Consider the following 72,089-nt stretch of genomic DNA (forward strand, 5'->3'; position numbering starts at 1 on the left):
AATTGAAAGATGGAGCTGGTATAAAAAATTTCAAGGCTTTAAAATATGAAACCAGAACAGATGAAAACAAGAAGAAAATAGAAGATCTGATCAAATGGGACAATGGAAGTACTCCCCTGATCAGCTTTCTTCTCAAATTCCCAAAGTCTTAATGGACAAAATCAAGCCAAGATGGGAACATGCTATGCAAATCTTCAAGGACATCTATGGACAAACCTTAAGATAATTATTATTGAGCATATCGGATGCAGAGGTAAAAGACTCACTGCAGAAGAATGAAGAAAAATTGACTCTCAAATTCAATACATGGCTTATTTTGATGAAATATATTGAGTATGTTGTGAAGAATGCAACAAATACTTGTAAAATTGTTTATCATCTTCACAAACCAAGTGACTTTCTAGTTGATGTGAAGAATGATGATGATGATGATGATGATGATGAGGATGGAGAGGATGATGAAGGATCAACTCATTTTTTTATAGTTGATTATGAAGATTAGAAGGAGCAAGAGGCTATCGAGGAAGAAAACCAAGATGATGAGGAGATTAACCCAGTTAAGATAGATGTAGGAGTCATTGCCTCACTTCCTCACTCCCCAAGCAAACCATTGACAACATCAAGTATGGAGACTACCTTAGCAAGTTTGATTGTGATCACTAGTAATATATCAAATGTCCAATCACTCTTTTCCCCCACTCAGCTCAAGACATCATTGACAGAAACAACCTCCACTTCATCTGATATGGAGGATATTTTCACCAAAATTTGAAGTATCTCAAAAACTCCAAAAGTTAGAACCATGTAAAAGTTCTCAAAATTTTGGACCCAATGCAATTTGAACAGACAAAAATGGAGTGTATATGCTCAATTTATGACAAGTCAAAGTTTGGTCAAACTATGACCAGAGGCCATAAAAGGGTGAAAAGTAAACATCTCAAAAGTGGTCAACAATGGATTTCAAATTCAAGATCTTGTCAAGAGCTTTCTAGTGACATTTGTTTCATCAAAATTAGAGTTCGTGCGTGAAAGATATAGTAGTTTGAAATTCAGATAAAAAATTTAATTTGGATGATGACATCATCATCCTGATAGGATAGCTAGACAACAAGCAGCAAAAGTTTTTAATGGAATTTGAACCCACAACGACCACATTTGTAATGGCAACTAATACCACTACACTATAGTTGGCATAAGAATACTAGGCACTTTATTGTATTTAACATTCACAATTGTGCCACTCCATTTAAAGGTGGCTACCGATGGGGTTGGAACCTCCAACTGGTGGCCTCCCAAAATATTTAGCCACCGTTGTGCTATTTTAGTACTTGAAAATAAGTATGCGCAATTTAGGCTAGTTGTTAAGTTGTTACTTCTAACTTGGTATAAAGCCAAATTTAAAAATGGCTAAAGGGGGTTAATCGAATATGGATCAATTAAGGGTCCTATTATTACATTATTTTGTTATAGCCTTATTTTTCGCTAATTTTTTGTATAAAAGGGGGGGTTAGAAGCCTTTTAGAGATCATTGAATAGTGGGAGAATTCATAATTGTTGAACTTGGAGATAATTTTCTAGGAGGACATTTTTTAGTCTCGCACTCTAGAATAATGCTATTGTGCTAATGAGGGAATGATGTTGTAACATTGTTCCTAATTTTTGGAGTTAATCTGATTGGTCCCCCTATTGGAGTAGGACCTGGAGACGTAGTCCATACCAGAAAAACTCTAAAATCAAATGTGTTTCACCCCTTTCTCTCTTTGCTCATTCTATTTTTTTAATAATGTGATGTTCTTTCTTTCAATTACATTAATTTAATTCATTAAATTAACTTTATGTAATTCATTGGCATTCTTCTGTAATAGTCCTAGATCCTAATCATATCAAATTTGGTATCGTAGCTTTTGTTGGACTAGTATTGTAAATTTGAATGCTAACAAGATCCAGGCTAAATTAAGGTGAAGGAGACCTTGAGGAATATAATCCTAAGATTGGAAAATGAAGATCTAATTCACTATTACAAATGGAAGATCAAGGTGGTGGATAAGGTTCAGAGGACTGAAGTATCTAGAAGACTCTTCAAAATTTGTAGACAATGGTATAAGTCTTGTTACGAGAAAGAGAAGAGAAGATGCGAAGGCATGGAGCTTGTGATGGCAAAGGGAAAAATAAAGGTGTTGATCATGATCCTAATCATGAGCCTCCAAAGATACCTCCATCTCCTCCCTCTTCTCCATCTTCTCTATCTTCTCCCTCTTCTCCCTCTTCTACACATTCTGAGTCTTCTAATATTTTTAAGGGTGGACATAAGCCTTGAATTAAGTTGGATGTAAAGTTTGACTTGCTAAAATATTGTGGGGAGTTAAATGTTGAGAAAATAGATGACTGGATTTAGCAAGTAGAAGTCTACTATAGAGTTCAAAACCTTGTAGGTGATGCTAATAGAATTCAGTTAGCCACTCTTCGGTTAGCCAGTGTAGCTCTAACTTGGTGGGAGAGTAGGATTTCGCATGAAACTTCACAACATGGTAAGTTCAATTTGTCTTGGGTAGAATTTGTTAGTGCTTTAAAGAAGAAATTCCACCCCCTAGGCCATATGCATTAGTTAATGATGAATTGGAAACATTTTAGGCAAGGGAAATGTTAGTCTGTCTAGGATTACACCCATGAATTTCATAAAAAGGCTATTTCATTAAATGTCCCATTGTATACCTAGGACACTTTACTCAAGTATATAGGTGGTCTTCATTCTTACCTAAGGCATTCTATTCTTGTCCTGAATCCTTGTAATTTGGATGAAGTATGTGTCCAGGAAACACATTTAGAGTCAAGAGGTAAGGGTACTTTCATTGATAAGACTAATAAAAAGCCATCTAAGTCTAAGGAAAATTCCAAAGGCAAAGAAAAGGGTAAGAAGACAGCTATAGTGAAGAAAGAGGGTGAGAAACCCACATGCTCACATTGCAAGAAAGAAGGACATGATGATTCTAAGTGATGGAAGCTACATCCTAAAAAGAGGCCAAAGTGATATGGTGGAAAAAAGGGTAAACAAAAAAATGGTACTATAATTCAACAAGATCTTGGATCTGACTCTAGAGATGAGACAAAGATTGTTGCTACTAAGATCCAAGGTAAAGGAAAAGGTATATCTCTTTCATCAGCTACAAGTTCTTCTAGCATAAGTGCAAGTACAAGTAAAGAATCTTCTCCTAAGAATGATAAGCAAAGGAATGATTTATTTCAGATCTAAGTTGTTATTAAGCATACTAAGGTTGATACACTATTTGACATGGGTTCTCAAGTTAATTTGATATCTAAAGAAGTTGTTAAAAAGCTTAATTTGACTACAATGCCTCATCCAAAACCATACCCTCTTGGATGGGTTTGCGATGATGCATAGTTACAAGCAAGTAAGAAATGTAAGTTAAGATTTGCTATCACTACAAACTTTGTGGATGAGGTAGAAGCTGATTTAGTCAATTTAAATATTTGTGTTCTTGTACTTGGGAGTCCCTATCTGTATGACCGACAAGCTATATTCTATAGTGGGGAAAATAAGTATGATCTTTTTAAAGATAAGATTGAATACATTGTACATGCACATAAGATGAAGACTAATCTTGCATTAGTTAATGTTGGTCAGATGAAAAGGTAAGTCAACTCTAGTAAGAATTTTGTGTTGATGATTGTAAAAGCCAAAGAATATGAAACATCTGAGGCATTTAAGGGATGTGATCCAAAACATAAAGCTGAAATGCTCAAATTTGTTTCCACTTATGACGACTTGTTTCAGGAACTAAAGGGATTGCCTCCTAAAAGAGAGATACAACATGAAATCCAATTGCAGCTAGATGCGCCACTTCCTAATATTGGCATGTACCATTTATTAGTCTTGTAGAATGAAGAAATCAAGAAGAAGTTCAAGAGCTCGTCAAGAAAGGAGTTATTCATCCTAGTACTTCTCCTTGTGGTTTTCCTATTGTGTTGGTTCCAAAGAAAGATGGGACTTGGAGAATGTGCATTGACTATACGGCTCTAGACAAGATAATAGTAAAGAACATGTACCCTCTTCCTCGAATTGATGATTTACTTGATCAATTGGAAAATGCAATTTATTTCACTAAGCTAGACTTACATAGCGGATATCATCAGATAAGAATTGTAGAAAATGATATTTGGAAAACTTCTTTTAAGACAAAACAGCGACTTTATGAGTGGTTGGTTATGCCATTCAGGCTTTGTAATGCACCCGCTACATTTATGAGAGTCATGAATGATGTCTTCCATCCCTTTATTGATGATTTTGCCATAGTCTATTTAGATGATATTCTTGTATTCAATAAGTCTTGCGATGATCATGTAACTCATGTAAAGAAAGTGTTTGATATACTGAGAAAAGAAAAAGTTTTTGTAAAGATGTCTAAATGTGAATTTGCTAAGACATCCTTGGTGTACTTAGGCTATGTCGTAGGGAATGGTCAATTGAAAGTAGACCCTATGAAGGTTGAATCTATTGTAAAATGACCTAAGCCAAGTATAGTTATAGAATTTAGGAGTTTCTTAGGTGCAGTATAGTACTAAAGCAAGTTCATTGCAAACTCCTCTTATATTGCATCACCGTTACATGCATTAACCAGTACCAAGGCAAATTTTCAATGGGGGAGTCCATAGTAGAAGGTTTTTGACACTTTGAAGGAAAAATTGAGCACCGCACCAGTTTTGGCTTTCCCTAATTTACATCAACTATTTGAGATAGAGACATATGCAAGTGGGTTTGCCATGGGATTTGTAGTCATACAAGGAGGTAAACCAGTTTGCTACCACTCTGAAACATTTTTAGGAGTAGTAAGTAACTATCCTACTTATGATAAGGAACTTTATGCTTTAGTTCAAAGTGTTCAAAAATGGAAACATTACTTAATGGGAAAAGAAACTATAATCCACACTGATCACTAGCCACTTTAGTATTTGCACTCACAATCCAAGTTGCAACAAAGTAGGCACTTTAGGTGGATGGGTTTTTTACAATAGTTTCATTTGGTAATTAAGTATAAGAAGGGTTCCCATAAAAAAGTAGCAGATATGCTCTCTAGACCTCTTGTTCAGAATGCCTTGATAATCCTTCAAAATAGTTCTATGGTTCATGAAAGTTTTTAGGAACAATATGCTAATGATGAGAACTTTAAGGATATCTATGTAGCTTTAATCTAGGGTAAACATCTAGAAGAGAAAGATTACTATGTGTAGGATAATTTTTTGTACCACTTGGGAAAATGATGCATTCCTAAAGATGAACATGCACATGTAATCTAGGAAGCACACACCTCTTTGATTGTAGGACATTTCAAGGTAAGTAAGATACTAGCTCAATTATAGAAGTATTGTTCCTAGCCTTGTATGCAGGAAACTATCACCAAGTATATAAAAGGATGTGTAATGTGTGCAACCAACAAACCAAGTAATAGGAAATTGGGTTTGTACACACCATTACCTATACCATATCCTCCATGGGAAAGTGTGTCTATGGACTTTGTGGGGGGTTTACCTTTGTCTAGGAAGGGTCATGATTATTTGTATGTTGTAGTTGATTAGTTCAACAAAATGTGTTTTTTAATACCTTGTAAAAAGAAAATCACTCTAAACTAATAGCTCATTTATACTTTCAATTTGTTTGGGTTTATTTTGGGTTACCTACTTCTATTGTATCAAATCAAGATTCTCGATTCTTAGGGGAATTTTGGTCATCTTTGTGGGGACTCATGGACACCAAGCTAAAGAAGAGTATAACCTTCCATCCGTAGAGCGATAGATAGATGAGGTAGTGAATAGGACAGTTGTGCATCTTCTTAGAGGTTATTGTAGCAAGCATCCTAAGTTATGGGATGAAAGTCTTCACTATGTGCAACATACTTACAACCATGTAGCACACTCTTCTACAAAGAGGTCTCCTTTTCATATTTTCTTTGGTTACTTGCCAAAGACAGTAATGGATTTTTATTTTGGGAAGGACAATGTTGTAGATGGATGCCATGTTGCAGAAAGGGCTTTGAAGTTCATCCAAAAGGTCCAAGCAATCCACTAGGCAGTAGAAGCATAGTTGGAGTAGAGCAAAGCAAAATGCAAGGCTCATCATGATAAGCATCACATCGATCACCATTTCCAAGTTGGTGATAGAGTTTGGTTACATATCAGTAAGGAAAGAATGCAAGGTGAAGGAAGGAAGCTCAAGCCTATTAGGTATGGTCCTTTTGAAATCTTGGAGAAGATTGCTACCAATGCCTTTTGCCTTAATCTTCCTCCATACATGCAGATATACTCAGTTGTCCATGTTGAGAATTTGAAGATGTACGAACCTCCAATGATCTTTGATGAAGACATTAGTGTTCAAGTTCCATCTGTTGATGATCTTTCACCAGAGTATATGTCAAAATTGCTAGAAGATGTTATCTTAGACAAGAATGTCAGAACTTCATGAAGAGGACTAGTTGAATATCTTTGAGTGGGATTGAAGGGGATACATCCAAGAAAGGCAAGATGGATGGAGATTGGAAAAGTGAGGGAACTATACCCTCACCTACTTTTTGAGTAATCCAAACTTTCAGAGGTCTCAAAGCCCTTCAGTGTGGAGGATTGGTCTGGAGGATATTTTAACCAAAATTTAAATTATCACAAAAAATCTAAAAGTCAGCACCATGTTAAATATCTCAAAATTTTGGACCCAACACAATTGGAATGGACAAAAATGGAGCCTGTATGCTCGAGTTATGACTAGTCAAAGTTTGGTCAAACTAGGACTAGAGACCATAAAAGGGTGAAAAATAAACATCTCAAGAGTGTTCAACAATGGATTTCAAATTGAAGATCTTGTCAAGAGCTTTCCAATGGCGTTCGTTTCATCAAAATTGGAGTTTATACATGAAAGATATAGCAGTTTGAAATTTAGATTAAAAAATTAATTTGGATGATGACATCATCATCCTGACAAGACAGCTAGGTAGCAAGTAGCAAAAGTTTCTAGTGCAATTCAAACCCACAACCACCCCATTTGTAATGACAACTAATACCACTAAACCATAGTTGACATTTAAGAATACTAGGCGCTTTATTGTATTTAACATTAACAATTGCGCCAGTCCATTTAAAGGTGGTTGCCGATGGGGTTGGAACCTCCCACCAATGGCCTCCCAAAATATTTAGCCACTGTTGTACTATTTTAGAACTTGAAGATGAGTAGCATCATTTTCTATATATTATTTAAGTAACCCGCCTAACCATTTTAAAATTAGGGGTAGTTGTTAAGTTGTTACGCCTAACTTGGTATAAAGCCAAATTTAAAAATGGCTAAAGGGGGTTAATCAAATATGGATCAATTAAGGGCCCTATTATTATTTTATTTTGTTATAGCCTTATTTTGGTTTTTTTTTTTATAAAAAGGGGGGTTAGGGGCCTTTTTGGAGATCATTGAATAGTAGGAGAATTCAAAATTGCTGAACTTGGAGAGAATTTTCTAGGACATTTTTCAGTCCCGCACTCCAGAATAATGTTGATGTGCTTATGAGGGAATGATGTTGTAACATTGTACCTAATTTTTGAAGTTAATCAGATTAGTCCCCCTATTGGAGCAGGACTCAGAGATGTAATCCATATTGGACGAACTCCGAAATCAAATGTGTTGTGTCCCTTTCTCTCTTTGCTCATTCTATTTTTTTAATGTTGTGATGTTCTTTCATTCAATTAGGTTAATTTAATTCATTAAATTAACATTATGTAATTCATTGGCATTCTTCTGTAATAGTCCTAGATCCTAATCCGATCATCATCTACTGAGCTATACACTCCTTCATCGACCGAGTTGGCATCATCAACTATGGATATGCTAGCTACCTCAGTCATGACCACACTAGTGTTGAGTACTTCAATTTTCGGCACTAAAATTTTGGCTTCATCAATTTTGGATTTTTCAAATATTTATGTAAGTATTCCCTCAGTAAGTACAGTATTAGTTTTTACTAAAAGCCCAAGCATTTCTACCATTGTTTCCATTCTAGATACAAAGGCAATATGTGTAAGGATATTTGAGCCTAAGATTCAACAGAGCATAAAATTTTGGGGAAAGCAAAGGAGATAGAGGAAGACATTGATTTAGATGAGGAAATAGTAATCCCCAATTGGGATATTTACAAGCTTACTCCAGACCAAATGCAGACATTTGGTGAACTCCTCCAAAAAAATGATAAAAAACAAAGACTAAGAGAGGAGAGAGATAAAGAGTATAAGATAACTAAAGATGCTAAGAACATTTTGGTAGAGGCAATAGGAATTGAGATTGATTCTTCTCAACCTATTTTGTATCAGCTAGTAGAAGTAGTCTAGAAATTCAATGAGGACACCAATGGACAAGATAAGCTAGTAGAGAAGGCTGAAAAGAAATTTAATAATAAAGTGATTAAGCACATTGCTTAGCAAATAGCCATTCATCAAGTAGAGATCAATACAATTTTGGATAATTTAGAAATGTCTTACTCAAATGTGTCATCACTTTTTGGGAAACTATGCGATGTTTCTAAGTTTACAAAGGAAATAAAGGACAAATTATCCAAAATAGATGAAGATCTAAAGGCTAGTGCTCAACAATTGCAACTCGACCCTAGTTCAAGCTCTGCACATCTCAAGAAAATCAATTTTTTGTCAGACATGCAAGCTAAATTGCTAAGAGAAGAAGCAAGGATCAGATCAACATTGATTGACATACAAAATATGATCCTTCCAAATATGGATGCACTACAAAAACATATTGTATATTCAAAAACTCTAATCCATGATAATAACTTCTCTATTGTGGACAATATTATAAAACTATCAACAGAGGTACAAATTGTACTTCATACATGCAAAGTCCTGCAAGAAGGTTGGGATAAAACCTTGGCAATCATTCTCAAGGTATATTCTAAATTCTTATCCCATTTTCGTGTTTGTATGTAAATAAATTAAAATAAACCTTTGGCATTACTATAAAAAAAGGGGAGAGACACATAGTATGAGGAAAAAGACAAAAGAGAGTATGGGGGAGAAATATGCTATGGGGGTGAACTTGCAGATATGTTGTATATAGCAAGAAGATGTATAGTATACTGTATATACCTTACAAAATTAATTTTGAAAAATCTCAAAATAGTATACTCTACCGAGCTAGTATCACATGGTGATGGATATAAGGTATTCAGTTTTGGCTGATAAGTGTTTTTGTCACTAATGCCAAAGGGGGAGATTTTTGACATATTAGTCAAGTTTTTTATTAGTGACACACACTTATTTAGATTGTGTATAGCTACCAAGCTTATTGTATAGTTTATAGTGTTTGCCATGCATTTCAATTGTTACCAAGTTCTACAGTTGCTATCAAGTCCTTTAGACAAATCCAAGTGGTTACTAAACAGATTCAGTCAGTGTGAAGTCTAGCAATATAAACCATGCATTTCAATGTATGTCAAGTTTATCAGTATAAACCAAGTAGAGTAGAGCTTATTGAGTTCGTAATTCATGTGATGCAAAGCCAGTGTTAACCGAGCTCAAGCTGATAGTGTTTACCAAGTTTTGACATGGTAAACAAGTGATTCAATTTATATGCCGAGTTGCACAATATCTACTGAGTTACTAGTGTAGATCGAGTTTAAGACTACTTGAAAGTGATCAGTATGGACAGAGCTTCTATGTCTACTTTGTGCATGACAATGTTGAGCATTGACAGTGGATGCCAAGTATTAGAACCTCACCGAGTCAATCTTCAAAACCTGAGTGTCTTCATGTGGGCTAACTTTGGAATATTTGTCTTAACTTGTATTATGGTTGACTCTATAAATATGTAATTTGGATTGTTATGTATGTTTAATACATTGTACCATATCAATGTATGAAAAATGAATGCATAAGTGCAAGTTATGAATGTAGCAGAAGAAAGAACAAATTATAAAGGCCATAATAGCATAAGGAGTAGCAGAGACATATCTATCTCAGATAGGTGATCAATACACAAAGGAATCTCTTTCAGCAAACCTAGTGGCAAATCAAAGACCATCTACTACTTCATCCTGATAGGTGAACTAGTCAAAATCTTTTAACAAGGTAGACCTAATAGTCTTTCATAAATCTCTTTATCGAGTGCATACTTCATTGTATGTTTGTAAAATCCTCTCACAAGGTGAACTTAGTAGTCCTAATTGCTCCTAACAGGAAAAATCATTAGAAGTGATCAATGTAAGCCTTAATAGGCCAACTTTATGTTGTAGCACTAAAGTTTGTGGGTATTATCCCCACCCCAATTTTACTTTCTATTTGGAAGGCTTCTAGGTCACCAAATCTTTGTGTCAAAGTGTTATGGATGCTTTCATGTTTTTAGTTTCTCATGCATGCAATTAGAACAGATGTGATGAATTAATTTCTAATTGGATTATTGGATTAAGAATTGAAATTGTTAAAGTTTTGGAAGTTACTATTTCACTCCTCCTGTCTCAGTAACTTAGCATAGTCTTGAATATTTCCAACAGGTAGGCACAATGTGTATTACTTTTATCATTTCCCTCTGCTTAACCATTTTAACAATAAGGAATTTATTAGTATTCCTTTCTTCTTGTTGCATGCCCTTGAGGACACTATCATTGATTTTAGAGAAAATAATAAAAAGGGGTGAATTTCACCATTCTCCACCAAGGGCTCATGTTCTGCCTCTTCCAATTTTATCTGGCCCTCTACCCTCCTTGTGTGATTTCTATTGATAATATACTCCCCTCTATGCCCCCCTATTTTTTGAATTTACTAGTGGTATCTAAGGGCCCACTCCTTGGCCCTTGCCTAGCCAAACCCCTGCTAAGGGAAGGAAAAACAAAATTCTAACTCTTGAGCCAGAGCCCAATCAAAGAATTTAAATAGATAAGAGGGTGGAGGTTGAAATTGGTGAATCTGATGAAGAAATTTGTGGGGGTAGAAGAAGGTTGGGAAAAATTGCTAAGACCTAGGGTTGGTACAAAAAAATGGCCAGTTGCTCTCAAAAAGAGGAGGATGATACCATCTCTGAGGAGAGTGACAAGAATTTGGGGGTTAGTATGGATAAGGGGAAAGAGGAGACAAAAAAAGATGTTGAGAAATGGGATGATACCCTTGATGGTACTTGGGACTTTGAGGTAGATAATACTACTAAGGACCCCTCCCCCAACCCCACACATGTTGGTAAAGAGGCCCAGGAGAGCCTGAAGGGCCATGCTAATATTTTTGATGTGCAGGTTAAGAAAAACCCCCTGGACAATTGTAGCAAGATCCTAAAGCAAGAAACCAAGGAGAATAAACCTATTACCCACAAGGAACACAAGGACTTGATGGATAGGTGCATGGTGGTGGAAGAGGGATTCAACCATTCTTCATTTGTTGGCTAATAACTCAGAGGAGGAGAACCTTGGAAAGGAGGACACAAAGCTCCTTTATAGCTTCCTTATTGATGACTAGGCCAAGGTTATCATGGCTAGGAAGGGAAAGAAAAATGGGGCTAGTTAATGGCCTTCTGTTTTTTGTTGGTTTTTTGGTACTCTTATGGTTTATCCCCATCTTCTATTGATGGTTTTTTTTACACTGAAATTGTTTATGGCAATACTAGTAACTCTATTTTCTAGTATACTATTTATGATATTTTTGATATGAACCGTTAGGGGGACTATTTGGTTTTGTGTTGGTTGTGAATAGGTTTTTGATGGTTGTTCCACCTCTCTTGTAAAGGGTTAATCCCCTAGTTTTTGGCTTCCTCTTTTTATCAAAAACATAATGTTTAATTAATGTTAGAATTAAGTTTAAGGTTAAGTTTCAAGTTGGATAAGATTGAAATAAGGATTATGATGGAAATATATCTTAAATTTTTAATATCATTTAGGATTAGGGCCATGGTACAAAAAAATTCTTTAAAATAGTTATATGGTGTAGGATTAGGGTTAACTTATTTAGATTTTAATATATTAGGATTCAATTTGGTTGTGTAATTATTAGCGAAGATTTTGGAAGGTATTGAAAACTCAATTTCTTTAGGTTAAGGGTTAAATTTCTATTTACGATTTAATAAAGCTTAATGTTAGGTTAATGGTTAATTTATTAAGATAGACATATTTATATTTTTAATAGGTGAGTTCAGTTTTCAATCCATACAAAAAGTCAAATTAAGTTAGTATTAACATTATGTTTAAGGTTTAAGCCATAGTTAAGGTCACATTGTAGTTACATTATGATAAAAGTTTGAATTGGGGTTTAGCCTAGAGTTAAGCATCTAAGAAAATGATTAAAATAAAATTGAGATTATGGTTATAGTTGGGATTGGGATTATGGTTATAGTTAGGATTTACACAATGGATATCTCTAAGATTTGCAAGAATATAATGGCCCTAGAATACATTATTATAATATAGTTAAATAGATGCCTATATTATGTATTATGTTAGCATTACAATATTTTAATTTGTTTTAAATCAATAAAAAAATTTATAATTATGAAAATAGAAAGAGGTAGAAATTAATTTACATATATGCAAAACATTTCTAAATTTTATTTTATTTTTTATGTAAAAAAATCAAATTAAAAAATTAAACTATAAATTTATAACAAAATCTAGATAGAAATAAAATCTTGCTATACATATATATTAAACATATGTAAACATTTTATTTATTTTTGCATCATTTCATTATTATCTAATAGACTGAGTTACACTTCATTTTCCATTGCCCTATTTATTACGAGATCAGAGGGAGATTTTATTGTTTATTCAAAGAGTGCAACTCATTGACCTCTTTCTTTAGCTACACAGATCAGAGATGTTTGGCACTTTATCTTTAGGAGGTGATGTAGCTTCATGATCATATCCTATAACTTCTATTCCCCCTAAAGTAGACTACAAAGAAACTCATTACAATCTTCTTCTCTCCCTTGTCCTCTGGGTGGGGTGTGAAGTTGCTCTTGAATACCTCCACTACTATTCACTCTAGATCCATGTGACGCCATAGGGATTATCTTCATCTTCATCTTCATCAGCGTTAGCCCACCAACATATCTCATAGATATATACATGTTCTCCCTCACCTAGGTTTGTGTCCTTTAGTATTGGACTTGTTCCTACCTAGGAAGAACCCTTAGTCTGCATCTTGTATGTGGTTTTCTTTTCTCTTATGTTTTCTTTCCCAACCACTATTTGGTGGTCTATTAGTTCTTTGCTTCTTGTTCTTTAAGTTTTCAATCCCATGGACCCTTGTTGGTCTCTTGTTGGACATTAATAATTTTATCTCTAGTGTTGGACCTCTTCTAGCCTAGGAAGAACCCTTAGTCTACGTCTTATATCTAGTTTTCTTTCCCAACCACTATTCAGTGGTCAGCTAGTTTGTTTCTTCTTATCATGTAAGTTTCCAGTCCCATAGACCCTTTTTGGTCTCTTGTTGGACATTAATAAATTTATCTCCAATGTTGGACTTCTTCCAGCCTAGAAAGAACCCTTAGTCTACGTCTTATATCTAGTTTTGTTTTCTCTTATATTTTCTTTCTCAACCACTATTTGCTGGTCTATTAGTTCTTTGCTTCTTGTTCTATAAGTTTTTAGTCCCATAGATCCTTGTTGGTCTCCCATTGAACATTAATAAATTTATCTTATCTTATCTTCTTTGTAAATCATTATAAATTTTAAAATTATAAAAAATTATATTTCTAATTTTTCAAAATGAATCAAAGTAAATTGAAAACTAAAAAACTACAATCTAGACTTAAATGTAAAGTTTCTATATTTTCTAAAAATGTAAGAAATATTTTTATTCTATTTTATGTTTTCGCATGATTTCAAACTATAATTGATATGAAATAATCTTTCTATTTTTTTACTGAAAAAACCTGGTAGATGATAGAAATAGAAAACTTTTCTATAAAAAAAATTACTATAAAAAAAATGCTAGATGGTAGAAATAATAAACTTTTCTAAATTTTAAATAATTTTTTATGTAAAAAAAATTAAGTGATAAAATTAAACTATAATTTTAAAGCTAAAATCTCAATACAAAGGAACTCTTTCTATATCTATTGAAGATATGCAATCTACATTTTTTTGCATTCATTTTAATTTTATCTTAATAGTTATTAAATATTTTAAAAATTGTAATAAATATGTGCAAAACATATATCTTAATTTTTCTTCTTGATTATAAATAATTTAAAAAATCTAAATTATATAAAATTATATTTTCAGTTTTCTGAAATGAATCAACTTAAATTTAAATCCAAAAAGCTAAAAATCTAGACTTAAAGTAAACTTTCTATATTTTTCAGAAAATGTAAGTATTTCTATTCTATTTTATATTTTGCATGCATATCATTTCAAATTGTAATTTATATGAAAACAATCTTTTTATTTTTTCTTATAAACAACATTTTTATCAAATAATAAAATATTGACACAAATGCAATTTTTAATTTTGTTTTTAGAAATTTTGTATTCTCTTGTATTTTTCCATTTCAAATTCTTATTTAAAATAAAAGGTTTAATTTTGAGTCAAAGCAAATAGTTTAATCATGAATCTAAAATAAAAATTTATATATAAATTGATTATTATTATTAAATTTTATAAAAAGTATGAATCATTGTCAATACATGTGATAATAAAAATAATGCAATTTTGAGATCTTTAATAAACAACACATTTTTATGAGCACATGAAGTTTGTAGAGAGATGGAGAAATTCACAAATAAAATCTAGCCTATCAAAAATGATTTGAGTATGAAATTGAAACAAACCTAGAGTTGCATGAAATTGAGGAAAATTTATAACTAATATGACTGTGTTATGTTTACACTTCTTTGTTTTCATGTGTTTATCACCATTTCTATTTGTTTCCTCAACTTCTCTATAATCTATATGCATGCATTTTGCAACTACTCACTGTGTATTTATTATAATGTTAAACTTGTCAAGCAATTCAAGTGGGTATATAAACTTGTGGCGTTATAATCCCTAAAAATATATGAGCAAAAATAATGGACATGCACAAAAAGAGAAAATAACAAAAATTGGTGATATGGAAAAAAATCCAATAGAGCCTTCACAATGTTAGAAATGAGAGAAAGAAACATAGGTTAATTAGTAAATCACATAAGTTAAATAGAGGAAAAATTAGAAATTTATGGAGAAGAAAACAAATTAGAAACTTCCCCACAAGATTGAAAATGTGAAAGGAAACTTCAAATTTTTAAATGGTTTTTTTTCACATCAATGGAAAATCATAAACTAAGATGTCTTACTATATTTCCATTGAGTCTTATGATATTTTTGTCAAAAAAAATATTTGGGAGCAAAGCTCCCATAATAAAGCCTATCTGCTTAATTAGATGCATTCAACCTCATTTTAAGTTTTATTAAGATTTTCCCCTTTTCTTTTATGTTTTATTGATGTGAAGTTTTAGAAAGATAATCAAAGAAAGAAGATGAGGAACTTGCTCATCTAATTTATCTAATATATTATTATAATCTAAAGTATCTATAAGAGGGATTTATAAAATATATTTAAAACTAGTTAATGATTTGTTCAAGGTAGGTGTTAAGTTTAATCTTTTTATTTCACTTTAATGGTATTGTACTAATCTTCTCATCAAATTTAAAATTATTTTATTTTATTTTTTCAAATTGAATCTCTAGATCAAATGATACACTAAAAATAAACTCACTTGATTTTTAGCATGAGATATTAATAATAAAATTAGTTAGATTATTTGAGATCTATTCCTATAGTCTAGTTGAGATGTACTCCCATTGTCTAATTTGTCCTTCTATTAAATTTCTTGTTTATGCTTAAGGTTGAGCTTTTCTCGTCTATTAGGATAGTCTAATATAGGGTCTTTGATCTTATAGTCTTAGGGTCTCCTTTAAATATGTTGTAGTGTTTGCCCCTAGTTTACTATTATGTTATATTGTCTAATTCTTTTAGGTCAGCTGTCATGGTTATGTGATATGATTAGTGGTACTTGGTTACCTTATTTAGTTCATGTTATTTTATACTTAGATTATATATTTGATGAGCTACTTTATACCCTGTTATTTCATGTGTTCATGGTTATTCTTTTGATGATGACGCTTTGTATATTTCATATAGTGATATCAATTTCTTTCATAATGATAGTTATATGGAAGATTTATATGTGATTTTATGGTTACTTACCCCATACTTGTGTGTGTATGGTGTTCATGTATGTTTTACTTTATGTTTGACATTTCTGATGTGGTTGAGGGAGGAAGTTGTAGTCACCTACTCATCAGAATCTACACAATTTACCACTCCCTACCATTTCCTATTTAGTTTAGATATATATGCATATGTATATGTTTGGCTTTTATTCAGATTGAAGGTACCAGACATCGACTTTCCTGAATTACTAGGATGAGTCTGCCCTATTGCAGTATCTCAATGGTATAAGAGGGGAGATACTTCTCAAATCCAAATCCTAAACCTGAGGGAATTTTACTCAAATATTGGACAATTATTTGAGTTACTTATCCTTCTAAATTCATCAAGTGATGTGAATTCAAGATTTGAACCTTTGAGTTTGAATTTGTACTTTGTCATTTAGATGAGTTTTTTGATTGAGTTTGTGGGTATGCTAATATTTTTGGTTATAATTAAATCAACCAAAGAGTTTATTAACTGATTTAATAAACAAAAAAAATTATAAATAAAAACCAATTTATAATTATATTTAATTAATTGACAAATTAATTAAATGGAAGAAATAAGTTTAAAGATTTAATTAAAAGACCAAATTTGATGTAATTGTATTTATTTAATTTAGTATTACTAAATTTAGAAGTTGCATTTAAATAATAAACTCTAAATATTAATATTAGTTAAATTAATAAATATGTTTATTAAAAACATCTTCTTATTTAATAAAAACAATGTGAAAATAATTTAAATAAATTTTATTCTAATTAAAAGCCTAAAGCATGCATAAGATATTAAATAAATTAACATAATAAAAGAAGAGGCTTTTGCATGTTCATAAAACTGAATACCTACGATGAGTTTAAACTCTTTTTTAGGAGATTACAACTCATTTCTCCACACGCAAGTTTGGAGAAGCAATTTTTGGAAGATTTTGGGGGATGGGAATATTTGCATTCTTCAAGGTTTTCTTAGATTTTAGCATCATATTGAGGTAGGAAATCTGTAGATTTTGTCATAGTAAGTTTCTTGATATACCTCTATCTTCTTTGTCTTGTTTTATGGATTTTTGTTTATGAAAGAAACGTATCTTGAATTGAAGCCCTCATTGGAAAATGCTTTGTTCTTGATTGGGAAATTTCTGTGTAAATTACAATTTAAAACCCTCATTGAAAATCCTTAATCAAAAGCTTGAATTTAGAATTTGATTCTTTCGTAGGGTTTGAAGGATGAGCAAGATTATTGGTTTATAAATTCAAATGGTTGAAAATATTTTCTGTATCAGATTTATATTGGAATTTTCTTTAAAATTATATATACTTATTACCATAGTGATTTTTAATTACTGTACTAATTTTTACTATGGAAAGGAATTTTAAATTAAAAAAAATTATTATAAAAAAATTGAATTCTATTAGGAGGTAGACCATTACCCCCACCTCCAACATGTGCAGTTTGGTTGGCACGACTGCCAAGAGTAGGTCATTGCTCCCAAATGCAACAATGTATTACTCAAGGTAGTATGTGTGCTGCCCAAAGCAACAATATCTACCTTGGAAGATTAGTTGTTGTGTGTAGGCTCCTAGAGTCATCACAACAACACCCCTCATTAGGGTTTATTAATATTAAAAAATATTTTTTTTCTTTAAAACAAAAAAGAATTAAAATAATGAATAAAATTTAAAATTAAAGATTACAATTGGTTTGGAGCTTGAGGTAGTGTAGAGAGGACTCTCCAACTTGGTTTCCATAGAGCCCTCTTTATTCCCTCTATACTGGCCACCTACTTCCTGCAGCATTTAACAGAAAGGATGGTAAACTTGGTGCCCATGACCACTCTCACCAATTTCAGAAAAGTGTGGATTTTTGCTCTAGGTCTAAGGATGAAGAGTGCAATCAAATAGGGGGTGACAAAGGTACAGATCACACCCGGCCTACCTTCAAACAGGTGTTGCAAGGGAGCTTCAATGTCCCAGTCGATGCCAAATTTATCAAACACCAACCTTCTAGAACTGCATTCACCAATGCCACAAGAGATGGAGGTAAGGAACCATCTTCCCCCTACTGTGTTGTTAAATAGAAATTCCAAATGATTCTTTAGTTAAATAAGGAAAAGGATAGATTAAAAAACATAGCCATTTCTTTTGCTACCATGAATCCCTTAAATGTTTCATCGAGGAATTACCTTAATGATTGGTTTCATAGAATTTGGAGTAATAAGTTAGGCCATCATTTTTTGTTTTGTCATATGATTTAGAAGGGATTGTTTATTATTATTTTTTGTAACCCTAATGCTCAAAAAGAGATCGTGGAGAAGCAATTTTGGAAAGTCAAAAGCTCTAAATTTAGGGCTTTACCCTGGTCTCTTAAATTTGTTAATGATGAAGTTCTTGACCTAGCTAGTCCCATATGGGTCACCATCAACAATCTTCCATCGTATGTCTAGAACTTCATTCCCCAATTGCTTGAACCCATTGGGAAGGTCCTCAAACTTGACCATTCAAACACCCTCATTCCTAATGCCGTTATTAGAACCCTAATTTTCATTCTCCCTAGTGTCATGGATGCCCCTAAAACAATCACCCTTGAAGATAGAGCCCTTCCTATTGTTTTCCTTATCACTTATATGGGAGGCTTGAATGCCTTCTACCTATGTAGAAAGGAAGGGCATAAGAGGAAAAATTGCCCCTTATTAGCGAGGAAGAAAGTGGCTATCTCTTTTAACCCCTCTTCCTTCATTTCCCCCCTGTCCCTGCTAAGGCTAAATCTATTATTACATCCTCCAGGAAGGATTTTTTTCAAATATCTATTGACCTCAAGCCTCCAAATGGTTGACTAAATCCAATGAACTTGTTTCATGTTTGGACTCTCTCAAAAACAATTTTAACCATACTACTAAAGAATCTCATCCTCGTACAGGTCAAGATGTTTTGGAAGCACTTAAATCTCTTCCTAATGTGCAATCTTTTGATTTTGGCTTTGATTCTAAATCAACTAGAAGGAAGAATAAACCCCTTAATGCCCAATAGTTGGCCCTAATATCTCTGAATGCAAAATCCAAAAGGACATTACAGAGAGCACCTTTGATGACTATAGAACTATACTTTGCTATGGTAGGAGATTGTGAGAAGGCTATCTCTTCTCGTTCCCACTCACCTTGTGCTATTTCAGAATCATGTCTCCCTAGAGATGATAGTATGGATTGCTTAAATTTGGAGGAAAGGCTTCATGACTTCTACTATCATGAATAAGGATACCTTTGAAGCTAATAATGACATTTGGGATATTCCTGATTCGAGTTAGCAAGAGGGGAATTGTGACCTTGAGGATGGGAAACCTCCTTGTAATCTAATAGCTGCAGAAAAGGATAGGCTTGAAGGATATTCTCCTATGTCAGAGAAATTTGTTTTCAATGCAGATAGAGAGAACCTAGATTGTAAGAACCAAAAGGATGGTTTTGAGTCTCTTAAAAGGAAAACAGGGAGACCTTGACATTCTAGTGGTAATTTTAAGCCTTTTAAAAAAGCTTGGACTAAAATGCCTAACTGTTTCAAGGGGTTCCAGTCCCCTATGGACACTGATAAATAATTTCCTTTGATGAATAAGCTAAAAATTCCATCCTGGAATGTGAGAGGGATGGAATCATTAGACAGGAAATATATTGTTAAGAGATTCCAAGGTTGGAACAAGAATATAGACATCCTCCTCCTCCAATAATTCAAGTCTATAGGATTCACTCTGGATATTGCATTGAAATGCATCTGGAAAGATGATGCTACTTTCTCCACCAACCACCCTAAATGTAAGGGAGGCTCTTCTATTTTGGTTGGCCCTTTTTGGAGGAAGAAGGTTAGCAATTTGGGATATCCCCCTTCTAATAAAGCTTCCTAGGTTACTTTCAAGGATGAAGACTTTCAGTTTGGCATTTTCTTGGTTTGTGCCCCTAATGATTTTTTGGAGATGAGTATTCTTTGACAATGGATGGCTAAGCTACCTGGCATCCCCTAGATTCTGGTAGGAGATTTTAACATGGTTGAAAGGCTCAAGACAAGTTGGGAGGTCTCAAATTTGAGTGGAAAGGAAATGAAAATCTATATTGGTCCAAAATGGCTAATAAGCTTAATCTCATTGATCCCCTTTCCCATTTGAAACAACACTCTAATGGTATTTGGTTTAGTTGGTCTAATTATTAGAAAGGGGAGAAAAAAATTTACTCTCAGCTAGATAGGTTCTATTTTAAGAAGGATTTCTTCAGCTATCTAAAATCTATGGATAATAACCCAGTGCAAGTTGTCCTGTTCTCCCTTTCTGACCATCATCCAATTGTGATTAATATTTTTAAGCTTGGTTTCCAGCATCCTAGAAAAATCAAATCTCATAACTTTTCTCTTAATTATTTTCTTCTACATGATCAAGACCTTCTAGATGCCTCCAAAATTATCCATTGGTATAACCACTCTATATGTAAGCATGACAACCCTATTGACAGCTAGGTTCAATCTATTCACTCTTGGAAAAACTTAGTTAAGGTCATGGGTGAAAAGAAAGAAAAAGATAGTAGAGCTCTGGAACTTTCCTTAGTGAACTCTCTCAAAATTGAGGAAGCCACCTCCTAGCTAAATCCTAGTGACCCCACTCTTGCTGATTATGTGGCTAATACCAAGCATGAATTGAGGAAACTCCAGTCAAAAAAAATTTAGGGAGCTAAGATTTGGTCCAAAGCTAATTGCATTTGTAAGGAAGATGTAATTTTAACTAATTTAGAGGATATTCTTTTGGCCTTCTATCAATTCTACAAGAACCTCTTCTCTTATGAGGATAAGGGATTGATGACTAAGATGGCAAGAAGATTGATTCCATCATACCAAGGAAAGTTTCATATTCAGATGACTCAACTCTTAACTCCCCTATTTTCCTAGCAGAAATCCTAAATGTTGTTTCCTCTATGGAAAGTGATAAAGCCCCTAGACTAGATGGTAACTTGATGGAATTTTTCAAAACTAACATAGAGTGGATTGGTCCTAGTCTTCTTGAACTTTACAACTATTCTGTGATGATAGGTTCCTTGGGGCCATCTATCAATTTTGGCCTCATCAAGCATATTTTCAAAGGTGGTGATAAAGCTCTAATTAAGAACTGGAGGCCAATCACCCTTCTCAATGTTACTTATAAGATTCTAGCTAAGATTTTAGCAGTTAGATTTGCTCCTATTCTGTCCAAAGTGATTAGTCCAACTCAAATAGGCTTTATGAAAGGGAGGTATATTCTAAAAAATCTCTTAACTTGCTAGGAAGCTATGGATTGGGAAAGATCTTCTAGATAGGATATTGGAATGTTTTTAATTCACTATGAGAAAGCTTATGATAGATTGGAATGGAAATTTTTTCTTATGATGTTAAAAGCCTTAGGTTTCTTAGATTTCTATGTTTAGATGGTGGGAGTTCTATTGAAGGATGTTAATGCCTCCATTTAGGTGAATGGCAATAGATCTAATTGTTTTGATCTTTTTAGATCCATAAGGCAAGGTTGTCCTCTTTCCCCTACACTCTTTGTGATTACTGTTGAAGCCTTGCACTATCTCTTGAGAGATGAATCCATCTCTCCTAGGGTTTCTGGGTTCCTCTTACCTAATGGAGATGAAATTTCCAATGTGCAATTTGTTGATGATACTTCAATTTTGTTTGAACTCAGTAAGTTAATATGCAACATCTCATGGATAAGTTTGACCTCTTTTTCATAGCCTCGAGAAGCAAAATATCCATTGCCAAATCTATTATTTTGGGCTAGGAACCCAACCCACCTCAGTGGTGCACCAAATTTGGGATAAGTTGGGGTGGTACCAATTATATTGTTAGGTACCTTGATATCCCCTTTGTGGTCAATCACAACATTAACAATATATGGTGCTGAGTTAAAGAGAGGATTAATAACAAGATTGGCAAATGGAACACATTGTATCTTTCTTTGGCTAGCAGGATTCAGGTTTGTTAGAAGATTCTTTCCTCTTAATCTGTTTATTTTTCTTTGGCTTGGTTATTTAATGTCAATCAAATTGAATTCTTGCAAAAAATTATCCGAGATTTTCCATGGTTAGATGGTAAAGGAACTTCTAAAACCCATGTTGTTAAATGGGAATGTTGCACTAAGAGGAAGGTTATTGGGGGGGGGGGGTGTTGGGCTTGGACTTAAAGATCTAAGAAAGCAAGGCATTGCTTTGGTAGTAAAATGGATTGCTAAAGCCACTCTTGGAGAGGAACCCAGGAAGATTCTTGTAAGAAATAATTTAACTAATGGCCATCCCTATGGAGCCAAATTCTATAATAATTTGGATGCTTTGGATTTTCTTGCACTTCATTACAAATCTGTAGTTGAAGGATCTATGGTTTTTAAGGCTATTTGGAAAAGCTGGGGTAAAATTAGACCCCTTCTAGGAATCATTAATAGGACTGAACAAGGCAACATTTGGTGTGGTTTTTGTTCTATCTCGTGGACTCTTCAAAGCACAGGCAAACCACTTGCCTTAGTGTAGGGTTGTTCAACAAAATCTTGTTCAAAGGCTGGTATTAATACCTTTAGAGATGTTTTTGAAAACAATAAATTACTAGAGTGGGTTGAGTTGAAATTGAGATTCAATTTACTAGACTCCCATATAAAAACCTACATTATGATTAATAAAACTCTTGAAGCCTCTAGTGTTAGAAAAGCTTGTTGCTCAACTGACTCTTGCTAGTTTCACCTTAGGTGGCTAGATTCCTCCCTTCTTCATCTGGTCAAAGCTAAAGTTTTTTATGACTTGCTTTCTTTTGGACCTACTATGCTTAATAACCTAAATATTGTTTGGAATCTCTCCTTTCCCCAGCCTGAATGGAAGCAGATCCTCAGTCAACTTTGGGCCAAACCTTTTGAACCCAAGATTACCTACTTCCTTTAGTGGTTACTTATTCATAAACTACCCTTCCCCAAACCTAGTGGTGATCCCAACCTTTGCTCTCTTTATACCCATATTGAATCTGTTAATCATGTCTTCTTTGAGTGCCCCTTTGCTTCTAGAGTTTGGAAATTATTTGGGTTTTGTTTGGGCTTTAACTTCTCTATTTGAATGTTATATATGGTAAAATCTGTTATGGCAGCAAGAAATTAAATTTTTTTTGGTTTGTTCTTTGTTCTATTTTGCTCTGGTATATTTGAAAATCTAGGAATAACAACATTTTTTAGGGGGTTGATTGTATCCTTACTGAGTCTCTAAGGAGACTCATAGCTATTGATATTTCCTTGCAAGTAACAAAAATCTTCGAGTTGAAGGAGGATCAATTTCAGAATTTTTTGAAAGAAGGAAAAGCTACTTTGTCAAAGGAGGACCTCTTTTATAGATATACCACCCTTAAAGAGAAGGACAAAGGAAGTGTTGCTAGCTCAATAGAGGATGATTTAAACATTCCCCTAGCTCATCTTCTAAAGAAGATAAAAAAAGATGGGCCATGGAGACCCCCCTCTGATACTACCTCCTTCATGCCTTCCCCAGTGAGGTTCACCAACTCAGAGTTGAATGAAGAAGAAAATGGTTAATCTTGTGTTGTAATTTTGCTTTCAATTCTCTGATACTTTATGCTTCGATTCAGACACCATTTGTATTGGCTTACTAATTCATCTGTTGTAGCCTTAGTGCTATTTTTTGGGTTGGATATTTTGGATTTATGGGTTGATAGCATCCTACTCTTGTGAAACTTTGGTTGTTTCTTTTTTTGACTTCTTGATATGCAATAGTAAAAAATTATAGATTAGTATTTATTTAAGTGGTTACTAATTTATAAATAATGTTCTTTTAATGTGTTTATTAGGAACTATAGTATATAGTTCTAATTTTTTTATAAAAATGAGATGTAGTTATATTTAAATTTAATTAGTTTGAAAAAAATTTCAACTAAATATAATTAAATTTCATTTATAATTTAATGATATCAAATTTGATGTTGCTATCACAAAATTATATATTCATTAAATGTAATCAATACACCTCATTCTTATAATTGAATCCTTGAAGGGTGTTATGGCATGGAAGTTAGTTGTAAACTATTGGACAATCATTTGTTTCATGTGGTTATCTTTATATATTTTTTAAACAAGTAGTCATTGTAGATGTAGGCACATTTATGATTATAACCTAAAACTTATGTTCTAAACAATCCAAACTTGGAAACCTTTATCAAATTAGAAAAATCTGAAAATGAAAACCTGAATTTGACACAAAACGAGCTATATGAGATTATAGATAAAAAAATAAAATGACTAAATATCTACATTTGTTTTATTTGCATGATGACATGTTATGTTTTATTTCGTGATGGGTTTGGGAGAACCTAGTTTTTTTACCAAGTTAGGTATCCTTACCAGAAGCTTGGGAAGTGATTTTTTTATGATGTTTTTGTGTTATTATTCTTGATTTTTTCATTCCCAACCATTTTGATGCATTCATGTGTTTCTATGGTAAGAATAAGGTCTTTTGTGTAAGATCATGTTGTGATTTTTGTGATATAACCCTTGAGGGTTGATCAATTCTCTATGGTGCTTTTTGGTTGCTCATATAGGATTGATGTGGTTATTGTGAGTTTTATGAGATAATATGTTATGAGATTATGGTAGGATTATCTTTGTGTATGCTAAGAAGTGGCTTGCAATGAAGGTTGGAGCCCTAAAGAGGCTGCCTAGGTAACCCACTGTAAGTTATATTAATATGAGATAACATTTCATTAATGGGTTTAAAATGAATTAACGAGAGTTAGTGTATTACCTCACCCATGCCTCGAGTGCTAGTATAGGCTATGATGGAAGTAGAGAGGATGCTTGGTTGTGACCTTGATTTGTTAGTACACCTTGTCTGTAAGAAAGGATACCAATGTGGTATAGAGTCACTAGGGGTCTGAATTCCACAGAGGTTGCCAAGGTAACCCTAGAGTTGGCTAATGTGATGACACTTGCCCACATGCATATCAGGTTTCCTATGTGTCTTTTTTTCCTCTAGGATTAGATGTTACTTGTGTACTTGGTACCTTTGACATAGATTGCTATCAGTATTCTTTTCCCTAGATTCTTGTTGACTTTTGGATTTTTATCCGTTTAGGACTTGAGATTATCTCCTCAGCATAATGGGAGTGGGCTATTTAGGTTCCAGGAGGTCAGGTGGTAGTGTTTCTTAAACCATAGAGATCTAACATCTGGATGTCAATAATGTAGGTACCTTGTGAATTTTTTCATTCTTTTGATCTTTTAATTATGTTCTATGGTCATATTAAAGAATATTGTGCTTTGATTATTTGAGATCCTATGAGATGTTGTATCTTATCATGATGAATATTCTTTTAGCATTTCACACCCTAAGACTTGTATAGAGGATGATTATGCATTTTGGTTATTCCATGGCATCTTATGTACTTATATAATATATTATATGATTTAATACTTATGGTTATTCTATGATGTGGACTTTGTTTACTTATCAAATTTAATCATATTAAAACTTTTGTGTGTGATTCAATGCTATGGAACCCTTGAGACTTGTAATTGTTATTGTATTTCTTATGTATGTATGTGAGTTATTTCTTCTATTATGTTATCTCTTGTTTGATTAAATCTTTCAAAAAAAAGTTTAGAAAACTTAGTGACATTATAGGTTAACTTCTCTTGGGTTCCTTGGCGAGGCATTACATATGTCATTTCAATGTGTATGGACAATATGAAATTTTCCCAAAAGAAAACAACAAATCCCTTATAGTAAAATTATGGTAGCATTCCCCATATGGACTTGTGACATATAACTCTTGAGGAGTATCACTTCCATGTAGAGATAGATTTTCTTTTATTGAGAAAGATTAGGAAGTTATTCTAGATATATTTAGTGGAATCCATAAAGAGACAAAGATGACTACTCATGTTTGATAGATTTTACAAGGATGTTAAGGTGTATAGGTCTATTTTATTTATTTTTTTCAAAGATTTTTTTTATATGAGGTATTTCTAGTTTTATTTTTGTTTGAACCTAATGTGGGTTCTTTGTTAATAGCTCCTACGTCACTAGCTAATCATCACTCTTCATCTCTTCATGATTCTTTATATCTTGAGTATAAATTCTTATCTCTATAGAGACCTCTAATTATTCAAAATTTACTCATATGGGCCTACACTAAGTTATTGATGTAACTATGTCCTTGACAAAACGTCCTTTGGTAGTATCTTTTAAATTACCCTTGTGCTCTTTTATAGAAATCTAGTTTCAATATTTGAGTTTTATCATTTTGGATGATTCTAAAAAAAAACAAATGTATAAAATATTCTTTAATTGGATAGGACTATGGTAGATGAGTATTCTTTATTGGAAACTATAATTATAATCTTATTCCTTTTCTTAAAGAAGAAAAATGATTTATTGTAAGTGGGTTTACTATAACAAATATGTTGTTTATGGTTCTATTTTTAGGCACAAACATTATCTTGTTGTAAATGTTTTTTCACATGTTGATGTTGTTGACTATTATGAGTCTTTTCCCTCTAGCCATGATGTACTCAAAATTTATATTGTGGCTTCACAATCAAATTAACAAAAAAGAAGTTCATGATTCATAATCTAGAAAATTCAAAGATCATTAATGAATTATTTTGGAATGAAATATCTAATAATTTAATATCACTTTTTGGTTCAAGTATGGTCTTGATATGTTCCATCTATTTAACATGCTTGATTTCAATATTGCCCCACCACATTTCTTGCTAAGCATTTTACTGTACTCTATTTTTTCCATACCTTTGACCAATGCTATACTATGCAAGCAAGCGATTGGAAAAGTTTTTTTACATGCCACATTCTCATCATTAATGTAGTACAAGGTAGGAGAATCCCCAAAGGATATGTCCTAGCCCCTAGAAAGTAACCACAATAGAACATAGATAATAACATAGAGATTTAGATGCATAACAATGCGAATTCACAGATAATATTTTCATCCAACAATGCCCACTATAATACCTTATAGATTACACCCAAATATGAAGAAATTACAATAGAAATTTTGCAAGACCTCACAAGATCCAAACCCTATCTATCCTAAATCCACAATTTGGTAGAAAACCCCAAGTAGAATCAAAACTTGTGCTCACAAGCTACCTACCAACTTTCTTGTTTCTCAAGCCCATACTTAGCTATTAGATCTTCCCAACTTCTCTCCTCTCAACTACTCCATTCTGAATGATTAATTATTCAAGAGTCTACAAGGCCCTATACTTATACACAACTAAGCCACATGTTAGCATAGCAAGTTATAAATTAAATAAACCCTTTGATTAAATTCATATTTGAGCCACAAATCGGCCTACAAAATATATTAAATACAAAATGTCTTAGTCAACTCACAACACCCATTGAATGCACCTAGGATAAATATCAAGAACCTAAATATGTCTACACACACATCTCCATATCAGTGTACATAATGATCAGACACTAATGCATTAAATGTACCAATCAATTGATCCAATCTGCAAAGACCCCATTTGGAAAACTACACTACCGAGCATTGACAAGACCTCCATCCAAGCTCTATTGAGATCATTCACATGCAAAGTACCTTCAATGATTGAGTTCCTTAAGGGGTTAAACACACTAGGAATAGCCAACCAATAGTTTACACTGAGCTCCTTCAAAGACTGATCCCCTTGACCAACACTACAATCAAGAACTTCTCAAAAGAAACTGAGTATCATCCCTCCTATAACCATGTCGTCCAACTCCAAGGTCAAAAAAAATCTAGGATACATGATTGCTAACTTTTCAATAATGCACCTACATCAAACACCATAGTTTTGAAAATATGTTCCTAGAGGCTAGAAAAACATCTTGCAGGATTCAACACAACTTCCAAATTCGTTCTTAAAATACATAGCCTCCAAGTCTTCAACTTGAAACTATTTCCTTTGTTCCACTTTTGAAAACCCTTCTTAACAACATAAACTGATTACCCTTCTTCCTCACATCCTTCCTTGGTGTATAGCATAGGTCTATTTTTCATGTTGATATCTAACCCTCTTAGAAACCTTGAGTTCAACTCATCTCCCAAAGTTGAAGTTCCTTCTACCGATTTCCTCATTCTATAAATGATTTAGTCAAAAATTCCTAGGCCACCCTTCTAAAGCTTAAATAATTTTTTTAAAAACCATTCATACCCATGCAATTATACTACCAAGGTCTACCAAGCAATATGTGATAACTACTCATGTCCAAAAAATCACACAACAATTGATCTTTATACTTACCAATTCAAAAATCAACATGACAATTCTCACTCACTTCCAAAGCATTTTCATCTTGTAACCAACCAATCATATAAGGAAAAGGAGGTCTCATTCTCTTTAAACCAAGCTTTTGAACCATCTCCTTAGCAACAAGGTTATTAGTACTACCAACATCAACAATCACATTCTGGGTTTTACCAATAGACTTAGAAATCATCTTTAAAAAATTACTCATTTAACAAGGTTCTAGTACCCTCTTACCAAACAGTACTCACTGAGCCAACAAGCTCTCCCCTTCCTACTCGAGTTCATAGATCAAGTCTTTAACCTCATTCACAACAACAACTCTTCTATCACTAGCCTTCTATGAAAATTCATAAGCTCTATGTCCTTCTTCACCATAATGAAGATAATAACCTTTAAATTTACCTCTACATGCCCTCCTCTTATGCTCAATAGGTATTGGTTCACCTTTTGCACTTGATTTGTCCTTTTCTAAGTGATCCTACTTCTCCTTCCCTTGGGAACTACCCTAATATCTCCTCTTCAAATTATTTTCTACCTTCAAAGCATACTGATAAGTATCCTCAACCAAATCAATCTTTACCATACCAATCTCATCCTAAATATTGAATCTCAAACCATTAATGTATCAAGCCACCTTCTCCTTAGAAATTTCTCTATACCATGATTGAATAGTAAACTTGTAGAACTCGTGAGAGTAATCAATTTTACAACCTTTTAAACAACTCAAGTTCATAATTAGTAGGAAAGAAATTATCCTTCAATTTAGTCACCATCAACCTTGAGTGAGTGATTTTCATTTCAAATTCTTCTTTTCTATCTATTTTCAATTCTTTCTACTAAAGTGAAGCATATCCTTCCAATTTAGTTTACAACAACCTTACTCTAAATGGATCACCAATATCCTCTAACTCAGATTAGTCTTCCATATCACCAATCCAATCGATTATTTCTTCAGGATTAAAAGTACGTAAGAAATTAGAAACATCCCTCTTATGCTTAAGCTTCAGTCAAGCATCAAATCTATCAAACTGACCATCTCTCTCTTCCATAGGTTTCTCCATGCAATCAATTATATCATCACCACTAGACTCAACAACTTCAAAGTCTTTAGAAGCTTCCTCATAACCATCTTCATTACCCACATTCTTAGGTACACTAGCAATAGCCCTCATGATCTCATTCTTCATCATCTCAATCTTAGATATAAAATCTTCTTTAACTTTCTTTGAGATCCTTACTTCCACAGTGTTACAGAGATCATCAATAGCCTATTGTCCCATCTTCTTGGATGCATCTTCCAAGATCTTCAAAATCCTTTGCAAAAAATCTCCAACTAGATCCAGCCTTTCCCTGATATCACCTTATGCAATAAAAGATAGGAGATCCCCAAAGGAGATGTCCTAGCCCCCAACAATTAAAAACACAATGAAACATAATTAATAACACAAAGATTTAGATCCACAATAATGCCAATTCTCATATAAGATTTTCATCCAACATGCCCAGCCATAAGACCTTTTGAGTTATGATCAAATATAAAGAAATAATCATAGCAATTCTATGAGACCTCACAAGATCCAAACCCTAGCTAGCCAAGATCCACAATCTAGCAAAAAACCCCAAGAAGAATCTAAACTTGTGCATGCAATCCAACAAGCAACCCTCTTCTTTCCCAAGCCCATACTTAGCTACTAGCTCTTCTTAACTTTACTCCTCTCCACTACTCCATGTGGAATGAATACTGATTCAAGACTCCACAAGACCCTCTACTTATATCCAACTAAGCCACAAGTTAGCCTAACAAGTTATAAATTAAATTAAATATTACATTAAATACATATTCAAGCCACAAGTCAGCCTATGATAGATATTAAATAAAAATCCCTTAGTTGGCTCACAATACCAATTAAATTCACCTACGATTAAAATCCAAGGTCCAAATAAGTTCAAACAAACATCTCCAGAGAAATCCACATCAAGATCACATGCTACATGCATTAATTACACCAAATAGTTGATCCAATCTATAAAAACACCATTTGGAAAACTACAGTACTAAGCATCAACAAAACCTCTAGCCAAGCACTAATGACTTCTTTTAGGTGTCGAGTACCTTCAAGTTCTAAGTACCTTCAATGAATAATTTATTTTAGGGGTTGAGCATGGGAGGCATATCCAAGAAATAGTTTACACTAAGCTCCTCCAGAGACCCAGCCCCTTGACCAAATCTACAGTAAAGAAGTTCACAATAATAATCTAGCATCAACCCTCCTACATTGAAATCCTCAAACTCCAAGGTCAAAAAAAATCTATCATGTAGGATTACCAACTTTTCCACAATGCTCCTACATTAGTCATAATATATCTTTTATGTTTGGTCTTGTCTATATTTTCTCTCTCACAATACACATAACATCTAACATTTTGAAATGCTTTTAGTGAACTTTACTTTATGGGTTACATTATATGTCATGAGACTAGCTAATTTTTAGTCTTTCTAACTCAAATTGGGATTATGTTAATGACTAGAAATCAATTTCTATTCTTTTCTGCTTTGTTCAAGTCCCATAGCATGATCTAAAAAGAAGAAAACTCTTATTTATTTATCATATACAAAGGATAAGTATTGAGAAGTAGTAAAAACTAGCTATATATATAATACACACACATATACATATATACTCATATGTATGTAAATATATATATGTGTGTGTGTGTGTGTATATATACATACATATATAAATACATATATACATACATATACAAATATATATATGTATGTATGTATGTATGTATATATATGTATATGTATATATGTATGTATATATATATGTATGTATGTATATATATATGTATGTATATATATATATATGTATATGTATATATGTATGTATATATATATATGTATGTATATATATATATATACATACATATATATATACATACATATATATATACATACATATATACATATACATATATATACATACATACATATACATACATATATCTATACATACATACACACACACACACACACACACACACACACACACAGATAAACATGTACATGTACACCTTACTATAATTGATCCATGATGGTTGTCTCATCTTGTAGTGCATTCCTTAGTAGGAGTATATTGTATACATATCCTTAAAAAAATTATTTTTGTCTTATTGCTTAGTAAAAAATTAGTATCAACTGATTAACAAACCACAGACTACAACCACAATCAGTACACTAGCTACCCATATTCAATATAAAAAATGATACTATGAGAGTTTAATATCCTACTATCAAACCACCTTAAACTGATAGTAATATAAAAATAATAATATAAACTATCAACATAACTCTTCATAACTAAACTAATAGAAGCCTTGTCCATAGTTTGGAAAGTTCTCAAAATAATAGCCACATAGGGCCTGAACTTAACCATCATAAAAAAAAAAAAAAATCACAGCATAAAATAAGGTCAAGTACTTGTTCTTTCTTTTCCTCTAGGGAGGTATTTTTTCCATTAGCACATCCATCCAATCATCTACAAGGAACTTGTAAAGACTCTGGAACTCTAAGCCTCCTTGTCCACTTTACCCTCCACCTTGCCTTACTATAAGAGCTGGAGGGTGGTAGCCACCACATGCATAAATTTAATAGATAACTCCTCTAGGGTGTTAAACCTAGGGTCCAACTCTATCATTCATTTCTTTAGGTTCTCCAACTGAACACAGAGATTCTATAATCTAGTATCAACTTACACAAAAGTGATTTTTATCTAAATTGCGGGTGGGGAAGGGGATCTGGACTGGGGAATGAACAAGGAATAGGGGGATAATGGGTGGTGAATAGTTTGGTCCTCCTTCAACTTATTGATAGGGGAGTAAAAATCAAGAGATAATTTTTATTATTTCATAGGGTAACCTTGTTAGCAGTAAGATCCATTGTGCCCAAACTAAAAATAGGTGACACATGAAACATATCTTTCTCTTGGGAGGCTCTATTCATTTCTAGGGGGTCTAAAAATGTTCCTTCTCCTCATCCTAAATGTAAAGGTACCTCTTGGATTTCTATTTTTATCTTTCAATTTTCCCTTTTTATCTACTTCCCTTAGACTTAGATTCTAAATCAACCTCTTGCTAGCTCTCATATTTATCCACTCTCTTTTTCTTATTCATATTTTCCACAATTTTTTGAGAGCATCTCCTCCCCCTTGAAGTAGAATCTAAAGCCACCTCACCTGACTCTATAGAAAGATCTAGCTAAGGATTTATTTGATGAAATCATAATATGAGGTAAGGGGGAGTCTTTAATTTTCAGCTCACTTGAGGAAGGGGAATCCTAAAAAGCAATAAGGGAATTTAGAATGTTGGTTGACATAGCCACATGGGAGCTATCAATCATTAGGGGTTGTAATAGCATGTAATGTTGCAGGGGGGGCACATGGCATGGTGACAATTTTAGAGATGAAAGATAAGGCTATGGTGAAGGATGGAATAATTTTTACCTTCCTCTTTACATTCTCTAACATCTATAACATACATTTCAAGATCATATAGTAAAATGAAAGGAAAGTAAATTTTATTATAATATCAAAAATGGTTTAACAAAGGGAAGCAGTAATAATGACTTACTTTACAACAACCCTCTAGGGTGAGTTACTTCATGACCATGTCATAGACATTATTCCATGGTTTCAAAAACTTTTCTCTATTAAGTGCACCTCTCAAGTGAATTTTCTTTTCATCTACCTTGAAGAAATGGTTGATGCATGTTTCATTAGCCACTTTGGTCAACCTCTTATATTTTATACCTTCTAGGGATAGACCAGTCACCTATGCAAGAATATCTTGATTGATTTGAAATGTGGTTCCATTGATGGTGACCTTAAGGTCCTTCTATGAATTAACCACCTGCATCAAAATCAACTCATCATACCCTTCCATGGATTTATTGAAAGGAAGAATCCATCCCTTAGAAATGTACATCCATGTGAACTCATTCTTATGTCATTCATCTTCAATCTGATCCTATCCCTCTCACCACCCATGTCAACCAATAAGATAGGCTCCTCAATTTTTTACAGAATTAAAGCCTTACTAAAATTATAGAGAGAGGTGATTTTGTCTTTGCAAAGATGATATTTGTTAAAATAAATAAATCTCATAGGAGGAATAAAAAGGTAGCCCTTCCCAAAAGTTCTTTCACAAGAATTATTATTTTGACATCCTTGATTGGATATAGATGGGGCCAGTAGTCCAACATGTGAGTAGAGTTAATCAAAAAGACCCCTTCATTAATGAAGTGATATTTAGAACCACCTAAATAATGACAAATAAGGATTTTTTATGTTTTCATTAATGTTCCATCTCCAATAATTATCTTGATGGCATGACCCCAAATCTTGCCAATATTTATTTAAGAGAAATTCCATAATAAGCTATAGTCAATATCATAATTTTTAAGCATGATATCACTCCAATCAATGTCATCATACGTTATTTGGACATAAAAGGCACCACTAGATCAGATAGGAAACATTTTTTACTTCATCAACATGCACGTGGTTGTGTCTAACTTCAGTCACAAAGAGAGTTTAAATTTCCTTCGAAAGGGTTGTCACCTATCTCCAATATTGTAGTCTAGTTAGCTCCAAACCCAAGCCAACCAATTTATCAGCCACCTTATTTCCTTCACAACATGTGTGTTGGGATCTATTTTCTTCCATTTTTTCAAGGAGAGGCCAAATTTTAGACATCACATTTTCCAAGTCCCACCACACCTTCGACCACTAGTTAATAGTTTCATGACCAGTTCAGAGACTCCTTCCACCAAGATTCTAAAAAAATTTGTTCAGGCCATAAATTTAATGTCCCAAAAGAGGGCCAATCTTCCTCCATATTATAATATTTGGTACAAATTTTTCATTATAGGTCATGATAAACTTCCCTTCCTCATCTCTAACAATCCTACCTACTATAGAAACTCCATCCTTTTCTACCCTATCAATGTCGATCTTGATCACACTACCTTGATGAGGGAGGGGGACACCAAAAAGTGTTTTCATGGGCAAGATGTTTTGAATTATCAAATTTATTAGCAACCAAAGGGAGCTTCCATTCAATTTCCACCTAACAATCCCAAGGGGATGGAGGTCTCTATGGAATCTTATATTTAACAATCATAAAATTTTCATGCGTCCACTTAATGGTCATGATAAAAACACCATCCATGACCATATCCACCTCCCTAAATATCCTATTATTTCTTTCCTTCCAAATGTTCCAGTAGAGATGTGGTGGTGAAAAACTCTAGAGAAGTTGGGTGAGAGGGTGAGTAGAAGGGATCACCCAATCAACCACAAACTGGTGAATATTGTTCCTAGAAACCCAAGAGAGATGGAACATGTTCAATAAGGATACTTAAATTTGTGATACAAATTGGAAAGAGATGAAAAGATGATATATGTCATTGTTTACTGGTTTGTAGATAATGCAACTATTAGGAAACTAAAAATCACTCTTTCTAAGATCATCCAAAGTTAGGATTCTCTCATGAATAGTAGCCTAGTAGAAGAAGTTTATTTTTGGAGTGATTTTCTTCGTACACATTGTTACATGCTTTCATTTACATTTTTCCTTTGTAAGGGAGAAGTTTTTCCATGGGATTTTATCCCTTTCTCCACTTATGAGTTGTATTCTATAATATAGATACATCATCGAGGACTTGTTGTGAAGACCTATATTTTTATTTACATGTGTCATTTCATTCTATCCTAAATTTTACATAAGAATTTTGAGTAATTCTTAACTCAATATACACTTAACAACTTTTATAGTGATAATTTAGGGATTTTTTAAATTCCTACATAAAGAAAAACCCTTTTCAATCTTTTATTCATCTTTAAAATTTCTTTCTTGAATTAATAACATTATTTCTTTGTAACTCTCATTTTTAGAAGAATTTACCATTCTTGATTATTGATCTTTTCTCCTATAGATTCTTCATTTTCCCCTATGAATCAAATAATATGAGTTTATGAAGTATAGTTCAATTGGAATCCTCTAGATTTTGACAAGTTCTAGAAATACACTTTCACATTGTAACAAGGTTTTTTAGATATTTTTTATTTGTTGCATATATCTATTGGATGGATTAGAAGAAATATTTGTGAGATATAATACATTCATTAACCTAATAAATAATTGCCCGAGGAAATATTCAATATATAATCAAGATTTAATATCATTGTTTAGGTTTAAAATAAATGGAAGCACTACTTTTCGCCAAAGATATTAGTTTTGCACACTTTCCATAAAAAATAATGTTCCACATCAATAGTTAGAGGAAATTTAATGGAAGAAATATGAAGGAATTATTGTAGTGATTTTCTTTTTCTTTAAATAAAAATAAAAATAATAACAATATAGTTCATGAAATAAGCAAGATCAATTACTTGTTATTAGTTTGATAATACATTTAATAGGATTCAATTTGACATAAGATATTATCTATAGAATATAGAAACTTTAATAAAAAAGTATCAATAGACAAACTTAGAATATTTATATCAAAATGAACTCTTTTTCTATAATATTCATGTATTTTTCTTATAGATTGCCTTATTTACATAGTAGTGAACAAGGCTTGGACTATCCTTATGCTTAGATATATTCTAAGAGCTATAATTTTATTAGGATGCGAAAATAGAAAGTTAGAAAAATGATTTCTAACAATCCTTTCATATTCTAAATAATTATTGGTAGGATACATTCAAGTTTGTCTATCATAGGATATCATTTAGCTATACACCACAGCCAAACGAATGTTTTTCTTTTTGTATTTGTCTTAACATTTTTTCAAATTAAGAATAAATTGTAACTCCATATGCAAAACAACCTTAAGTGTTTGTATACACTTATTATATTCTATTCCATGCTTAAAATGGAGACATTTGTAAGTCAAAATATGAAATGTATAGGGGAAAGAGGAGTGATGCAATGGATTTTATATAGACAAGGGATGAAGATGAAAGGGGATACAATGCAAGAAATGGTTAGATGAATAGGTCACATGTACTATATATTTGGAAAAAAATTGTTCATGAATCTCTATGGTCTTCTCTTTATGGTGGATTCTTAAAACTGGGGATGAGTTGGGCTTAATTTTCTTTCTAGGTCTTCTTCTATGCTACTCCTATTAAAGTGGGCTCTTCTCTTATTGAGGTAAACTAGAATTTTGGAGGATAGTGACAGACTAGCTAGTGGAATTACTTGTTGTGTCTTAAAACTGGGGATGAGTTGGGCTTAATTTTCTTTCTAGGTGTTCTTCTATGCTACTCATATTAAAGCAGGATCTCCTCTTATTGAGGTAAACTATAACTTTGGAGGAGAATTACAAACTACTAGTGGAATTCCTTAGCACGTGGATATAGATTCTTTTGGGGGCCATTTTGAAATCCATCTTTAAGGCTTTGGTGGCCTTTAAAACACTCTATAATCCTTTCCAAAGATTTTAATTCTAGTGAGCGAGATTTGTTTAATTTTTCTATGGAACCCTTTTAATGTTATATGAGTCATGATAAATCTCATTTCTCTAGTTAAGATCACCTTGAAAAACCTTGGTTGATGGTTGAGGTTAAGGGGGCCTTTGAAAGCCCCTTGAGTTGAGTTATGAGATTTTAACGTATTGATTTTATAGCTTGTGGTATAGGAGATTTTTATATTTTGTAGGTTTCTATCTTTATTATATTTTTTTTGTTATTTTGTGATGTATTTTTTCCTATAATTGTTAAATTAGGTTTGATATTGTTAACCTAAAACTCTTTAATGTTATAATTTTTGTAGTTATTTGTTTACATGTGCATTTGAGATGCCTCTCAAAATCTATTTGTAAGAAGGGATTCAGGGCCCTTCAAAACATGTTTACCCCTAATCAAAACCATTTTTTCCTTCTTCTTTCTATCTTATCTCCAAAATTTTCCCCTTTTCATTTGTGTTCTATTGTTTCTCAAACTTATTAATATATTTTTCTAGCATTAAATTTTACCTAATTTTTCCCCTACCATATAAAAATTACCAATATTATAATTTCATTCTATGAAAGGGTCATCTTTATTTTCACTTTCACTAGTTTAACAAATGTGTTCTTAGAAACTCACTCAATTTAAGAAATTTCTTATAAAAATATCACTAATACACTACTTTTTGTTTGGATTTATTTCTTAAAATTATATAATTTATATATAATTAATTTTTATATAAATTTAACTTATATGAATCACGTTAAAATTATATATAAATTTTTTTTTAAAATTTGACAAAATTTCAACAAAAACATTATGATTAAGATATATTTAACTTCAAAACAAAAATTAAATTAAAGTTCTATAAAATGTACATTGAATTTAAAAAATGAAAAATCAAACTACAATTAAATAAATTTATATATAATTAATTTTTATTTACAAGTTAAATGCATTTTAATCATAAAATTTTTCATAGTAGATGAAAACTCAATGAACATGTAGTAATTGCATGCAAAATAGCAAGGGGTCAACAATTTGATAATTCTTTTTTGAAGTTAAATAAATGTTAAATATCATTTGAGATTTTTTTATTAAAGGTATGTTAAATGCATGCTATGTTTAAGTTTAGATTTATTTTTTTTCAGAAGTTAAATGTATCTCTATATAATTTTACCATATATTTATTTAATTTTGGTTTGATTTTTTTAAAATTAATTCAGATTTTGAATTATTGTGGTTTTATTGTGCATTTCCAAAAGTCAATGTATGTTTTATATAATTTTTTATTTGATTTTTATTTGGTCATGGGAGGACATGAAAGTACAGTTTTGGCTCTCTCGTCCAGATCGCCAGATTTTTTATCTTCTTGGTTTGCCATTACTAAGCCCAGAATTGCTCATTTCACCTGGTGTATTCTTTTCTAGGGCTTGCCTTTGGGCCCTCGTTTGTGTCATTTGGGAGTTTATGACCCCTGATGACCCTTCTGTGGCCAACCAAAGACTTTTTTGCATAGTTTTTGGTTCTATACATGGGCTCAGTGTTACTGGCAATGGATCCATGATCTTTTTTGCCCCTTCCACCTAGAACCCTTTTCTTGGCATATGGTTATTTTGGGTGATAATACTTTGATACCTTTCAAGTATGCCCAAATTTGCCATGCTTTAAGATTAGAGATCTTATTTACTATTTGGAAAGATTGCAATTTAGTTATTTATTCTCACAATATGCTTGACATTAACATAACCGTGTACATTAAAGCATGCATTTATAATAATGTCATGTTGCAGATTCAAGTACAAACTGATAAAGTTTCTTTGGAAGTTTCTCACCTTTAGGAGCTTTTGGCTCATTGGGGAAATGCCCCCTGTACGGTTGCTTGAGTTCTGCCAGAGTTGGCCTCCGACAATCGTAATCCTCCTCATGGTCATCCTCGAGGATGTAGCAGTTTTTCCCACCACTCGCACACACCTTGCTCTCAGCCTCACTACTCTCCTAGCGGTGGTGCTTTCGGTCGATGCTGCTCTTCTAGAGGTTCTAGTGGATGGCACCACTCTGCCTTGCCTCCCCGATAGGCTGGTTCAGGGTTGTCCCCAATGGCTCCTCCTACCCTCAGTGCATTCAGACCCCAAGTGGGTGTTTCCTTGGTTGGACTTATCCATTTCCCCTCCCAGGCCTGAGGGTGAGCAAGGTGAAGATAATGTTGATGATGATGGTTGGGCTCCTCCTCAGCCATCTACTCACCCATCCCTTGGTTGGGGTTCTAATGATAAAGATCCTTCTCCCTCCGCTGACACTGCACTGGCTGCTTGAGGATTTTTTGTATTTTCTATACATGTTTTTTATGCTTAGTTGATTTCCAACCTATGGCCATCTGAACTTGCAATGTGATCCTGTTTCCCCTGGCTTTTTTTTTGTGAATATGTAACATTTTTGTATTTAATATAAGGAAGGGACTATTCATAAAAAAAAAAAATCGATGTTAATCATAATTTTTTATATAAATTTAATATGATTTATCTTTTCTAAAATTAAATTTATGTAATAAATAATTTTTATTTAATTTTTTATTTATAAGTTAAATGCATTAATGATAATTTGTTGCTTAGTAGATTACCCCTAGAATGAACATGTATTAATTCCATGCAATATAATGCAAGCTAAAAGATTGATAATTCAGTTTGAAGTTAAATACATGTTACATATGATTTTAGTTTTTTTTTATATTAAATGCATATTATATTTAAGTTTATTTTGGCTTTTCCTTTGTAAAGTTAAAATGCATATAATTGTAGAGTGTTTAAATGTATGTTTATTTAATTTTCGTTTGATTTTTCTTTGTGAAGTTATTGTAAGTTCATAGATTTGAGTTATATTTTCTATTTTATCAAATTTAAAGAAAATATGTTTATATAATTTCAATACGATTTATATTTTGTGAATTCAATTTATGTTATATTATAATTTTGATTAGCTTTTTTATTAGAAGGTAAATATTTTTTAATATTTTTTGTGTACATGTTGATTTGCATTGAGTTTAAAGAAAATGTTTCTATATAATTTAGTATGATTTATCATTTATAAAATTTAATGTATGGTTTATATAATTTTTATTAAATTTTTAAAGTTAAAAGCATGTGAATAATAACTTTTTTCTTCATTTGTATATGTTAATTTTATTGAATTAAAAAAAAATCTATATTTAATATACTAAAGAAATATCTATTTGTACATAAATAAAAAATCAAAGAAAAATAGATTTAAAAGAGTATTATACAGTATTGTATGTTTTAGATATTTACAAATTCTACATAAATTAAGATAAACTATGAATTATTTACATGAGAATTATCAAATTTCATTGAGTTAACTTAAAATGATTCTAATGTTCTTTTTATAGATTACAGTATATCACTTTCAACACTACTAACTACAACACTTAACCAAATTTTAGGCCATCTGTTAACAATATGATTTCTAATTATACTTCTCAAATAATGTATTTGCAATTTGAAGAATAGTTTTTTTTTCAAATATATGTCTAATACAAGCTCAAACACCATATATTTTAAGTACAACAAATGATATTTATTGAAACAAATACTGATTAAAAAAATTATATTTCTTTACTATTCTTTTTTAACTTATTTAGTTGGCAAGTTATGTATGTTCTCTCTTAAACATTGTACTAAATATTCTCATTAAAAATAATGGTTTATGTTTCACACTTAATCAACAAATATATTTGATTACTTGTAATATTTATTATGTTTTTTTACTTTAAATCATTCTAAATATGTCAACTCAACACAATATATCAGATTTACATTACTATAGTTATCATTTAAGATTAAATTGCTACCTCTTCTCCATAGCAACATAAAACCTCTTCTTTTCCTTGCATTCAATTAGACAAATCTCTCTTATCAGCTGATCATTGTGTGCACATAAATGTGCAACTATTAATTTATATAACAGTGACATACTCATAGTCAATTATGAAGAATACCATATTATAAATAACTCGAAAATGACACTTATATTTCACTAATTCAGTAAAACCAGAGCTAATTGCGTATTCACTTATAATCCCTTTCTATTAAAATAATAATAAAATTACGTATTCAGAGAAGAAAAACTCAAAGTGAAATTTGGTGCCTGTAGTTGCTTCGATCCTAGTTCAGAATTTGTTTGCTAGGCTCTTATGGCCGCGAGCAGGGTCTCCAGGAGTCTCATTCTTGTTGGAACCTCTAGTTGTGATGGATCTTCTCCGAGGGTGAGTTCACAAGAGAAGGATCCATTTTATGTTAGCAAGTGCTCGAAGTTAAATAAAGTTAATGGCTACCTTCCACATAGTCAGGATCGGCCTGTGCTAGTTATCCCTCCAGAAGTAGTAATGGAATATGTGGACTATTTGGCCACACATGCATTAATATGAAAGTTTCTTGGTATATGGATTTCTTTGTCAGCTCTGGAAGCCTAGATTCATCGTTCATGGTAGGTGGAAGGTGATATGGATATTATGTTGGCTTGTAATAGCTACTTTTTGGTGGCTTTCTCTTGCATGTCAGATCAGAACTAGGTCTTTGAGGGAGGCCCATATTTTTATGACCATGTAGGTCTTTTTGTTAAACCCTGGCATACAGGGTTCAATTCTACTGAGGATCTTCCTTTGAGGGTTCTTGCTTGGGTCTACCTACCATGGCTTCCTTTGGAGTTCTAGCTCAATGATATCTTGTGATAGATTGGCATTATGCTTGGGAAGCTAACTTCTATAACACATCAATCACTAGATAAAGAGGTTATTTCTCATGCTCGTATTTGTGTTGAAATTGATTTAAATAGTCCTTTTCCAGATTCTTTGGAAATTTTCCTTGGATTTTCTTCTTGGATCCAATAGCTAGACTATGAATCTATTCCCTTCCATTATTGCATTTGTCATGTGTATGGTCATTTACAGTGCAAATGCTCTCAAGACTCCAAAGGAAATGGTACCCATAGTGGGTTCTCTAGCCCAAGGATGGCCAATGATGGTAAGGGGAATGGTCAAACTATTAGTACTTGAAAAGGGAATGTTCAGAGTAATAGTATTGATCAAGGGAAAGCTCAAATGAACACTTCAAGTCAGGAGTAAGGGCCATCTAATACTACTGGTCCTAATAAGGATGGTTTTATCCCAGCTAGAAACTGTGCTGAGGGGCAAGGTCAGAAGTAATCTCATCTAGATTGGCAAGTGAACTCAAGGTTCAATCATTTTGAGGTGCTTAACAACATGATCATAGAAAAACGCATTCTTGCAGAGGCTCAGTGTGGGGCTTTTGGCTCAGAGGGGAGGAGTTCTATTCTTAGTGGCAACTAGGATGTTGTAGTTCAACAAAAACCAAAGACCTCTATTGGCCCTGAGTCTAGTCCATTGTGCTTTCTCCTCCTCCAGAAGAAAAGGATATTCTTTTGGAAGATTTGGTTAAAGATGTGTTTGCCTCTAGTAAAGGAAATGGATCTTCTCTTGCTTTGGGCTTGATGCAAAGACCATTTAAGAAAGTCTCTTTTTCTGCTCCCTCAAAAGTTGGGTAAAAAAAGGATTAGGAAAAAATTAAACTTATAGGAGGTTTACTAGTATACTTTGGGGTTGTAAGGACCATGGATGAACATTTTCCCCCCTCTACTCAATGATTATTCTATCATGGAATGTGAGGGGGTTAAATAGCATCCATAGATAAAAATCTATTAATGAGCTAGTGGCTAATCATTCTCTAGATATCCTTTGTATTCGAGAGACCAAGCTTTCAGTGGACTCCATGTTTAGATGTGCTCCTAAAATCTGCTTTCTGGGGAAATTTCAATGTGTTGGTGCTTTAGGGAGCTCTAGTGGTCTTGCCATTTGTTGGGATCCTAGGAAAGTTATGTCACTTTACTGGGTCTCTTGCCTCTCAGCTCTCTCAATGGTGGCATCCTCTCTGGAAACTGGAGAGATGATTCTTGTTACTAATGTGTATGCTCCTATTGATCTCCCTAGCAAGCTCAAGCTCTGGGCACATATTAGGCATGTCAAAAGCTATCACCCTTTCTTGCCTTCGATTGTGGCTGGAGATTTCAACTCTATTCTTAGTCTAGAGGAGAAGAGGGGTGGGCTAGCTTGCTTGGGTCCTTCTTCTAAGCTTCTTCAATAAAATATAGATCTTTTAGATATCTCTAATGTCAAACCTCTTAATGGGCTCTTTACTTGGAACAATCGAAGGGTTGGAAATGATGCCATCTTTGAATGCTTGGATAGGTTCTTGGTTTCTTACTTTTGGAATTGTGGCTCTCTTTCTCTCTCTTCTAGAATTCTTTATTGGAGAGGTTTTTACCACTGGCCTATCAAGCTCATGGCTAGTTATATTTTTTTCCCCAAGAAGCCTCCCTTTAAGTTCCAGTTGATGTGGCTTCAAGACTCTTCTTTCCATGATTTAATGGCTCACTAGTGGAGATAGGGGTGCCCTGCCTATGGCACTGCTATGTTCTCCTTCTCTCTAAAACTATAATATGTTAAAAGGAAATTGAAGCATTAGAACATAAATTATTTTGGTAATCTCCACATTATGAAGAAGAGGGCTTAGGATTGTCTTGATGTTATTACCAAGCAGATTCAAGATATGGATTTTTTGAAGCTCTTAGCATAGAAGAATCCCAAGCTTCTAGTGATTTAGCTGAGTGGGATCTTAAAAAACAAATTAATTAGAAATAGAAGGCTTGAGTTGAATGGCTTCGGGAAGGGGACAAGAACACCGCATTTTTTCATAAATCTATGTAGGCTTGACATAACAGGAGTTACATTTCTTCTCTTGTTACTTCTGATGGGATGCGTGTGACCTCCTCTCAAGATATATCCACGAAAGCTATTCAGTTTTACTCTGATCTCTTTTTAGATGACTTACCTGTAGCAAAGATTGAGGAGAATACAATCTTTCCCTCTATTCCCTCTTTTGTGACTAGGGAGATGAATGACTCTCTTATGAGGCCAATTTGTATGTCTGACTTGGAAGGTGTGGTCTTCAGCTTGCATAAAGGAAAAGCTCTAGGGTCTAATGGCTTCCCTATTTAATTCTTTTAGGAATGTTGGGATATTGTCAATTATGACCTTTTGGATGTGGTTCAGGAGACCTATTCCAACAAAGAAATGCTCTGAGCCTTGAATGCTACTTTCTTAATCATTATTTTGAAGAAGGAAGAAACTAATCAACTAGATTTCTTTAGGCTCATTGCTCTTTGTAATGCGGTCTATAAAATCATTACTAAGCTCCTAGCAGAGAGGCTTAAAGTTTGGCTTCCCATGGAACTTATCTCTAAGGAACAAGGGGGTTTTGTAGCAGGAAAACAAATTTTGGATGGGGTGGTTATTGCTTCTGAACCCATTCACTATATGTGTACTTCAAAGGAGTGTGCTATGTTCATCAAGATAGATATGGCTAAAGCTTATGACAAAGTCAATTGGAGTTTCTAGGACTATGTGGTTTCTACAGAAGGTTTGTGGATGAATATTCCAGGCATGCGGCACCCTTGACAGATTTGATGAGAAAGGGAGCTTTCTTGTGGACTCTTGAAGCACAGGAGTGTTTTGAGAAATTTAAGGGGTTGATGACTTCTTGTCCAGTATTAGCATTACCAGATTTCAGCAAACCTTTTGAGCTACATTGTGATGCTTCTGGAGAGGGCATTGGAGCGGTGCTTATGCAGGAGAAGCACCCTATTGCTTATGAAAGCAAGAAATTGAGAGGGCCAGAGTGGAGCTTCAGCATATATGATAAGGAGATGTTAGCTATTATGCATGCTTTGGCCAAATTCAGGCAATATTTGGTAGGTAGAAAATTTTGTATCAAAACCGACCATAATAGCCTAAGACACTTTTTGGGGTAGCGAGATCTCAATGATAGGCAGCAAAAGTGGGTGAGCAAGTTACAGTCCTATGACTTTGACATTACATATTTTAAGGGGACACAGAATGTAGTTGCTGATGCCTTATCACGTAGGCCCCATTTGAGCTTACTGACAGACATATCGGAGGATTGGAGACACTTGATCCTTGCAGAGTATGCAAAGGACACTTGGGCAGCTGGATTCATAGATGGGACTATTCAGGACAGCAGATACACCCTTGTGAATGAGCTCATCATTTACAAAGGATGAATATTTTTGGTCCCAAGATCAGTAGTGAGGAGGGTGCTTTTGAAATCTTTTCATGATTCACCTATGGCAGGACATCCTGGTTTCTACAAGACATACCGACAAATTAGAGAGCGATTCACATGGAAAGGGCTCAAAGAAGAGGTACTTCAATATGTTAGGGAGTGTCCCACTTGCCAGCAGAATAAGCAAGAACACTCCTATCCAGCCGGTTTACTTCAGCCACTTCCGATTCCTAATAGGAAGTGGGAGTGTTTGTCTATGGACTTCATCACAGGACTGCCTAGAGCCCAAGGCAGAGACTGCATATATGTGGTTGTGGATCGCCTTACGAAGTTTGCACACTTCTTTCCGATCACTGCTACATACACTACTACACAGGTGGCAGAGTTGTTCTTCAAAGAGATATTCAGATTACATGGCTTACCTCAGAGCATTGTAAGTGACAGAGACAGTAGGTTTATGAGTCACTTTTGGCAGGAGCTATTCAAGTTGTGTGCGACAGAGCTCACTCCGAGTACTAGCTACCACCCTCAGACAGATGGTCAAATAGAGATAGTAAACAAATGGGTGGAGGGATATCTCAAAAATTATATAGCAGGGCAACAGAGGGCATGGGTAAAGTTGATTTATCTTTGTGAGTACTGCTACAATACCACTTATCACATGTCTATTCAGATGTTACCCTTTATGGCCCTGTATGGGTATGAGGCACCCAATTTTATGGATCTGCTTTTGAGTGACAGTAGAGTGCCCAGTGCAGGTGATTTGTTACAGGAGAGTCAAGACCTTGTTAAGACTCTCAAGGATAATCTAACTAAGGCACAAAATCAACAAAAGCAGTATGCAGATCAGAAGAGGACTGAGCGGACTTTTGAGGTTGGAGACATGGTGTATCTTATGTTGCAGCCTTATCGTCAATCCACTCTCAAGAAGAGTGGTGCCGAAAAACTCAAGCCACGATACTATGGTCCATTTAGGATTATCAGGAAAGTGGGAGAGGTGGCTTATGAGTTAGACTTGCCGGCGGAGAGCAAGGTGCACAATGTTTTTCATGTGTCATGCCTCAAAAAGGCGCTAGGGCATCATATTGTGCCTTCTACAGTACTACCACCCCTGGATGATGAGGGAAAACTTGTTTTGATACCGGAGGCTATCATTGATTTTAGAGAGAGGAACTTGAGGAAATGTACCATCCGAGAATATTTGGTGAAGTGGAAGAATTTTCCGGTAGAGGATGCTACTTGGGAGAGCGAGGAGATTTTACAGCATCCAGAGTTGAGATTGCTTGAGGACAAGCAATTTCAAGGAGGGCGGACTGTGATGTCCCCTTCTAGCTAGAGACATCACTTTAGCTGGTGATTAGCCTATCAAAGACCCTCGTAGGCTAATAAGATTGGATAGAGGGTCACCTTGGTGTGGAGATCTTCCAAGGACCAGAGCAGAGTACTCTTCTGGGTTGCCAGAGTTTGTTTATGATGAGTTTTCCTTTGAGTTTCGCTTGGTCAGGCTATTTTTAGCAGTTTTGGAGTTATAAAGATAGACCCCTGCTATTTTTAGAAAAGGGGTATGGTCATATGCAGTTCTATCATGTTAGCTCCCAGTCCAAACGACATTCAAAAATGTTGAGTAATAATGGAGATATTAATGTTTATTTTTGTTAAAATAAACATTATTGGTTTTGAGCCTATATTGTTAAGTTATAATATATAACTTAAGTGAGGGTCATGATATCATAAAAGGGGCCATCGTTTCAATTAATTGTGGGTCCAAGCTTATGGAAAAATTAAAAGGGGTTTTCTAAGTTTTAATGTAATAACATTTTTTATGTTATTATTATATCTTTTATCCCACATTGAGCGTGGAGACTCATTCTAGAGTTGAGGAGTCCTTATAAACAAACCTTGTCTTCCTTCAAGAGCAGGTTATGAGAATTGCTTAAAAACTTTGCCTTGTGAAATTTTTTGAAGTTGTGGCAACAAGGGTTTCTACAAGTTTAAGAAGAATTCAGACTGTGGAGAACGTAGTATCTTCAAAGTTGATGCAATTTGAGGGTGTGAAATATCACTTGAATTTTGCCTGTGAGCTGACTTCATTCTGGAGTCAATATTGTGTTTAGTAGGAAAGAATTTGGATGAATCTGTTACAGGTTGGAAGGGGTTATAACAGCAGCTACAGTGATGTGAACAGTACAGCGCTACAGTGAATCAGAGATTTAATATTGCGGTTTTTGATAGGCGCTGCCCAAGGAGGAAGCAACCAGCAGCGTGGTTGCGTATCGGAGACAAAAATCAGGTTTTTTTCAACTATTAATGATGATGTTTTTAATGTATGCCTCCAGCAATAAGTATTGTACAAACATTAGGAGCCATCTGAATAAATGAATTTGATCATATTTGAGTTATTATTTGAGGTAGATTAGTTTTCAATATTTGTATTTTCTTTTCATCAACTCAAAAACCCAAAAACAGCTTAAAACATTCAAAAACAAACCAAAAACAATTATTACACCCAGGGAAACAAACAGTGATCAGCGTAGAGCCTATTTAGGGTTCTTACAATGGGCATCCTCCTCTCTTGTCCTCTTATCTGCACTTGCATTCTCTTTGTGATTTTTTCCTTTCTGCTGGATGGAATAAGGAGGCTTATAATATGGGCCTTGTTGTTGGTTACAAATGGAAGAATTCTTCTAATTGGCTATCGAGTGGCTCTCTAGGGGATTGGTTGGAACTATCTCAAATATTGGCTTCTAGGGAATACAACTCTTTGCAAGATCCTGATGTTTTGGCTTGGGGAGGTGCTTCTTCTAACAAGTATTCTATTTCTTTAGGGTACCTTGCAGTGACTAAGCAACTTTTTGGTGAGGTGGAGGTCTCTTGGTGGAAGAAAGTTTGGAATAGCTTTTCTTGACCTAAGTGTAACTTTTTCCTCTCAATTTTGGTTTATAGTTATTGTCTTACTTGGGAGAATCTCTACAAGAGAGGCTTCCAGGGGCCTTCCATCTGTGTCTTATTCCACAAAAGTGAAGAGACTATTTTTCACCTTTTTTTTCCAGTGCCCCTTTGTCAAACAGATTTGGCACTTCTGGTGGAGTGTGTGGGGATGCACGTGCTGGCATGTTTCCTCTTTATCTGAATTCTAGGGCTGTCTGGGCCATCCTCCTTCCAAGACTTATTTTCTTCAAGTTTCTTGGACTATTGGCCCTTCCCTTATTTTATGGCATGTTTGGCTTTCGAGGAATATGAGGCTCTTTCATGATCTGTAGTTTGAGATCAAGCATTGTGGAAGAAAATTGCTACTTCTCTTCATAAAACACTCCTAGCTAAATGTGACATTGGTGGAAGTTTGGATCCTAGAAATGCTAGTATTTACTCACGCCTTTCCTTTCCTCTTCAGGCTGACACTCCCTCGTTCCCCCATAGCCACTCTGGGAATAGAGCTAGGCAGCACTCTCAACATCTTAATCATGAGGGGCATTGGACTCCTCTAGAGGCTGGAGTTCTTAAAATCAACACTAATGGTTCTTGCTGAGGAAATCCTGGTTCAAATGGTATTGGGGGAGTTGGGTGTGACAATTCTGATGATATTCAATTTATGTATTCTCTATACAAGGGTTACCATACAATAACCTCATGGAAGCTCTAGCTATCCTGATTGTAGTAGAATAGTGTTGTCAATGTGACTAGAGAAGAATTATCTATGAGACTGACTCGCAGGTGGTTGTAAAATTATTGAATAGAAGGAACCATGTGGATGTGGATTGGCATTTGGCTCTAGTTATTCAATAGATCACTCAGTTATGCAATTCTTTGGATTCTATGTCTTTTATGCATTTCCCTTATGAGTGGAACAGTGTGGCTGATTGTTTGGCTAAATGGGCCTCTAAGCATGTGCAGGATTGGAATATTATTGATCATAGGATGCTTCCCCTTGATTTATCTTAGATACTGAATCAACTTGTGAACCAGGATAAAACTCATTCTCTGTGTTTTTTGTGTTGTTCTATTCTCTTTGATATTCAATAAAAAAATTATTCCTCTTTTAGTTTTTTTTTTTAAAGAAAAAAAACGCAAACCTCATTGATGAATACCCTTCTTTTTATATTAGGCTTGCTCCTCCCATGTTCTCATTGCCACGGTCATTCTCTGGATCTTTCAATTCTCCGGATTCTATCCCGAGTTCTTTTACCGAAAAGCGTGCTGTTTGCCTTAAGAATTGCTCTGACAAACCAAGAGCTGCTAATTGTCATTTTGCAGGCGCTTCGTAATCGTGACTATATGGTGAAGGAAACAAAACATTTTCCATCAGGGAGACCAACTCAAAGCTGCTCGGTAAAGTTCGGTGAGTTGTTTTAGGGACACCAAAAGATACGTTAAATTTAATGGAGTTGTTGAGCAGTATTAGAAATTGGATAAAATTTCTGGTGCTTCTGAAGCGTATACGAAATAGATAAAATTTCATGAAGTTGTTGACTAGCACAAGAAAATAGATAAAAAATTATTTTCTTGAGCAGTACAAGATAATAGATACAACTTTACAGGGTTCTTAGGGGCATACGAAAATACATAAAAAATTATGGAGTTTTTGAGCAACACAAGAAAATACACAGAATTTCATGAAGCTCCCTAATAATAATAAAAATAGTTGAAATTTCATAAAATTCAAAAAAAAAAAAGATCAAATTTGATGAAGTTTCTGACAGGCACAAGAAAGGATAGATAAAATTCTATGGAATTTCTGAGTAGTGCGAGAAAAAAGAAAAAACTCTATAGATTATCTGATTTAAACAATAATAAATAAGATGCCACGGAGTTTCTATATCACACAGCAATATAATAAAGATCTATGAAGCTTTTGGTTTACCACAAAGATAAAATTTCACAGAGCTTTTGTATCGCTCAAATTAAACAGATAAATTCCATACAATATCTGAGCTACACATGTACTTAGGAAGAACAGTTCAGTTTTCTGATACCCATTTCTACGGGTGCATTATTTAGGAGGTAAAAAATAAAATACTAGCATTTGTAGTCGTAGGAGCTGCAAGGAATATGTCTATAAAATAGTAAAGAGAGAAGGAAAACAAAAATTAACATTATAAAATAATATAAAATAATGTTATATAACATAATCATATATACAGTTAAAACAAATTCTTTCATTGTTTTGTGACAAATAATCTGTTTTAACAATTAGCGCTCAGTTTAAATCAATGAAAGTTTCATCCTATTTTCTTTATTGACTGAATCTTTATTTTCTTTGTTGTTCGTAATCTGCATATTTAAGGAATGGAACAAGAAGGTGAAGCAACAGCTAAAAAACTTAAGTAATGCCCATCAGAGAAAATTGAGGCACAGACCAGAAATGAAAAATTGGCAGCAGTAGTTTGGGCATATGAAGGACTCCAATTTCATTTGCCTTGTAAAGCGGCCTTTTTCCTATAGCTGGTGCACTTACATAACAATGGAAAACATTTTTAGAATACTAAGACCATCAAACATAAAAAATATACAAGTGCAATAGAAATTTTTATACCATGACAAATATGAAGATTAAGAGGCCGATGGTGATTCTTTGTAATGAGGTGGTCCAACATTAGATTGCAATTGTATGCGAACAACAATCATGTCATAGAAAGAAATAAGGAAAATGGCGTTGAGGGTGGTAAAAGGTAGAGTAGTGGGGAAATTTTTGAATTTCAAAAAATGGTGTTTTCCCCTATGTTACAAAGCATGTGGCAATGTGAAGGAGATTATAGTGCATTTTTTTATGCTCATACTCAAGAAATTGAACTAGTGTCTATAGTTCAACCACTTGTTTAACGGTGCATACTTTTGATCAACTTCTTTTTCCTTATATGCTCTTGTAATTTAATGCAATAGCATCTTGACTGTAAGAGAAATCTTGTGTCATCCAAAAAATATTTTCTTTATGTTTCTTGAATAAGGGTTGTCTTAGTGCAAAGTTGTTGTTTGTAGAGGCTTAATACTTAGTAAGTTGGTCATACGAGCTTAGAATGTCCCAATTTTAAAGGTGGGTGTTCATCTTGGATACATCAGCCTGTAGGTTGAGACTCTCTATCGTATCATGAGTATTTGTGAAGTTATTATAGATTTTTGGTGTGTAATTTTGATACAAGAACTTGAGGCTCAGTTTGAAGGTCTTAAAGGCCCTAGATGGGTTCCAAAGTGGGGTTGACAAGAGCTTATGTGAGGAGGGCCTTCTAGATCAAAAGCTGAGGATTCTAGAATGGGGTTACAATTGTCAATTAATTCAACAGTTCACATGTTAGGGTCTTCCAGATTTAAGGCAACTAAAAAATTCTAAAATAAATTTTATAATTGTATTAGGACAATTTTATATAATTTTAGAGTTGGTTCACCTCAAGGGTTAGGATTTGATGTCTAGAAACTTCTCGAGTGGTGTAAAAATGCTTATATAAGAAATACCCATAGATTGTCTAGGACATCTCTAGGTGAGAATTCTTAGCTCCATATTATACATTATTGTAAGGAAGATGCTTGTGCATAGGTTTGCATATTGTATTTCAAAATCCTATTATTTTGCATTTGTAGCAATAATAAGCTCGCATTCTATTCTCATCAATTATTGTTATTTTATTATTTTGGTTATGTGTTTATGGTATTAAGGGGAGAACCCTTCATCAAATGGTGTTAGAGAAAGAGTTCTTGAGTGTGTAGAAAAATCATCGACTATGAGACAATTTGCATAAGGGTCATGGTTTGGTCTATGTGTATAGACAAATCGCTGACTATGAGGCAGTTTACACTAGGGTTTTAGTAGAAGTGAAAAAATATTCCACGAGATGAGTCTAGTGGAAGAGTGGGAGGTGTTACCGTTGAGGGTTTTAGAGCCATCTAGAGACAAAGTAAGCATTGCAAGAACAAATGTGTAGTGGGGTGAGTCTTCTCATGAGAGATGAGAGTGAGGATTAAAGAGATGAAGAAGGAAATGTTTAGCTAGAAGTTAACGATGAAGTTCTAAACCTAGAGGAGGAAAATCTTTTTAGGATCATTTCCAAGATTGGAAAATACCTAAGTTTGAAATTACCACATTTTTGGAAATCTTAGCTCAAAGGAATTAATCAATTAGATCAAAGAAATAGAAGAACGCTTTGAGTGTGAACATATTGAGGATCTTGATAAGGTCAAGTTTGCAAAGGCCAAACTAAAGGGTCATGCAAAGATATGGTTGTAGGGGATTCAATTAGAGTGAAATAAAAGAGGGAAGGATAAAATCACAAGATGGGACTAGATAATAGCCAAATTGAAGTAATAATTCATCCGTGTTGATTACAAGTTTGATCTACTGAAGGAACTACAAGGGCTGAATGTAGCAGAAGATCTATTCAAGATTATATGGAGGATTTCTACTGAGTTCTCATTAGAATAAGCCACATAGAACATGGCAAGAAGAAAGCTTCTTATTATTTTAATGGGTTGAGGTCAATCATTAAGGAGGAATTGAGTTTGGTGTGAGTAGACAATATTGAAGAGGCATACCAATTTTTCCTAAAAGTTATGAAAAGATAAAAAGGATGTTGGATAACATGAATAATGGTAGAGTTCATGGTGGAAGATTAGGTTGATGACCTTATGGAGGCTGAAATGATGATCAAAAAATGAAATATGAGGCCAATAATAGTAGTAAGAACCAAAGGGTACATGTCATCATTTCCATGGTCAAAATCGTAGAGATTAGAGAGGAAGAGGAAGAGGAAGAGGAAGAGGCAAATAATCTAGAAGAGAATGTTTTTGTGGAACTTTTTTTCATTATGGAGAAGAAGGGCATAGGGCATTTGAGTATCCTAGCACCAAGGAAAGACCAATAGGAGGACCCAAGGTTAGGCCAAAGTTACACATTTTGATGAAGATGCCAAATCATTACATTTTGGAGATGTTGAAAGAGGAGAAGTCCTAGTTAATAGGAGAGTCCTACTAAGTGGTGAAAATAAACATGATCAAAGTAGGATCTTGTTTCGCATAAGGTGAAAATGTGAAACTAAGTCTCACATAGTGATCATTGATGCTAGAAGTACTAACAATTTGGTCTCATAAAATATGGTCACAAAATTAAAGCTCAAGAGGTATAAACACCCACATTCATACCATATTACCTAGGTTTAGGATGACCACAAGGTTGTGGTCAATGAGCAGTGCCTAGAGAATTCAAGCAACTAGAATGAGGTACTTTATGACATCACACCTATGGACATATGTTACATATTGTTGGGTAGACCATGGTAATTTCTTAGGCATGTTGTATATGATGGTTGTATAAATACCTACACTCTAAAAATAAACATAAGATCAAGCCATTGAAAGAGAAATAAGAAAAAGCATATAGTTCTACTCAACTATGTTTTGTTTATGTAAAGTAGTTTCTAGAGGTTATGAGGTATGAGCATGTCTATTTTCTATAATACCCAAAGATGGGAAGGAAGAAGTAAAAGAGGTACTAGCTGAAGTTGTAGATTTGTTGGAAGAATTCCTAGATATTGTATCTGGTAATGTGCCTAACAAATTACCACTAGTATTGAAGATCAATCATCACATAGACTTGATTCCAGGAGTCTATTTTTCAAAGAAGGAAGCACAGAGAATAATAATAAAAAATAAACTAAAGAGTTGAACAAACAAGTGCATGAGTAGTTGTAGAATGGGTTGATGCAATAAAGTTAGAGTCCATGTGATATAGAATAGGTATTATCACCAAAGAAGCATAGAGAATGAAGGATGTGCATAGATTCTTGTGCTATTAACTAAATCGCAATCAAGTGTAAATTTCTATTTTCATAGATGGATGATATTATGGACTATTTGAGTGAAGCTATGTATTTCACAAAGATAGATATGAAGAGTGGGTACCATTAAACTCAAATAATATGAGATGAATAGAAGAATTCCCTCAAAATAAGAGAAGGATTGTATGAGTGCTTAATCATACCATTTGGGCTAACCAATGCACCAATCACTTTCATGTGGCTCATGAATGATGAATTGAAGGAGTTTCTAGTTGAATTTCTCATTATTTACCTAGATAATATTTTGATCATTAGTAGGAAATTGGAGAAGCATTTCATGCACATTTGTAAGGTATTTGATAAGTTGAGGGAAGAATTTTTTTTGATAAATCTAAAAAAGTCTAGTTTTGTGCTAAAGGAGTTAGTGTACCTAGGATTTGTAGTTTTAGTAGAAGGTCTAAAGATGGATCCTAAGAAAGTAAAGGTTGTCCTTGAATGTCCTACTCCAAGGAGTGCTATGGAAGTAAGATTTTTTCATGGGCTGGCTAATTTTTATAAAACGTTCATTATAGATTTTAGCAATATTTGTGGACCCTTAGCTAAAACAATGAAAGGGGGTGGAGAGAATTGAAGTGCAATGTAAGAAAAGATAATAGTTTCAATTTGTTGAAATAGAATGTTACAAAGTAACCTACTTTAGCACTTATAGATTTTAACAAGGTGTTTCAAGTAGACTATGAAGCTAGTGGTATTGCAATAATAGTTTATTTGAATCAACAAGGTAGATTTCTTATTTCAGTGAGAAGTTCAATGATTCCAAAAGAAATTATTTTATTTCTGATAAAAAATTGTATATTATAGTTTAGGCATTAAAGAAGCAAAGACACTAATTTCTTCCTAAGGTGTTTTTTTATATATACTGCTCATCAAGCTTTACAATCTTTGAATAGTAAATGAAAATTTAACCAAAGACATGTGAAATGGGTTGAGTTTTTGTAGAGTTATACATTTTGTTTAAACTATAGGAGTGGGAAGTTTAATAGAGTTGCAAATGTTCTTAGTAGGAGCCAATTTTTGCTAAAAGAGATCTAAATTGAGGTGGTTGGGATCAAAGAACTCAAAAAAATTATTCAAACGATCCTAATTTTGAAAAAGCTTGGAAAGCTTGCACAAAACTTGTTACACTTGACACGATAAATTAGTTAGATTTTATAATCCGAGATTGTATGCTATGAATACAAACTTACAATTCATCAAGGCCTCAAAAAAAATCCCTTTTTGAAGTCAATCATAGTGATATGTCTAACTTTCCTCATAGTGAGGAAAGATAATAGAATGTTGACCTATGTCTGTAAGGGAGTAGTTTGCCCCCACAAAACTTCTAGAACTTGGTAATCTATCCCATCTTTGATATCCAAGTGAGCCTTGGTGTTAATATTCATGACATAGGAGTGTAAAGAATTGTTATTCTTCATGATAAATAATCAAATTGTATAGAATTTAGATTTGCACAAGATAGTGAATAAGTATCATTTGGTGAAGATTGGAGTTTCATTCATCCTACCCTAATGACTATTGTAAGGGACCATCTTAGGGTAGTAAAATGGCACAAGAGCACCTAAACCATGTAACAAGGACCTAAAAATATTGGTACCCAAGTAGAGTTAGATTTTTGTAGCAAGGTAACATGAATTGTGTAGACCAATTATGCAATGGGTTGGTATTATTGTAAGCCAAATATGGCATCAAAATATCCTTTAGGACCAATTAGGGAAAGTTGCATATATATGCTCAACTAGGGTCAAACCAATGCAATTATCCATTGATCATGATTATGATGTTATTATATGATGTATGAAGTCATTTTATGGTGTTAGTAGTCCTATCATAGATAGAAGTTGTAAAATGCAAAAAAAAATCAAGTTGTCAAAAAGTTGTCTAACAATATTTTCCAAAAAATTATCTAGTTGAGGATTTTGGTTGTTAATGAGAATATAATTTTGAAATCTAGTTGGGAACAATAGGGAAATGGCTCAAATATAATGGATTGAACATGGTTGGAGAGTATTTTCAGAAGTTTGAAGGGTAATAACAAAGGAGATTTTATAGTGATTTATGTGTAATAGTCTGTATTTCTTATGCATTTGGATTCGTAAGTGATATTTGTCTTTGCATCCTATTAGAGCATAGATTCACCTTTCAAATTCATGTGATTTGAGACTTTATAGTGATAATGAAAGGAATTAAGAAGTAATTTTGTATTGCTAGGTTGAAACCCTCACAAACTAGGGTTTAGCAACAAAACATGGAATTTTAGACCTACAACCATTGTTCAAATTATTTAAAACTTGGAAGTCTAGAAGGTCTAATGATGTACTATAATATCATAGATTCCATTTTTTTGCTAGAAATGGTCATTTATGGCAAGGAGCCCTAGTGCTTGGCATCCCTATGTGACAAACAAGTTTGCATGAACATAGTGGAGTTGATTGTGTGATTAAAGGAATAAATGAGTTAAAATAGTTTTCAAAGATTTTTTAAGATTTTTTCTAAGGGTTTAGAGTGTTAGAAGAATTATTTTGTGTAGAGAAACATTGTGAGACTTGAAGCTCTCAACATATCAAAGAACTAGCCCTTATAGGCCTAATAGGCACACTAAAGAAGAAACCCTAGTCAGATGTTATGAACTAGTTATGAAACTTGGTAGTTTGATAGAGGGTTCAAGTGGGTATTCAAACCTATGATATTTTTGGAAGTATCATTTGTTGTGTAGGATAAATAGTCCAAAAGATTATTAGGAAGGCATATTTGGGGCTTATTGACCTAATAGACTATTTGGGTGATATTGTGTACTTGAACAAAATTTGATCCTTGAAAACAATTAATTTTGGGCTCTTTTATCCTAAGGAAGACAATGGTAATGGTTTGAGTGATGGTGAAGTGTGGAAGTTGGAAAACATCTGATATGCTTATGCTTTGAAGCCTTGAAAGCTAAGAAAAATGTGGCTTGAGAACTGGATCAATTGGATCCAAGGAGTATAAATATTATTGTTGGTATCTTGTCACATTGAACAAGTAGAAAAGAAAGGTGGTGTGACTCCAAGGGCTTATGAGTGACCCTTAAATAGAAAGTAGGCATAAGGGTCTATTGTAAGGTGAAACACCATTGAAGCAACTTGCCTCATCATCATCAAATTCCTTCCCTTAAGCATTAGAAATTCCATACACTATATAATGTTCTAACATCTATCAGTAGGATTGATATCCATTGTTGACTTTAAATTTAGAGCACTTATTGTCCATGTGGCTAGTATCAAAACATTTTTATCATATAAAAGGAAAAAATTCATAATCCAAAGTTTGTGCCCAACAATATTCACCAATTTTGAAATTGATATTTTCTAGAAGATATTTTGAGTTGCCCGTGTTGACAAAGATGTAGGAAAATGAAGTATGAGAAATGTCAATTTTGAGAACACTAAAATCTAGTTTGAGAGTTTAAAAAGACAAAAAAAAAATCCCCAAAATCCCTCATTCCTAGAGGATGAAATCTCAACCTTGTTTGATATCGAATGTAACAATGAAAAAACCTTACGCACAAGAATAGTCCTTCATATTTTCAGTAAACATAAGTTTTCAAACTCTAATCTTAATAGTCTATTAAAAACCATTTTATTAAAGATTACCATGAACATTATAAAAATAAAAATAAATTAAAAATAAAAAACCTACAACTAAAGGGAAGGTAGTAAGTTCGATGAGGCATTTGGAATCAATAGGCATCCCCTTTCAAATTGTGCAATGAGCTTGGTTTGAAAGGTTTGAAAGGTCAGATGTCCCATGATGGATGTCTTACCCTCAAACAGCCACCCTTAAACATCACACACGAAGGAAAAAATTAAGTTAGAAAAAAAGGTCAACTTCGACTATTTAACACTTTTGGTTTAGGAATTAAACTTAGTGTGTGATGTTTAAGCTGTCCACCCTCAAATAATCAGCCTTATGTTTTAGTAACATCTCGAAAGGACCCTCCAACAAAACTATTCGTGTCCACCCTTTGAAGAAGTTCCACTATCATCACCAAGAGAATGACTAAGGCAAGATAGAGAACCCCAGTATGGGCATGATAGCCTCCCACCGAGCATCCCAGATTGATCGATAGTGAGGTAAGGGTTATGTATGCCGCCATGACAGTCAGTGCTATTGCCTGATAGTTTATTTTGTCAGTTTTAGAGTTATTTGTTTGTCTTGAAGAATCCTTGATCGCTACTTTTTTCATTTTAAAACTCCAAATGGGAGATTCTTTTTGGTTTCCTTTCTTCTTTAAAAGCTACCCCATTCTCTATGTATGTTGATTAATATACTCGTTAAATTCTAGCATAATCCCTACTCTTAGCCGCGTTTATCTCTTCCAAGTATTGAAGCGTTATGTTTCATGGGGGGAGATTTGCTTTGTTAAAACAACACTCAATTTACTTCGTAATGCGTAATCGCTGTTGTATTATTTCTAGATGATTTATCGCTTGATTTAGTACGCCTTTCTTCATGGCTCGAAATTATATTGTTTTTTCAGTTTCTTTATCCTTGTTTTGATGCGCCTTTTTGCTGAGGTGGACGCGCTGATCTTTATGCATAAACCAATGCCTTTGGCGCTGGCATTCCTACGCCATGCACGGTGCATAATGGCTACATCAATGCATTTCATTTGACTGTTGCATGCATAGACCCCATGCACATATTGTACAAGTTGCATGCACTATTTTTGTGTGGATGGAATCCCTTTTATCCGCATGGATATTGAAAATAAGTTGAACATTATTGTCCCAAGTTTTGGTTTCATCTTAACCCTTACAATTTTGGTCTTCGTCTCAATCCTCAAGTGACGAAACCGCCTTCATTTTTTGGTTTTGTCCATATTATTGTCTGATTTTTTCTTTCCTTGAACATTCAATTTAATGGAAAGTATTAATATACATTGTAGAAGTAACATAATTGTATTCGTGATGTTGCTATTAAAATTTAATTGTATAGCTTTTTAAATTGCTCCTTGACTTATTTTCTACGAATTGTGTTTCATAAGTATGATAATATTATGTTTCAAATTAATATATTATTAATTATACATGTATATACATAATTTTGGATCTTTGCATGACTGCATAGATCTATATCAATCAAATCTGAAATTACACTAGGGTATGTGCAGGATCATGGTGTGCCAAAAAGTGGCGATGTGAAAAAAGTGGAGTTTGAAAATATCTAAAAACATTTCAAAATCTGCTCTGACTTTTTCCACCCATCCTAATGCCAAGGCTAAAAAGTTTGGGCCAAACCTTTTCAAGTATCTGATCTGTAATTAGGTATCTGATTTCATACCGGATGCCCAATATCATATCAGGTATTCGATATGAAATCGGATACTTGAAACCTACAACATAGATTTAAAAAAATCAGAGAGCTATTTTGCATTGCATTTTTTTTGAGTTGTATTGTTGTCCTCCATTCAGGTATTAGAATTCTTAACGAGAATCAGAAAAAGATAAAAAAAAATTTGTATTTTTTATGATTTGAATGAATAATATTATAAATTAGATATTTTAAATAGAATTTGTTAAAAATTAGGTTTTTTAATAGAAATTGTAGAAATTTAGGTTATTTTAAATAGAAATTATGTTTTGCAAATTAATAGGTATGGCTAACCCAAATGATGATACTGAGCTAGGAAACAATGTTCCTCATAACCCTGCATCAAACAATCTAGTACACCCTCAAAATTGTCCACAAAATGATCCCCTACCCCCTCAAAAATCTCCTCAAATTGAAGATTTGATAATTGAAAATCTCACCAAAATGAGGGTTTTGCAAACCCATATAACAATATACTCACATTGGCTCCCATGTTATCTATGTTAAGCACCATAGTGGATAGTATTGAAACACTTACCAATGAACACAATGCTACTCTTCACTGGCATGAGGAAATGCATGTCATGTTTGATGATGGGTTAGACTATGATGAGGTTGTGGCCCTAAATATAACTAAAGATGATATAATTAACCTTTTTTGTAGACCCAAAAATCGGTTAAAAAGTAGAATGCACAAAGCCCAAATTATTAATTAAATGGTGCACAAATGAAGCTATGTGTGCAAAATTTTGGGATCATTGGTGGATGGTTTTTGGCATCCCTCCACATAACAATTTAGAGGTGTCATTCTATTTCATTAAAAAATTATATGTCGAATTTGTGTTGCAGCTCAAGTCAAACTTTTGGAGCATGAGGCCCAACATGGGTGTAGAAGGAGGAGCTCCACAGAATAAACCCTTTGCTCAATAGAAGAAAGCTGACACTTTTGTGCCATCTACTGATGTCTCCCCCCTCCTTTAGTACAACATCCTAATATCATTGTAGAGGATAGCTCTCTTAGATTATTAGTCTCATTCATAGATTGAGTAGCCTATTAATATCCTAGGCTAGGTCAGTGTAGCCTCCCCATGTTGATGATGCTAGTGTGAGTTCATCATTGGCGATCTCATCACATATTTGTGTGCCCCATACTTGCATAATGTGCAAGAATATTTGTCTGGGCCCCATAGGTGATCTTTCTAAGTATCATTTTGTATTTGACGAGGATACACCAGATGCACATACAAAGCCTACACACCCTGACATGAGAGATGAGGGGCATGCAAAGGCATGAAATCCTTTTTTGTTAGTACATGTATACATTTTTTTGTTACGACATATGAAATTTAAAGTTAATCTTTATAATAGAGTAATTTTAAGCCATACTAACTTATACACGTATGTGATCTTCATTCATGTTTAGTTGATGACAGAGGAGGAGCTCAGATAGGTTGATAATGTCATAGTCTTGGCCATTTCATTTGGCCTTCAGACATCTATGCTACATTATGTTTTGTTCTCATTATTTTCCCATTTGATATTGGAGCATATATGGTTTATAATCTTTATTTTCTCTTGTAGGTATCACCTATCAGTGGGGGCAGAGTGTGGGGAGTGAGGCATAGTCCATTGACAAGGGAAAGGTAATTAGGTTCTTTTAAAGTGATTAAATATTGATTTATTCTTGTAAAATGTGTGTGGTAATTGAATTTAATTACATTCTTTATTGTATAGGGCATGGCTACTAGTGATGAGTCTAGGTAGATTCAGCATCATAGACCCTTTGGCGTTTCTATTCGCAATGAGAGCTCCATCATATGTATAAGTATCATTTATTTGTTATTTTCCTTGTTTTCATAAATAAATTCAAAACTGATTTCTATGATATTAACAAATACTATTTTGTATCACATAGGAAACACATAGTGCACAAGAGGTTGGATGCCAAAAAATTTTATCTTTGATGACATAGCCATTATATCTAGAGGAGGAGTTGACAGAGATAAGTTATAGTTTGAATTCTTGATTAAATTTTATAAATTTAGTAAGCTATGAATTATAATATTATAGTTTAAGTTGTAGATTCATCTGACAAACATACTTGAACATATACAAGCCACAATCAATGAGGTTCAAGCATTGTCGAGGACATATGAGAGGACTCCTGACCAATGCAGGAGGTCGACACAAGAGGTATTTATGATGAAAATTTAATACTATAAATCTTCATTAAGAAAATGATCATTATGCATTTGAGTAAGTCAATGTTAGATACATAGAATCATATAAATTTAGTAGTCTAACTTTGAGTTTTCCTTTTTTGTTTATGTAAGAGTCATTTGATCCACCTAATGCAACAAAGAGGCTACATTTGATCATCCACCAATAACATAAGATAGTATAGTTGTCATAGGATGCACCATGAGACATTTTGAGATGGCATATGCCACATTATATATAGAAACATTGATATTATATACATTCCAATGGCATGATCAGCCACATTTTGTATATGGATCTATATATTTTGATATATATTTGTGTAATTTGTCTATGGATACATGAACGTTGATATATACATGTGTAACTTATCTATGGATACATGTATTTTGATATATATTTTTGTCATTTATGTACACAATGATATACATATTAATTTAGTACATAGTATTCTTCAATTTATCATGGATCATGTGTATTGTTCATGTTTATGGAATATCATTTATTTTAATCATGTTTGTTATATTCGATTCAAATGTAATATTTTGAATAACATTTTAACAACTTTTACTATCAAACTTTGATTTAATTTTTCATTTGAAATGATCTTTACAATCCCTTAAGATTTCACTATGGTTCACCTACCCAAACATATTTAGAGCACCTTGGATACTCTTCGATATGGGGTGGCTACGAATACAGAGGCTCTCTACAATTGAAAGAAAAGTGTCACTAGTGTTGACCCACCCATTCAAAGCTAATGACATTGATGATTTGATGCGAAGATCAGCAGTTACAAAGTTATGCAGTGATGCACCTATGAACTGAGGCACACTGCAAGTTTTGGCATCAAGTGAGATTGTTGTGCCAAATCCAAACAGAATGTGATCTCTCCAAAAAGAGATAGACTATTGTATGCCTAGATATGACCATGCTATAACATTCAATATTTCATTGATATCCCCCAAGAGCTCCAAGTTATGACCCTTAGAAGATTGACCCTGAAATGCACTTAGAGCACCTTGGAGACTCTTCGGTACGAGGTGGACATGAATGATGGAGGCTCTTTGTGGTCAAAAGAAGGGTGTCAATAGGGTTTACCCACCCATCAAAAGCTAATGACACTAATTATTTGATATCAAGATTAGTAGTTTCAATGTTACACAGTGATGCACCTATGAACTAAGGTACACTGCAAGTTTTTGCATTAAGTAAGATCACTATGCCAAATCCACATGGAATGTGATCTCTTGAAAATGAGATAGGTTATTTTAGGCCTTGTAATGATCATCCTATAGCATTTGACATTTCATTCATATCCCCAATGAGCTCTGAGTTATGACCCTCAGAAGATTGACCTTGAAACACACTCAAAGCACCTTAGAGACTCTTCATTACAGATGTGGCCACGAATGATGGATACTCTTAGTGGCTAGAACAAGGGTGTCACTAGGGTCCACCCACCTATTTGGAGCTAATGGTACTGAAAATTCAATGCGAAGATAAGCAGTTTCAAAGTTACGCAGTGATGCACCTATGAACTAAGGCACACTGTGAGTTTTGGCATTGACCGAGATCAATGTACTGAATCCAAATGGAATGTGATCTCTCAAAAGTGAGATAGGTTATTATAGGCCTTGACATGACCATCCTATATCATTTTAGGTTTCATCAATAGCCCCCACGAGCTTTGAGTTACGACCCTCGGAAGATCAAGCTCGAAACACACTTAGAGCAGCTTGGAGACTCTTCAGTATGGGGTGGCCACGAATGATGGAGGCTCTCTATGGTTAGAACAAGGGTGTCACTAGGGTTAGTATTAAGTAAAACAATTATTTTTTACTCTCTCAAGTTTTTGGCATTGGGAATAGTGCGAGTTTCGTGTTAGTATGTATTAAAATCATCATTTTTTAGGTCCCTCCATATAAATTGCATTAAGTAAAAACATCTTTGTTTCTTAGATTAAATCAACAAGTTTATATTTTCAATATCTCAAGTGTTTCATCATTATTACATCTATACACAACTATCAAAAATTGTAGTGTCAAAAATCGTAGTGTCAAAAATAAAATAGATTTTTCTTCATTCTGCTCCTTATTTAATTTTTTTATCTTCATACATGGCTACTCTTCATGAAGTACCTACATTTCAATATCATAAAAAAATATTAGTAACTTATTTTACTAAACAAGATAATCATGAGTTCACTGAATCATTATGAACAAAAGAACATAAGAAGTAAATATACCTAGTTGAGTGCTCCTATAGGGTCCTCTCTCTGTTTTAGGGTCCCCAATAGGGTTTCATGATCAACATGAGTAATAGTAAAAAATTATTTTACTTTTTGTCTTCATTGATGCTTCAACAAATTCACATTTTTTTGTATAATAAGATATGAATATATGAGAATTTTTTTGTGCTTCTGATAGTCTTTGAATGCAGGAATTCTATTCCTTCTAAGCATGTATGTTTGTAGTCATGTTCTAGCAACAACAATTGAACTAAAAGGATATGTGAATCTATCATCATCTATGATTAGTTGTGCAATCTTTTTTTTACCTCTTACACAACATGCTAACCAATAATATGATTTCCCATCATTCCCCTATGGTGCAACCAATGCAAAGACATGCCCTGGCAGAGGAAGATCTAATAGATGGTTATGCTCAAGTGAACTTTCCATGTCATCATTTCTGATAGAGGCTATTGTAGACAATGAAGTAAGATAATCTGGAGCCCATGTATCCACCCACTCACTCGACTCACAGTGATCCCAGTCACATTGAAAATAACTAGGACAAAAGCAAGCTAGCTATCATGTCCAAATGGTCCATGTACTAGAATCAGAGCTCCAAAATGAATGCATTTTTTATGAATCTCTAACTGTAGCACAATTTATTCTATCACCTATGGACCCTTCCTCTACCAACCAAAAGAAACAACATACTATTGAATCAAGAGTCCACCCCCATGATAATGTTGAACTACACCAATCAACAATGCTACAAGCATCAAGAAGCTCTACTCCCAAAATTTGCAATTTCTCCTTAACTAGAGCTCACTTCACACATGCCTCTGCTCCATCATGTTCTTCTTTCCCATGGCTAGACTCAGAAAAACTCCAAATATGAGGCACCTCCCTCTCTACATGCATCCTACACAATCAATAAAATATGCAAGCATTCTTGAATTGACCTGTGCAATTATCTAACCAAATGATATATCTATCCATAGCAATGTCATGCTCCTATAAGAAATTAAAATAATTCTTGAAACAATATTGTACAAACTCATGAGAGTGAGATCTATCATCACTCATGTAAAACTAGTACTCTGTAATAATCTTCCAATTATCTTTAGCACTATTAGGGGCATGTCTATATGTTATGTGGACAAAAATAGCAATCCAAATGGAGTTGTAATATTAAGATTGTGTCTCATTTTGAGGCTACAATGTGTAGTTCTTTGCAAATTCAACAACTAATATAATAGTACCAATGGGAAAAGTCTCCTTACACATTCTAAATTGTTGATCCAACCACTGAGACCTGTGACTATGCCTTGCATACCTATAGAAAATATTTGTCTTGAAATCCAAAATAAAACTAGCCACACTGATTTCTTTTGCAACTGATTCACATCTAGAACCCTCAGCCCCACTCTTCAATGTGTATTTCACCATTTCATATATCATTTTTTTACTATTATCCTCCCAAGATCTTCTTTGCACCTCTCATGGAAACATGTGTCAAACTTAGATAAGCCATGACATTTTGAACACTTCTCATTTAAGCAAGCATTTCTATAAAAGAAAAAACCATCAACTCTATGACATAAAAATTGATCTGGCAAGTCTCTTGATGATTTTGGAAGCCCACTATCACCACAATTGTCCAACATTTCTTTACTATGCAAAGTAGAATGGATGGATTGTCATAGTTCATGGTACATAGAAAACTCGACATTATATTTGCAACAAAACATATTTCAAATTTTAAGTGGGACACAATAAAATGGTTTCAATGATTCAAAAGCCCTTTGTGATATATACAATCCTAGATGACTCTCTCTAAATTCTTTGAACAACATAGTTTGACTTGCCTCCACATAATGTTTAGGATGTGGTGTGTGGTCTTTGATGCCATTTCTCAACTTCAACATGTCTTTAGCATTGGGTGATACTCTTGAGCTATAGTGCCAAAATTGTTTAAATTTTTTCTTCACATCATTGAATAGCTTCTTATCAAAACATGGAAGTCCCCCACAAAAAAACCCATGTTTCATTTTGAAGAGGATCATCAATTATCTCTTGTCTACTAAGTGCTCTTCTCAAAGTAGTATGATTTACACTAGTATAATTTTGGCAAATAAATGACTACATGACTACATTTTTTAGTCAAAAGACTACAAATTTTAGTCACATGACTAAAAGTAATCAAATTCTAGCAATTTTTCATAATTTATAAGTGACTAAATAAATGACTAGTTTGATCATCAGGTAAAATCATAATGTTAGACACAGATAAGTGATTAAATAACTGACTACACAATTGGTCACTAATAATTAGTCACCCAAACAATTGAGTAAATAAATGATCAATGATTTTTTAATCATATTAATATATTCTTTATCTTTGTTATAACTTATATTGCTCACTAATGGAGCGTTTGTCCTATTAATACATCATAATTAGTTAACTTGCTCAAATATCCTCTCAAATGATATTGAACTAGAAATAAATTTAAAATCACCCCAATCTACACTTAAACTCCTTAAAATCTGTTAAGATCTCCTAAAAATCTATCTATGAACTCTTTAAATTTTATTCAAACATTAACAATTTAGGTGAGAGTTGTTTAGTTATAATAGAACATTTCATCTTACTATAAAATTATTGGTCGATTTCTATCATTAAAGAATTTGATAAAATATGCACAATTTGTGTCAAAAGAATCTCCCACTTTCTACTCGATTTTGCCAAAATAAGAGCTTATTATATTAGGTTATGGAGTCTATCAAAATATAATGAAAGGATACTTTATCATATTTTTAATGATCTCTCTCTCATCATTAATTACTAATGGATCCTTATTATTTTCTTCATAAGATTTTGCTTTCTATGATCATATAATATGCACAATCCATCTAAAGTATGTTTCATTCTCCTTGATTACATGTCAAAATAAGATTTTAATAATAAGTTATATGTGAAAAATTAATAGCTTACCTAAGGCTTATGTATGTCAAGACAAAGACTAGATTGGTCATAGCATTTTTCATGATTTATACTCAAATTTAAATGTAATAAAATACTTAAACAAATTAAGCTATAATTTTCAAACATGCAACTTTATGGATAGGACATTATAATTTCTTAATTACAACTTTTTAGATAGTAACAATATTTTAAGCTCTCTCTTTTGATTGATATTTTGTTAATATGAATATATATTTAATTTTAAACAATAATATTAGTTTATCTTACTCTAATACATGTGAATGATAGTGATCTAGGCACTCCACTTGAACAAAAATCAAAGCTATAGATCCTTTGTATGCTAGGAATGTTGAGTTGTAATAACCAATTGCCAAGCAGCAGATTGGTTCCAAGTAATAGGTAAATGATGTTGAGTCACAGATAGAGGAACTCAAGAAATAGGAAGGCAATGTTGAGTGAGCAGAACCTAAACTAAAACATGAACAAGTGAGAGACAATGAGTTTGAAATTATTTTTCAAGATAAAATTGTTGAAGAAAACTGAAGAAAAGAGTGTGTGTTAGCAAAATATGTGAGAAGACATCATTCACCTAAACTTTATCATAGTAAAATTTTAACTAATTACTTAGTTAAATTTAAAAACATAATTATATTATAATAGTATTTACTTCAATTTCAAAAAAAAATCTTTTAAAATTTAGAGATCCTTCATATTCTTGGAGTGTAAATGTTATAATGTCTCATTAGTAAAATTTAAATGAAAAATTAAGTCAAATTATAAACATTACTGTAATCTTGTTTAAAAAGTAAAGATGTCCATAACTCCAGCTTATAAAATTACTGGACATGTATGTCAAGGGATCAGGCTAGCTTATTAATTGGGAAAAAAGCTCAATTTTCTTTATTAACACTCCTATTGAAAGACAAATGAAGATTGCTAGGATTCTTGGGTGTGGGGTTGGTAACCTTCCAACCAACTATCTTGGTCTGCCATTACGAACTAAGCCACCAAATCAATTCTGGAATGGAATTCTTGATAGGCCCAGTAAGAATTTGGTAGGTTGGAAAGGTACTACTTTAAGCCAAGCTAGTAAATGTCTTCTAGTGAAATCCTCACTTCAAAATCTCCCAATGTATGCTCTAAGTCTTTTTGGGATTCTAGCTAAACATGCTAATAAAATGGAAAAGATCTAGAGATATTTTCTTTGGTCTGGGCTCGAGGATCACAAAAGATACCCTCTTGTGGCTTGTGATAATGTTTTCCTCCTTGAGATATATGGAGGTCTTGGAATAAGAAAACTAAGACACCTTAACAAGGCTCTTATAGCTAAGCAGATATGGCACATTTTCAAAAGCTTAGAGAAATGGAGAGATGTTTTAGTGGAGAAGTATATTAGAAGGCCTTCTGATGCAGGAGCATCCAGTGGTGTAAGGCCAATCCTATGTCACCCAAAAATATGCTTAGAGATAGTTTATGTTTAATGTGTTTTCATTTCTAGATACCCATTTGGCTCAAATAAAGGTTCCAACTCTCACAGTTCCACTATTATTTTTTTGGGTTAGAGTTTTATTAATTTTTAAGCACGTTGGGATCTGTGTAAATGTCAAAAAAGTATGACTATGTAATTGAGCCATAATTATGGTGAGTTAGAGGGTTTAAATTGGAGGGAAGGTTATATTTGTAATTTAAAGCACTCCAGAAAAAGAACCAGGTCAAAAGGCTTCACGGTTAGAAAGTTATTACAATTTTTTGGTTCCTAGAGACCTCCTAAGAGTGCTTCAAAATCAGATATGGGGCAGTAAATGGCCTCATACAAGGCCAAAAAATGGGGGAGGAGAAAAGCTCATCCATAGGGTTGTACAGCGCTTTGAGAGCTTTATGAAAATGTAAATGATTCGTCAATCAAAGTTATGGTTCAAAAATTATGCCTCCCGGAAGTTGGACTACCATTTTTGGATTCTTCTAATTTTACATAGATTTCTAACGTGATTTTTGGAACCTTCTATTTTGGCGATGGATGCCAACTAGCATATTCTAGAATGTATTCCTAACCCTAAACGATTTGGGTCTTATTTAAGAACATTTATGGCATTGTAAAGGCAACTTTTTGTGGAGTTAGAGAGAAGGTGATGTGTGGAGGATTTCTTTCTCTAGAATCATACCGTTGTAAGCCCATAGGGCATTTTTCATTGATAATAATATTTATCTTTTCCTATGTGTTCATTCTAGTCATTGATCATGTCTCCATCAAGTGGTATCAAAGCTAATTTTCCTAAGTGTGTAAATAGTGCACCGACTATGAGGTAGTTTGCACCAAGACTTTGTGGTTGTGGGTTTGCATGAAGAAGATGCCTCCACAAAGAGAGTGTGGTGGAAGGGCCAGAGTTTTTAATCCTAAGGAGGTTAGAGCCCTCCAAAGGTAGGTTCAAGCATTGCAAGAGGAGATCCATAGAGGATTAAATGTTGCCGCAAGTGACGAAAGTGAGGAAGAAAATGAAGAAGAAGAAATTGGACAGGAAGGGGAAGGCAAAGGGGAAGTCCTAAATCAGGCAAAGGAGAGGCTTTTTAGGGGCATTTCTAAGCTTGGAAAAAGACCTAAAATTCATGTGGCTATGTTTTCAGGAAACCTAAACCCAGATGAGTTGATCGACTGGATCAATGAACTAGAGGAGTATTTTGAGTATGAGGATATCAAGGATCCAAATAGGGTTAAGTTTGTGAAGGCCAAAATGAAAGGCCATGCCAAAATCTAGTGGCAAGAGATTCAGCTAGAAAGAAATAGAAGAGGAAAGGAGAAAATCACAAGATGGGATCGCATGGTGGAAGTAGTTCATTCCTGTTGACTATGAGCTTGATTTGTTCAAGAAAATGTAAGGATTAAAGTAAGTAGGAAAATTTGTCCAGGAATATACAGAGGAATTTTACCGACTTCTTATTAGGGTAGGGTGTGTAGAAGCAAATAAGGAGAAGGGTTCCCATTACCTTGATGGGTTACAATCTAGCATTCAGGAGGAGTTAAGTCTAGTTAGAATGACTAGCATTGAAGAGGCATACCAATTTTCCCTACAAGTCAAAGAGAAGCTAAATAAAAGGTTTGAAGGAAGGAAAAGAGGGCATGGTCAAGGAGGAAGAGGTGGCAATAGGTCATCTGGAGGCTTAAATGAGACCCAAAAGAAAAATGAAGATGTGGGTACTAGCAGAAACCAGAGAAATGAGGGTTTCAACTGCTCCCATGATCAAAACTTTGGAGATCGAAGAGGAAGAGGTAGAGGATGTGGACAAGGATTAAGAAGAGGAGGATTCCATAGTACCTATTTTCATTACAATGAAGAAGGTCATCGTGCCTTTGAATGCCCTCAATGACAAGGAAGGAAAAATACGAGAGCTGATGGTCAAGCAAGGGTTGCTCATGTGGACAAAGATGCACAATCATCACATTCTGAGGATGTAGAAAGAGGAGAGGTTCTTGTAAATGAAAGGGTCTTACTAAGTGGTGATACTGAACCTGGACAAAGGAGGAGTTTGTTTCGTACCAAGTGCAAGTGCAAGGATAAGTGTTGTGATGTGATTATTGATGGGGGCAGCATTGACAACCTGGTGTTTGAGGAGATGGTATCTAAGCTAAAGCTCAAAAGGGAGAAACACCCCCAACTCTATCAGATTTCTTGGGTGAAGGATGATCATAAGGTCTTGGTCAGTGAACAGTGTTTGGTGAAGTTCTCTATGACATTATTCCAATGGATGTCTACCATTTATTGTTGGGAAGACCATGGAAATTTGATAGACATGTTGTACATGATGGTCATGCAAATACATACTTTCTAACAAAGGATGGAATTTGCCACAAACTAAAGCCTATGATGAAGGAAGGTGCAAAGGTATGTAGTAGTGCTAGGATATGTCTTGTTGATGGAAGAAAATTTTTGGATGGTATGAAACATCAGCGTATGTGTTATGCTTTGATTCCTAGAAGAGATAAGGAATGTAGTAGTGAAATTGCACCTAAATTTTTTGGTCCATTAAGTGAGTATGGAGATGTCATCTCTGAAAATGTTCCAAAAGGGTTGCCACCAGTAAGGTAGATCAGTCATCAGATAGATTTAATCCCTGGAGCTAGTTTTCCTAACAAGGTTGCTCATAGGATGACTCCTACTAAAACTGAGGAGCTAAACAAACAATTTTAGGAGCTATTGAGGAAGGGTTTGATTCGAGAGAGCTTCAGTCCATGTACAGTACCTATAGTACTAGCACCAAAGAAGGATGGAGAATGGAGAATGTGCATAGAATCTCGAGCTATAAATAGAATAACCATCAAGTATTGATTCCGTTTGCCAATAATGGATGATCTTATGGACTATTACAGATATGAGAGGGAGATGAGTGGAATACTACATTCAAAACCAAGGAGGGTCTATATGAGTGGTTAGTCATGCCTTTTGGACTAACCAACGCACCAATCACCTTCATGCAGCTTATGAATGAGGTACTAAAGAAATTCTTGGGACAATTTGTTATTGTCTATTTGGATGATATTTTAATTTTCAGCAAGACTTTGGATGAACATTTATTGCACATTCATACAGTCCTTGAAAGGTTGAAGGAAGAGAAAATGTTGATTAATTTGAAGAAGTGTAGGTTTGCAAAAAGGGATTTAGTCTACTTGGGGTTTGTTTCATCATCTGAAGGCCTCAAAATGGAACTAGAGAAGGTAAAGGTCATCTTGGAATGGCCTAATCCAAGGTTTTCTACTGAGGTTAGATCATTTCATGGTCTGGTTATTTTCTATAGAAAGTTCATTAATAATTTCAATGGCATATGTGCATCCCTGACTGAAACAATAAGCGAGGATAGGAAGAGTTCAAGTGGACTATAACAGCTACAAGGAGTTTTGAATTGTTGAAGAAGAAGGTGATAGAGCAACCTATGTTGGCACTTCCATATTTTAGTAAAGTGTTCCAAGTAGATTTTGATGCTAGTGATAGTGCTATTGGGGTTGTATCAAGCCAAGAAGGTAAGCCTATTGCATATTTTAGTGAAAAATTGAATGATGCAAAGAAGAAGTATTCTATTTATGATCAAGAGTTCTATGCAATGGTTTAGGCCTTAAAAAAATGGAGGAATTATCTATTTCCAAAAGAATTTGTCTTGTATACTAATCACCAGGTATTGCAGTACCTAAATAGCCAAGGTAAATTGAACTAGAGAAATATGAAGTGGGTAGAGTTCTTGTAGAGCTATACATTTGTGTTGAAACATAGTAGTGGAAG

The sequence above is a fragment of the Cupressus sempervirens genome, chromosome 7 (assembly GCF_028749045.1).
Source record: "Cupressus sempervirens isolate cs-2001-9-10 chromosome 7, ASM2874904v1, whole genome shotgun sequence".
In the NCBI taxonomy this organism is placed as follows: Eukaryota; Viridiplantae; Streptophyta; class Pinopsida; order Cupressales; family Cupressaceae; genus Cupressus; species Cupressus sempervirens.